Source organism: Salvelinus namaycush, chromosome 32 (assembly GCF_016432855.1).
Source record: "Salvelinus namaycush isolate Seneca chromosome 32, SaNama_1.0, whole genome shotgun sequence".
NCBI lineage: Eukaryota > Metazoa > Chordata > Actinopteri > Salmoniformes > Salmonidae > Salvelinus > Salvelinus namaycush.
The window spans coordinates 27807212-27878742 of NC_052338.1; the positions used below are offsets into that span (position 1 = coordinate 27807212).

General features: G+C 42.3%; 6 protein-coding genes and 1 long non-coding RNA gene across 9 annotated transcripts; 6 read left to right on the plus strand and 1 right to left on the minus strand.

Annotated features, from left to right (window-relative positions):
- Positions 1-1892: 1892 nt before the first annotated feature.
- Positions 1893-3961, plus strand: LOC120027303 (homeobox protein Hox-A7-like). Its single transcript, XM_038972222.1, has 2 exons — positions 1893-2303; positions 3497-3961. Exons 1-2 carry the CDS (start codon positions 1937-1939, stop codon positions 3886-3888), a joined length of 759 nt encoding a protein of 252 aa, XP_038828150.1. The 5' UTR covers positions 1893-1936; the 3' UTR covers positions 3889-3961.
- Positions 3962-6266: 2305 nt separating this feature from the next.
- Positions 6267-41987, plus strand: LOC120026940 (homeobox protein Hox-A3a-like). 3 transcript variants are annotated; one of them, XM_038971718.1, is made up of 5 exons: positions 6267-6626; positions 14849-14953; positions 32316-32376; positions 36258-36845; positions 40064-41987. In XM_038971718.1, the coding sequence occupies exons 4-5, from the start codon at positions 36374-36376 to the stop codon at positions 40858-40860; spliced, it is 1269 nt and encodes a 422-aa protein (XP_038827646.1). In that variant the 5' UTR covers positions 6267-6626; positions 14849-14953; positions 32316-32376; positions 36258-36373; the 3' UTR covers positions 40861-41987. The 3 variants fall into 3 exon arrangements, with proteins under 3 accessions (XP_038827646.1, XP_038827647.1, XP_038827649.1); XM_038971719.1 differs by lacking the exons at positions 6267-6626; positions 14849-14953 and adding an exon at positions 30660-30887; XM_038971721.1 differs by lacking the exons at positions 6267-6626; positions 14849-14953; positions 32316-32376 and adding an exon at positions 33869-34213.
- On the plus strand, positions 11376-14221 carry LOC120026942 (homeobox protein Hox-A5-like). Its single transcript, XM_038971723.1, has 2 exons — positions 11376-12501; positions 13153-14221. The coding sequence occupies exons 1-2, from the start codon at positions 11904-11906 to the stop codon at positions 13407-13409; spliced, it is 855 nt and encodes a 284-aa protein (XP_038827651.1). The 5' UTR covers positions 11376-11903; the 3' UTR covers positions 13410-14221.
- LOC120026941 (homeobox protein Hox-A4-like) lies at positions 22075-24184 on the plus strand. Its single transcript, XM_038971722.1, has 2 exons — positions 22075-22540; positions 23030-24184. The coding sequence occupies exons 1-2, from the start codon at positions 22126-22128 to the stop codon at positions 23353-23355; spliced, it is 741 nt and encodes a 246-aa protein (XP_038827650.1). The 5' UTR covers positions 22075-22125; the 3' UTR covers positions 23356-24184.
- Positions 28243-30886, minus strand: LOC120026943. Its single transcript, XR_005473251.1, has 2 exons — positions 30218-30886; positions 28243-28979 (listed from the first exon to the last, which is right to left on the minus strand). It is a non-coding gene; the product is annotated as an uncharacterized LOC120026943 (long non-coding RNA).
- Positions 41988-44725: 2738 nt separating the features above from the next.
- Positions 44726-47695, plus strand: LOC120027519 (homeobox protein Hox-A2a-like). Its single transcript, XM_038972480.1, has 2 exons — positions 44726-45943; positions 46605-47695. Exons 1-2 carry the CDS (start codon positions 45580-45582, stop codon positions 47372-47374), a joined length of 1134 nt encoding a protein of 377 aa, XP_038828408.1. The 5' UTR covers positions 44726-45579; the 3' UTR covers positions 47375-47695.
- Positions 47696-51568: 3873 nt separating this feature from the next.
- Positions 51569-53518, plus strand: hoxa1a (homeobox A1a). The gene is made up of 2 exons (XM_038972348.1): positions 51569-52190; positions 53148-53518. Exons 1-2 carry the CDS (start codon positions 51575-51577, stop codon positions 53516-53518), a joined length of 987 nt encoding a protein of 328 aa, XP_038828276.1. The 5' UTR covers positions 51569-51574.
- Positions 53519-71531: the final 18013 nt, after the last annotated feature.

Sequence of the window (71531 nt, forward strand, 5' to 3'; positions counted from 1 at the left end):
TTTCTGAAGTATTATTCATGTTCAACATTTGCAATATGGCCCAACACAAGTAGCTTTTGGTCTGATTTGCGTTCAATTTGCTTTCGTTGAATCCATTTTGGAGTACTATGATATGGCATATTGGAAAATCTGATAGGCTTTGCGTTGTAGAGTATGTTTGGTGATATTTAGATTTAGCCTAAGTGGTTATATGATCATTAACTCCACACACAGAATTGCATTTGTTTGTTGATCCCTCCTGTGTTTATTTCCAGATAACATTGTGGAATACGAAAGAATATACATAAACTTGACCAAATTAGGCCATAGCCCATTGCAGATAAAACATAATAAATTCAGAGTTAATTTTTTTAAATTTCCAAATAGGCCTACCGCCAAGAACGCTGGATAACACAAACGTGGTAGATGTCTAAATGTAGGCCTACAAATACTGTGGCTCATTTAGAGTATTCAAATTGACTTACTTAATTTGCTTACCTAACTTTTATGTTTTTAATTCATCACTGGCTTCATCTAGCATTGGGTTACCACTCACAATCATTTTCTCACTTGCTTCTTGTACTCATTACAACAAGTCATTTTATATTTAACCAATAAGGCCCGAGGGTGTGTGGTATATGGCCAACATACCACGGCTCAGGGCTGTTCTTAACCACGACGCAAAGCGGAGTGCCTGGATACAGCGCTTAGCCTTGGTATATTGGCAATATACCACAAACCCCCGAGGTGCCTTATTGCTATTATAAACTGTCTACCAACTTAATTAGAGCAGTACAAAAAAATGGTCTTTCAGCCAATCAGCATTAAGGGCTCGAACCACCCAGTTTATAATGTATTTTTGGAAACACGAGTTACACAACAACAGTAACTCAAATAGGATACAATTGATAATGGTTACACTTGTAAATGGTATTATTTTAATCACAGTAATATAAAATAAACTGTTGTAAAGTTAATTATGACAAGCAATCAAATGTAGCCCACCTATATTCTGACTATATGTTGAATGTATAAAAACAATTAACTATGTACAAATGTAGTGCTCTGCCCTTTGTATACTATAATCATCATGTTTGATGTTTGTTGTAGACTATCACATATAGTTCCGTTTTAGCACGGAGACATGTAGCTATTTGAAGGATTTGAAGAAAAGCTTTTAAAAAAATACACAATGCAGTTTTATATTCTTAGTTGTGTATAAATGACAGATGTTATGAGGGGGTGGGAGCGATGGTATTATGCTGTATTATGAAAAGTAAGGTATAACTGCAACAGGACAGCGGTTTTCTTTTGAACCAATGACATTGTATTTTGTGTCATTTCATATGTTCCCACAGTGTTTATGAGAGGGTGTGTGTCCAAAGAGATGAGGAAGATAGTGTGTGTGTCTGTGTGTCTGTGTGTCTGTGTGTCTGTGTGTCTGTGTGTGTGTGTTAATCCTACTCTAGTCTGTGTGTGTTAATTTTACTCTGTAGTCTGTGTTTGTTAATCCTACTCTGCAGTCTGTGTGTGTTAATCCTACTCTGCAGTCTGTGTGTGTTAATTCTACTCTGCAGTCTGTGTGTGTTAATCCTACTCTGCATTCTGTGTGTGTTAATCCTACTCTGTAGTCTGTGTGTGTTAATCCTACTCTGCAGTCTGTGTGTGTTAATCCTACTCTGCAGTCTGTGTGTGTTAATCCTACTCTGTAGTCTGTGTTAATCCTACTCTGCAGTCTGTGTGTGTTAATCCTACTCTGCAGTCTGTGTGTGTTAATCCTACTCTGCAGTCTGTGCGCCATAATGATATTTCTGGCCCTGCTGGAGATTGGCTACAGCGGTCACAGGGCTGGATCACGTGGTTTGGTGTAAATCTAGGGTGTATTGCTGTCATTTATCACACTACCTCGTAAAAACGACACTGAAGATTCTGGCCCAACAAATCACAAGGAAAAAATATGAGCTCTTATTATGTGGATGGTCTTTTTAGCAAATATACGGCGACCGGTTCTTTCTTCCCAAACGCCGACCGGGGTTCGTGCGCTCTTCGAGCCAGTGGAGAAGGACCCGAATCTGTTCACAGTGGCGCAGCCCCTGCCTTCCCAACGTCCTTGTCCGGACTTTACAACGTCAACAATGCTATTTACCAGAGCCCCCCGATGTTTACTCCTGCTTATGACCAGGGGCCGGACGTGCACAGTCTGCACTGCAGCTCTTTCGACCAGAGCCGTCTGTTCGGGGACAGCTGCATCCAGCCGGTGCCGGGTCCACTCACCTCGCCAGAGGACAAACACTACCGGATGTACCCCTGGATGAGAACATCAGGTATGATCTTACATGGGACAACTTACTGTTGTCTTAATTAATGGTGCAATTAATTCCGTGAAGCCATTGGTATTGCATGGAAAGAATCAGATTTTTTTTTAATTACTTAGTTGTGTGACCATAAATTCATTATCACTCCGCTTCTGTAGTGTTCATCGCGCAGGGACATTGTCGCTGTTTTTGTTGTTGTTGGTCTTCTACGGTATGTGGCAGTAAAATACCAGGCTATAAATTGTAGTGTAAATCATTGCTCGTGCGCTCTGCAGTTCGCTCTTTTGATTGGGCTCAGAATGGCAGTTGTGATTAACATAATCAGTTTCAGAAACCTATTTGTACACAGGGATATAACTAAACTATAGGGGTGGCTGTAAACAATATCAGTAGACTAGTTGGAGCAGTGGTATTGACACTAGTGTCTGATTAGTACGGAATTGGTAGGCAGGACAGTGTCTAATAAAGACCATTGAAATAGCAGTAGTAATTGCTTATGGGCTGTGGGTATGACCTAGTAACGGTGAACCAACACATGCTTCTAATTGGAGAGGCATGCAGTGCATTAGCAATAGGCTACAGGCTAGAATCCCAGCTGGAATATTTATAACGGACGGAAGTCTGAGCCAAAACAGCACTGACAGTCCGAAGACATTTTGAGAAAGAAATCTTAGCAAAAATGGCACAGAATGAAAGACTGTGGCACGTTTTTTTTATTTGATTATTTTCTATAGAAACAAATACAAGAATCCAAGATCACATAATTGTCATGTGTGTCATTATCAGTATCAAGTTATTATCGGAGTTATTACATATGGCATGCTTGTGTAGAACATGGTTTTAGAGCAATTTGCAGTATTTTTTATTCGTGGGCCTAGTGGGAAAATGCTATGTACAAATGTAGGATCTTAATTTGAGCCAGTTTCCAACAACAGGAACATAATCCTGCAGCAACAGGAAATGTGAATTATTATGTGGATTATAGTAAATGGACATTTCTTGTAGGGCTTTATGCATTTTTCGTTAGGGCAAATCAAGCCTGGCATTTTAAATTGGAAATGACCAACTTTAGAAGCCTTTTAAAATCTCAAATACTCTAGAAGTTTCCATTTCCTGCTGCTTAGGAAAATTCTCAACAACAAAAGAGTGATCAAATTAAGATCCTGCATCTGTACATCGATTAAAACCATTCTCTCTTTCAGATCCAAACAGAAAGCGTGGACGTCAGACGTACTCCCGGTACCAGACACTGGAGCTGGAGAAAGAATTCCACTTTAACCGGTACCTGAACCGCCGGAGGCGCGTGGAGATAGCACACGCGCTCTGCCTGACTGAGCGCCAGATCAAAATCTGGTTCCAGAACCGGAGGATGAAGTGGAAGAAAGATCACAAGGATGAGTCTTCGAGCTCAAACCTCAGTGCCAACTCAGAGAACGTAAACAAGGATGGTGATGGTAATCCGGTAACCAACGGACAGTCCAAGGCCCAGGAGGCAGAGCAAGGAGACTCCCCGTCTGCGGGTGTGGCGTCAGAAACCCCTGCAAGAGAAGGAGATGGCGACGTAGAGGCTATTAATGAAAGAAACACTCCATAAATGTTTGTATTTGTCAAATGTTAAAGATGTATACTCTCATAGAATCGACACACTCTGTTCATCATGTTTGTTTATCAATTTAGAGATTAGTAAGGATTGGTGAAACGACTTGCAGGCTGAAGTTGAGAAGCACTTATTTATTGTACTGTATACAAGCTAGTGAAACACTGTCTCTAGCAACAAAAGGCATACGTCTATGTGCACATGAAAAGGAACGGATACTACCTATTTACACCATAGTATTATTATGAAAACTCAATTTGATCTTTGAATGTAGAAAAGGCCTACTGTAAATGTTATTCAATAATAAATATTATTGGTTGGGAACTATTAGATATTTTACTACTGAAATAACATTCCTGAACAGAGAACTACCTAATGCGACAGTTAAATCCAAGCAACTTCCGAATTTAGCCTACCTCCAATTTCAATTGACTTAGACAAAGGGACCTTTTTCGCATTCTATTTGTTTCTATTTCAAATGGAAATAAAAGCAAATGTTGCGTAAAAGTGCCTTTGTTGAATCAACTAGCGAATATGGCTTTAACGATTTACTGTCCCTTATTCTCGTTATATTGCGATGCTGTAGCTGTTACGGTTTGGCATATTCCTATATCTTATATTTGTGAGAACTTATCTTTTGGGGCCATGTAGAGATTGTAATACATATTCGCATGATTCCAATACCCTACCTCAGAGACTACAGACCTATTCGGCTACTACTGTATCACTGAATTTCAATACTGTATAACTTATTGTATATGTGTGAAATTGAAGTCTTTGTAAACACTGTGACGTCGTGTTGTTAGTGTATTTTTGCATCCTCTATACGTCAATCAAATTTTTGGTGGACGTGAGTGTGTCTGCTTGCATGTGTTTGTAGGCTATTTGTAAATTAGGGAAATAGTGTGTTTGTTTTATCTGATCAAATGAATACAAGAGAACTGCTCCAATGTTCAGAAATAACCTATATGCTCCCTCCACATCTCTGCTTTGACTCGGAGGTATTCGTATTTTGACATTACGCAAGACACAATATTAATCCAATAAAAACAAAAGCCTTCAGTTTTGAAAATAGCTTAGTAAAACGAATTTCCTGTAAACCAACGATACATTTATAAGAACTTTAGACAAAATGTTAAGAACGCACATATAGTCAACATGCCAAAATAGATGGTATTAGCTTAAATTATGCATGGATGAAAATACTTGTCTTACTTTTTCACGTTCATTTAGTTCTACATTTCTTTTTATATGATAATAAATATTGACAACACTAAGCCTACAAATTATACTATTCCATAATACACTGCCTATCTGGCTCATTCAGCAGGAAAAGTGAAAAGAGCTGATGAAACCCATGACACGTGTGTTTAAAGGAGTAGTCTACTATTTTACAACTTCATTTGAGATGATTCCTCACCCTGAAAGTAGAAACTGTAATCCATAGTTCAGTTTCCTGTAAACAGCTCGCTACACACACCACAAGTTAACAATCATTGGAAGTGATGGGGGCATGTGAGCATGTTTTTTTTTTAAATAGCCAAAGCACCTTAAAGTAACATCAAACTAAATATGGAATTGATTTGAATTGATTTACGGAGATTTTTACCTTCGTTTTTTAAACATGCTCACATGCTCCTATCACTTCCATAGACTTTTAGCTTGTGGTGGCTAAGGTCAGCTGAAGTTTGTAGTGGCTGTTCAACGACCACTGAACCCTGGACTACAGTTTCTCCCGGACCATAGACTACTTTCAGGGTGAGGAACCAGCTAACATCAAGTTGTAAAATAGTGAACTACTCCTTTAATAAAGAGGCTAAAGCAGTGTTTCCAAAACTCGGTCCTGAGGACCCCAAGAGGTGCATGTTGTTGTTGTTGTTGCTCTAGCACTACACAGTCGATTCAAATAATCAAAGCTTAATAATGACTTGATTATTTGAATCAGCTGTGTAGCGCTAGGGCAAAAACCCAAATCAGCGCTGCTTGGGGTCCTCGGGACTGAGATTGGGAAACAATGGGCAAAAGTATGCTAACTATGAGGACATGAGACTGGACAGGCTGTGTATGTGTAGCCTACTGTGTAGGGGAAATGAATGTTGAATGTTTAACTGTGCATTCCCCCTCTTTCCGGTAAAATGGCGCCTAGCTCTGACCTGCCCCTTCCTCTCTCTCTCCATATCCCCACCCGCTTTCTCCCTCTCTCACTAGGTCATAAATCTGTTGTTGTTTATGAAAATTTACAAAATAACAATACAGCTTTAAGAGGCTCCTCCTTTCCCATTGGTTCACACTGGTCACATGGCATGGAGCCGTGAACATTAACTTTTTTATATATAATTTTCCAGAAGAGAACGTCACTCATTTAACAGCCTGTGTCTGCCACACAACCCTTTCTGTACTGTAAAATCTTTTGCTCCTCAATGTAATTGTTTATGTATTTTCGTCATGGGTAATGCTGTTTCGCTTTTGAGTTGAGTTTTGTATTATGCAGTGGCAAGGAGCAGTGTCCCTTTCTTGGAACCGGACGGTTTGGATTCATTACCGTCGTTCTTGTGACGGTTTGGCACAATGGACGGATTGAGTGGGAGCGCGTCGTCGCCTGACCCCGGGAGCTCGTGGATTCGTCCAGGGATCCAACTGGCACAACAGGGGATCTTCCCCGGTCTACCTCGCGCCAACTGCACCTGTCCGTCCTCTTCTCGTAACATCCCCACGCACCATGAGACCTGGACACGGTAAGAATGCTTGCTTATCATGATTATGATTTTATATGATTTGGGAATCATTCATTAAATAGAGTGAGCATAAAAGTTAAAACAAATAGCATCATTTTGCTTGCTATGCTTGTTTAGTTTTAAAGTGGTGACTTTCAGAAGATTGGTTGGAGTGTTGTTCTAGGCTTCGTTAAAATGGGTTTTCTCCGATAATTTGATTTGATAATAATGATATGATCATAATTTGCATGATTATTTATGATCATTGTTATGGTAGTTGATTGTGGTCTCTGGGCTTGACCTATCTAATTATGTTATTCGATATTTGTGTAGACCTATGCATTTTCATTTTGAGAATTTCAATAACTTATTAGCATGCCTGTATGCTATTTGTGTTTTCTTTATTTGTTGCAATTTTAATTGGGTGGTCTGATTGGGACTGTAGCCAATAGGCTATTCTCTGTCGCCCTCTTGTGGGAGAAGTGTGGTCTTCTTTTGGTCATGACTTTGTTTCCATTTCGCCATTTTCAGTCTACATGGTTGTGCCAGCACAGTTCAACCACAACACAGTGATCTACATTGCGTTGTCTAGCACGAATCACAATCAACGTGTATCTTGTGTTGCAGTTGTGTTAATCTATATACGGTATGCTGTATAGGACCGCGTGCAATGCCAGGGTTGTGGGTTCAATTCCCACAGGGGACCAGTACGAAAAAGTCAGCCTCGTTTTATAGACCAGAAGAAACATAGCAACCGAAAATCCGGGACACTCAAATTAGTATGATATGTTTAGTTTGGTATGGTTACATAACACAGAAGTTTACTTGAAGCAAGAAATGAAAGGAGGGTGGATAGGTGGGGTATAAGGCAAATGTCTAGCAACCCGAAGGTTACGTGTTCGAATCTCATGACATGCAACTACTTACTACTTTGTAAATACTTAAAATGTTAGTTAGCCTAGCTAATGTTAGCCACCTAGTTAACTTTAGTGATAGCCCCCTAGCTGAAGTTAGCCATAACAAATCATATTTATTGCAAATTTGTAGCATATTGTACGAATTGCAATTCGTAACATATCATACCAATTTGAATTTGTAACATATCATACGAAATGGATTACTAATTAATACATACCATACAAAATGTAACATATCATACTAATTTGAGTGTCCCGGATTTTTGTTTACGGTGTTACGTTTACTTCTGAGTCCAGGAGGAAAAAGTACGAAAATGTGTGCACTCACTACTCTAATTCGCTCTGGGTAAGAGTGTCTGCTAAATGACTAAAAGTTTATAATGTATACTATCTTATATTAGCTTAATCTCGGGTGTTCTTGTCTTCCTCTCCTGTTTGCTACCCACATCTGTTTGCTATCCCAATGAGATAACATCAGCACCACATCACAGAAAGAATACCCTCATCAATGACCCCTTCATCTCGATATTGTGCATACCTATAATAATTATAAACTTTATAGCAACACAAATAAAAGTGATGTGATATTATGCTGTTCAGTAATGGCATTGGCACTGTCATGTAGGGCCTGAAGGCTGGAGTTGATTGTTGTGAATTACTGTATATGCTTGACATTTTTTTATTGGACGTTTACGAAATTTAAGTTAATCCTTCCTATTTTGCCCGGCTAAAAAAGCCTACAGAATAGAATATAACATTTTAAGGCGTAGTCTACAAAAATGGCCCAAAGAATGATAAAACACCGAGACTTGTTGACAAATGAGTATAACAAGAAACAAATACAATCATTATGAGCCATAGACTAGAAAGGAAATACACTTTCGCTTAAAATGGGGTTCTGATTAGGACAACAGATAGTCAGTGTTCTTTACATAAGATCTCTGTATGTCACAGATAGACACAATTCATGTGACCGTAGATGATAACCTCAAAATTATGTCACAGAATAGAACCTGAGACCAAAACGTCACAATTGATATGGCAAGATTATTACCTCAAAATACTGACACAAATAAGACTCTGAGAGACCAAAACGTCACAATTGGCATCAATACCAAGGAAGGAGTACAGCACAATAGCATATTGTTGTATTGCATTTTAATAATGCGTGTGTAGTTGCTGTGTCCGTGTCAGTTTGCTTAGTTTCCTTCGATGAGTTTGCGTCTATTACAAGCGAATCCGTTACGGTTCACCTACCCGTTGAATGTGTGTTTTTAGTGTTCCATTTAACCTTAGCGTCTCCAATTGAATACCCTCGTCGATATTTTCAGTGGTAATGCAACCAGTCGAGTTGACATTAGAAAATGGCCTTGCTGCGGCTCCCCTGCACTATACAAAATCTAGGGTATCTGAAATGCATGCAGATTGAACGTTTAGGCTATTGCGCGTGTAATACAGCCTACGTAGCAAATTACATTTATGAGCAAATAAAACTGAAGCGTCGTGAAATTTTACTCACTCATCGATCAAGATTCGGATCTGAATTTCAAATAGTTGGCCTTGTACGGTCTGGGAAGCATGCGCTCCCCTCGCTTATGTGCGCCACTAGCACGCACACAGATTGCCGAATCCTGACGCTTCTACCAGATGCGGACATTAGTCTTGCCGTTTTTTCTAAACTTTTCCCCTCACTTTACTCTTCCACTTCCTGGTTTGCCCCTTGTCCCCTGGGTGGGATAATTTCTTGGGAACTTTGTTTCTATTGGCCATTGATAAATCCGATGTTAGCTCTTAGACTCTCTCTCGCTAACAACCTCTTTAAAACCTCAATCACAAACACTCCTGGCCATTATAAAGCACAGAACCTATCCTCGCTCCTTCCAACATCCGGAGCATGTTTGAACGCGCTCTCTCAAACTATCCCTGAAAGTCAAGACCCGGGCTCAGATAGAGGGCTCCTTCATACAGCGCTGTACACATCTGGTCCTGAGTGCAGATTGTTCCTCGGCTCCTGCGGTGCCTGAAGGGGCCATATTACCTCTGTGAGTCTGCATCCTTCGGACAGACACGCAGACGTATCCATCACGCTGTTAGTGCCAGCGTGGGGCGTTGTGTAGCCTAAATATGGGCTATCGTCTTTTGGGGACTATAGGACCAAGAGGTCCAATGGACTATGGATAACCAGAGCCTACTCCTGTAAAACTGGTTGCAACTGGCCGTCGCGAGCGTGCCTGAGTGTCCAGTAATCCATATGGAGTGCACTATTTTCTGCTAAGTAGACGGAATGAACAGTATCTTTTGTAAGGCTAAATGTTTTTAAAATGCTGTTGCTCTGCCTGCACCTGCACCAGCTATAGCAGTCACATTAATGGCATAACAACCCACTGGTCACAGCTCAATGTCTAGTTTTGATTTACATGTGGTTGAGTTGTTAAATAACGTGAATTCAACATGAAATCAACAAAACATTTCACCATGTCATTGGATTTAGGTTAGAAGGTGGGTGGAAAAAAATAGGAAATGCCCTCATGTTGATGACTTTTTGCACGTTGATTCAACGTCAACACATTGCTTTTTGGGATGGAAACGTTTTGCCCTGTTGAAATAGGCTAGTATTATAGTCATCGCTGCTTCTTATTTAGGTACAGGTGACCTCTAAATTACAGCAACTAATCAGCAGCTCAACACAGATTAACATGATTTAAAACCAAATTGTGCTAAAGTAATGTAGTCATATGTTTGTTATTGTCATTGCTTGTTTTGAGCCTACAGTTGTATTACTTCTGCTGTTATACTGATAGGGCTTTCTTCGTATCATATTTCGAACCTAATTTTAGATTGTCAATATGCGGTGCCTTATCTTTCTATTTTGAAAACTTGACAAGACTTATCTGAGTTGAAATAGAGTCATATAGCCTACTACATTCGCGTCCTCACTCGGAGGACATTATCTATGGGTGTGGGGAAGATGCCGAGAGAGGCCAAGGGAAATCATTTCATTTCACCTAGGCATGCATATGTCCATGTAAAATACACTAAAATTCCTAAACCAAGAAATCCTGTTTATTCCCCCTATTGTCAGACATTATTTAAAAATATATATATTCTAAATTCCCTTCTTCTCTTACTTTAATTTTCTTTCATTCTTTCTTCATCGAATGCGAGAAACTTCGTGTGTTTAGATTCCTTTCGAATGATATTCTGCTCCTAGTTTTCCTGTTCTTAAATTGACTTAAGTTATCCATATTGGCAAAAAAATATAATGACAATAAAATGGATATTATTGTTTCGCTGTAATGTCTGCTAGAGCTTAGGCTATTCATTTGGAACCGCAGCAAATTTTTACGCACGTACATTGAACCAATTTAAACATCACATTTACTTAATTCAGGCAATTTTTGTTGATCAAAACGTGCTTTATTCACGTTAAGTATTTATGGAATTTCAATTGAGGGGTAAATAATTGTCTAATAATACTATTGTATGGTAGCTTACTTTCTGTCATCTTAAAAAAACGAAACAGTAATTAATTTGAAGTGCCTCATTTTTCAGAGCATCTAACAATTTGAGGAATAACGGTTGATCTGCAGGTTGACCAAGCTGTTCACACCAGTAGCCTGAACTAAGGAGGATATTAATGCAAATATACATTTTTCAAGGGTTGATTACTAAAATTCGAAGATTTGTAACATGGTTTAACGAAATATTAAACTAAAGGTAAGGTGCTAGACAATTGTTTTTGATATTTTAGGCTAGTTGTGTTGTTTTGTAGGCCTACTGTACGTGTTTTATTCCCAACTATAAGGATAATGTTTAATGTTGAATTTCTTTCTGTACTCTGTGTCAGTGGAGAGGTTGCATATTCACTATTCAGTGCGTTTCTTGTTGTATTGTTTGGGAAGGCAATGCGTTTGCCGCAATGGTCGTTAACCTCTGAACGACCCTGTTCAGAGGCCACGCCTCAAACACCGTCGCAGGCAGTGCCAGATTGTGGCCGGAGGATGGCGCGCAAGGACAATCCAAGAGATGCAACCCGGGCCCCGCGAGCGCCCTGCCCAGGCGCACTCCCAGGCGCGCGCCCCTAACATCCCACCCAGATTTCCTACTTGTGCACGAGTTTACCTCTGGAGGTCATCAAGCAGGATTTACGACTGGTCAACAAAAGCACGTGATTCTCAGCCTTAACCCATATTTGGGTGCCTACGTAAGAGAGAATCAAGTACACGTTCTACTCATTTCCCTAATTCATCATAAATTGTGCAAGGGTGCAATAGAAGAAGCAAAAGCATCAAGAGCCACAAATCAAGCACACAGGTTACTATTTTCTCCAAAAATAAAACAACAAATACCTGCTAAACAACAGTATTTGAATAGTCAATCAATGAGCTCCTATTTTGTAAACTCATTCTGCGGTCGTTATCCCAATGGCGCCGACTTCCAGTTACATAATTATGGAGACCACAGCTCAGCAAACGACCAATACAGGGACTCAACGAACATGCATTCCAGCAGGCACGGTTATGGCTACAACGGGATGGACCTCACTGTCGGTCGCGGTAATGGGCACTTTGTGGCCAACGAGCGGGCACAGGGCTACTCCCCGAACCAGTCGGCGGCGGCAACAACGTCCTCTGTCGAGCCATCCAGGTACACCCAGCCCGCGAGCGCCACTGGGACGGCGCCCCTCTCGCCTGCACCTGACCCGTTCCCGTGCTCCTCCTCTGTCACAAGCTCGTCTCCGGTCAGCGAGTCTCAACCTCAACACCGAGCCATAAAGAACTCCATAACTATCCCCTGCGCGACCCCGAGCTCGAGTTCGAACGGAGGCACGCTGTTGAACCAGGAGTGTGTGTCCAAAGCCTCCCCCCTCCTCGAGGAAGAGAAGCCCGCTGGAAGAGAGCAGACAACTTCCCAACATTTCACCGACGGTGCCCAGCCTCAGATCTACCCCTGGATGAGGAAACTGCACATAAATCATGGTAAAATAGCTTTATATGTTGATTAGGTAGACGTTTATGTTTATGTTTTGTACTTGTCGTGGAGATGACGTCCTATAGCCCTTTTAAGCTGTGCTTGTTGCCATTTTCGAAGGTAAAAAGTATTTCACCGAATCATTCTATAAGAGAGAAATAATCTGTATTTGATAGTAGTAATGGTTAAGTGGTGTAATGGCGAGATTTACGCCACCTGTTCACCTGCATATTTGTACCCAAAGCGTTGGAAAAATTATTCAACGTGGCATGAAAACGTAACATTTTCCAAAATGCAGAAGGTGAACATTTTGTTTAAATATAGGATTTTCTTTTGTCATAATTTTGTATTATTCTAAATGTTTATGGTCTTTTTATAAGACAAACTTTTGGGAATTAATTGGCACTTCCACTACATGGGAAAGGTGAATAGTGTGTTTATGTGGACTGAGCTGCATCGAAGTGTGATCAAGATTAAAGTACATTTTCTAGCATATAATAATCATTGCATAAAGCGTTAGTAAACATTATTGATCAATAAAAAAATAAATGTCCTTGCATTGTTGCCAGGTAAATCTGCATAAAGCCTTCGTAAACATTGTTGTGTTGGTTGCTATTTTGATTATGGGCTCATTGTTGCGTCCTGTGTGTTACCACCAGACAGTCTCACTGGACCAGAGGGGAAGAGGGCGAGGACAGCATACACGCGCTACCAGACCCTGGAGCTCGAGAAAGAGTTCCATTTCAACCGGTATCTGACCCGCAGACGGAGGATCGAGATAGCGCACGCGCTCTGCCTATCAGAACGCCAGATCAAAATCTGGTTCCAGAACAGAAGGATGAAGTGGAAAAAGGACAACAAACTGAAAAGCATGAGCATGGCAGCGGCAGGGGGTGTAGGGTACCACCGTCCCTGATATTTGGTTCCCCGATGAGCTCTAATAAAATAATACAAAGCTTGGAAGAACTTCCATTCACTTTTACATTGCGAAAGACTTTCCGATGGCTGTTTTGGGACAGTGAACATGCAGTTGTCCATACTCCGGCCTTTTCAAAAATACTTTCCTCTATAGTTATATTTATTTTGACCGTGATAATGCTTATGTGAGTAAAAAAATAAACATTCTGTACATTGTTTGTCTTAGGACAAACCAATGGGAAATACATGTTTGTTAACTTATTTCTTGTTCAAAATAGAATAAACTCGAAGTTACCGCAAAAAAGTCCATTAACTATCCAATAAAAGTTGTGTAGCCTATTGCACTTGTAAAACAGTATAGAAACTCGAATAATTAATGAGTTGATAAAAAATTGTGTTGCTTTTGTGTATAGCCTTTGTTTTATATGTAAGTATGTATTTATTTGTTCAATGTATTGTACCAAACTTAGATAACTTGTTCCTTATTGTAGACAGACTTATAAGCCTTACGCGATTGTTGTGCGTTGTGAACACGTGACGGGATCGCAGTTCTGACCCATTGCGTGGAGCTGTACCTTTGTATCCTTTTACACGAGCTACTGTAAATCTGTTCACCTGGCGCAGCTTCTTAGAATGTGTGTTTCTGTCTTGTACGTTCCCCTCTATTTTGGATGTGAAGGGTTCCATAGTGGATCCCATTGCCTAAGTGTATAGCTTCATCGTGCTATACGCTTTTTGTAAATGTTTTTAAAGAATGACTGGAAATTGAAAATAATATTATAGTGATGATGCTGATTATAATAAACTTTCTACTGGAACGACAGAAACGGTCAATTATTTGTTATTTCGGTTCTTTTATTACTTCTTCATGTGCCTCACGGTAAAACGAAAGTGTGTATGTTTTTGTAAGGTTTTTGTTGTTGAATGTAAAGTTTTTAGGCCTGCAGTAACTCGTTTTTTTCTAGGTCAAGACTATAGGCCTTTCACTCCATTGACTGCAATTAAAACTTTAAAAGTTAAACTTTTCTAGCTAGTTTCAAGGTCGAGAAAATCAACAGGTAGCAAAATCTATATCTGCACACTTTACTCACCTTTGTGCGTAGGGATAAAGCAGGTCCTTGCCAGTGACCGGCTCGAGGGGCTCTGCGTCCCATGTGCTCGAGCTTACTACTATCATATAATCAGTTCACTTTTCGAAACGTAAACTTTATTAGGCCGGTTCCGGCTCCCTGACATTTGGGTGCCAAATGAATGGGGGTTTTGTCTATGAATTAGATCGTAAAAATCATCCGGAGCGCGGCCAGATAGGCTCACTGGCCATAAACTGTCACGTGGTGGCCATTAAAGTAAGTTTTATGGTTTTGGGGAGTTGACAGTATATTGCACATAACATATAATCGCACTGACGCGAGGCTTCGTCTGACTCTCTCCTTGCAGGCTGTAAGTGTTCCTTGACCGTTACACCCACTGCTTGCTCACCAGAACGCCTCGCGATGGACCCTGTACGCCGGACGCACACGAGAAGACAGCTCCGGTCTCGAGGTAAGTTTCTGCCTCTATTGCCCTTGAGTAGCCTGTAGCCTTCCATTCCCTTAGCTCTGAACAGCCACCCTGTTTGAAACAGAATTATGATTGTATTCGGACGCGCTATCTGTCCATATTAGCCCATTACGCTAATTTGTCAGTGGTGCTGAGCTGAATCCTGGTTTCTCTCGGCAGATGTTGGCCAGGGTTGGTTCAGGCTCATGGATATTTAATTGCTTCCTTCCTAGTGTAACTAGTTTCCCTCCATCTGTGGTGTAACTCATAATACATTTTTGCATGTGGGATAATTATGCTTCTGTCCATTCCTTTTCCTTTTTAATTCGTGTTTTTTCACTTCCTGTATTACACACGGGGCTTCTTTGGACTCTTCATAGCCCATAATGTGCTGGACAAGCCAAAAAGCTATTTGAGCTGTTTTATGGTGTTTCCAATGTCATTGCTAAACTGGAATATGTTTGTGTACAGTACTCAACTATCATACAACCACTTTTGGGGTAAATGTAGCTTTTCAATCTGTGTAATTGTCAAGTTAGGCACAACTTGTACACTTTGTTTGAAGCTCTAGGTGTGTCTTTGGTCAGGTTTCCTCATGTGTTCCAAATTTGTTCAAATGGTTTAAGACAGCCAAACACACTGTAGAGTAAACACAATAGAGGACAAAACACAGCAGGGCCACACTTGGAAAGGAATTCCGTTTTGCGTCAGCCATGTCATTTTGTGTTTTTGTGTTGTAAAGTTCAGTTGGAGAGTGTCACTCTTGCTTCATGGTGACCTCGTGGCCCAGCTTGGGCGCGTGCGTCCGGGCCGACATGAACACTCAGATACCAGTATCTCCAATAAAGCTTTGACTTCTATGTGAAAATGCGTCACAAGCGTTGGTCTGACTTTGTGACGCATTTGCCCAATCACAATAGTTTCCTTTAGATTGAGTATGTTTTCGTTTTCTAGAAAAATGTCTCTGCATCATAATTTCTTATTTTGTAGGTTATAGCCTAATTACTTTTTCGTTTTGCTTATAATGTAGATTTTGTTTAGGCCTACTTGTGGCGACAGTCTTGGTTTTATTTTACTTTGCGATAAGGTGTGTGCTGATGAGTGGCTAGTATAGGCTTGGTCTATTTGTTGTGTATAACAGTGCTTTGGTGTGTTCGAAATTCTGGATTTCTGACTCAATTTCCATTGTCGTGTGTTGCTCTTATGTATTTGCACAGATTGCAATTACGCCCAATTAGACCGAAACTGGTGCTTACAGACACCTCATAACTATCCCCGTCAGTGGTGTGAATTCAATTTGAATCTATTTCACATCAGAAAATGAATTGAAATGAAAAGGGTTTATATAAAAACTAAACTCTCAAAGTATAAACTCTGAAACATCTGATAATTTGAGGTGGGTTGATCCCCGCTCCCCCTTCCCCTAACAATCGACATAGAAGACTCCATCGTGTAAACAAATAGCCAATGCAATGAAATTTGACTTCATTTCCATTACAGTTATATGGTGTAGAAAATGAAAAAGAAACCGTTATTCTATGTCAATATCATTGTGACGTCTGGGGCGAAAATTACACCGTTGTTACACAATACAAAAATCCAAATCGGGGTCCTAGGCAGACAATGCCAGGCAGAAATAAATGAACCATCCCCCGTGCGCGGTTCACCGCGAGGTCAGCCATAGCAGCAAGATAAATCTGCATCCTCCAGCCACCAGCAGAGCTCGCTTTAGGCCAAGTTCAGTGTCACCTGCAGCCAGCTCCTGAGAGGGGGGGGAGGGGGGGGGGGGGGGGGGGGAGAGAGAAACACATACACAAATACAAAATAGTATGATAGGACGCACACAATACTTGACCGGTTTGCTTGCATTATTACACATTGCAGTGAAGTAATATCATTTGTATATTGCATTATTTTATTTTGAGAGCCTTTGGGGCAATTTAGCAAAAACACTAGGCCTATGTGAGGCAATGAGAGAAAAAGACTCACACAAAAGTATGAAGGACATTCATCCCTGAGCGGTTTGCTTGTATTGGTGATGTTGTACAGAGAGCGGTGCATTGTAACCAACACCCACAGTGAGACAATACAGAGATACAACTACAGTTATTATATTACAGGCCTGCCTGTTATATCACTAATTATGATTGTCGTTAGAATAATTACAGTAATGATAACAGAAATGGATATATTGCAAATCAAGTTTTCTTCCCAAGCAGCCAGACACCTCGCCCTGGCAGCACAGCCTCACGGGGGTGGGACTGATGATCTCGATATAGCGGGAGAAGAGGAGGAACATTTGGGGTCAAAAGTTTACCCGCTGAACAAGTCTCCCGTCATCTGTTCAGCAGGGGCCTGATGCCAGCGTTATAATAGCGATCTTGACTCTCCACACAAAAGATAGAATAGCTTTGAATTACATATGTTTGACGGTGCACTCCAGGTGAACCCTGAAAGGAGGGCGACCCCGAGTTTGGGACCGAGGGGAGTGGACCCCCGCCCGTCCCCAGACCCAAGATTGAGTGGCGGCATTTTATTAGGGCGGTTGATTGGTGAATTTCCTTTGAATAAATTGCATTGGATATGAGGGAAACATTTGCATTTTGAGGATTGATACTCTTACCCCGGTCACAGGATGATGGGTAGGCTATGCCCACAGCCCCCCAAATGGAGCCCCCGGACCCCTTTAAAACATGTAGTCTTTCTCTCCTTATGCTGAGGAAAGAGTCCTCTTTTTAGCCTTACAAAAAATTATCCAGAAGGTGATTTTGGTTACAAAGAAAGAAAATGTTTATTTTATAATGAGAACAGTCAATTGTTATTAGTAAGAACAAAATATAATTCGAACTTAATTGGGTTTTGAAAAGGCATTAGGATATAGGCTATATAGCCTCTAATGGCGGATGGATCTGCATAACAGGATCGCAGAGGCGTTATCCTTTCACGTAAAGTTGTGAAAATGTGAGATCAAGCCTTATCTTATTCTACATTAAAGTGTGTAACCCAACGTGTTTCATGGAGATCATAAAAAAAAAAATATGCACCTCTATTGTAATATATACAATTTGGTTTAAACACACTGCTAAATGTAACATAGGCCTTTTCTCTTAAAACCTCACATAAAAACGGTGCACTCGAAATTGTGAGAGCCACCTTAGCCGTGTTAGCAACAATGTATTCTCGAACTTGCGATTCATATTTCGTTTTGATCAACAAGCAAGTGGCCTATTATACAACAGCCTAACTATTGGTAATTCAGTTTCTTCGTTTATTGCAAAAGAGTCAAGAGCCAAAGGACAAATATGATAATTGGAGGTGTCTTTATCATAAAGAAATAGCCATTAGCCACTCAATGTTTGTGGCTCCCACAAGTGATCTTTATGTTATAGGAGATAACGCATTGGGTTATGGCACCGTTCTAACAACTGTTTATGGATGAAGATATAGTATATGTTCCGTCGTATAAGTTTAGAAGAAACGGGTTGGGCAAAATAGTACGCTATGATAACACAGACCTATTAAGGCCATGTTGTTCAACACTTGTGTATATCTACAATCTACATAAAACACTCACTTGATGTAGTTACATTTGCTTTGATTTATGTCCCATATTTAAGAAGACAACTTCAACAAAATGTTGAATGGAATCATACTATTTCACCCACCCATCTTCATCTGAACGTGTGTTAAATGTGCGAGGAGCTCTGTGGGTGGCATTCATGTTTAGGCCAAAATATACATCTATAGCTTCCTTCTTACAAACCACTCCCAATATATTCTTTATTTCAATATGTTGCATTATCAAAATCCTTACCCTTACCTTTACCACCTCGTGAATACCGAGGGAACATTTTCCTCTGCAGCCTGGTCCTCCTAACAGACAAGGGATCTAGCAACCATATGTGATCAGTCACTATCGTCAGAGCACTTTCTTATTATCTCAATTTACAGTACAGTGTCAGAATGATATATGTTCGTTATATATGGGAAGGACCGAAAGAGTGGCAATCTACTTCTTTCACTCACAGTACCTTTCTAAATCAATAAATAGTAGGGCTAATTATTTCTTATTCACAACTGGAATTTTTTTGCTCTTTTGCTAATTAACATGGATGTCTTGGAGGATTTTGATATGGAATAATTGTTACAGAAACATTTCAATAGCCAAAATCACGTTGTAACCTAAGATTGATACCATGCAGGCCCACATTTCTTATTCGTATCTAATTTTTTTAAAATCGTAAACATCCATTCGTGAACGTCAGTATTTCCACCCTAAAAGGTAAAACACTGAATGTGGTTCTTTGAATAGCATATTTCAGTCGTTTCAAGTGTTTATCAGATCATAACGTTTGCCACTCACACACAGTGGTGTTTATATTTCGCCTGTTTCAAAACTCTAAAATAAAACGGCATCTCGAAAGAACTATTTTCTCAACTGAAGGAAATTAAGGGAATTGAACATCATAAATCAGGATTTTTACAGTTCATGAGTTTTTCTCATGCAAAAAGACTTGTTTATAACGCATTCCAAATTGAACGTTTCCAAAACTGTGTATAACACACACACACAAGCCATAGTATAGCAACAAGTAAATTGTAAATGGCTGTAAAGCATTATGGACCCTTTAAACTGTCGCTCATTCAAGGGTACTATGGCTAGCGAGTGGATAATAGCCAATCCTGCCCATATTTATATAACACACTAGAGTGTACATTTAGATATCAAGTCAAGTATTCTTACCGTGGACATTATGCTGACAGATAGACCCTCAGGTGGTCTTGGCTACATGCGTTCTGGAGGCCAGATCCTCAACAAAAAAAGATTCCCCTTGTCATTCACGATGAGTTACAGGTGTAAAATACACTCAATTGTAATATAACACCTAACAACTTTGGCTATTTAGATGCGTAAAATGCCATATAGGCCTATATCTGACTAAAATGAAAATCCCATAGCGATGGCTTACACATACAAAGCTCCGAGGAGGACCTTGTTTGAACAGGAAAAACATGAGCCTAGGTGAGAAACATTAACAGAAGCCTAACAGTGTGAAACAAATTCAACACATATACATATTTATACTATTCTAAAGAAAACCTTGACCAGGAGACACCGAAACTTCAGTTTAGTTGGCTAACATTACCTACAGGAGTGGCACAGTCGACGCAAGGCTTTTTCAGATGGACCTACGCTTTATCGTGGGTTTTGTACTGGTTTTTAAAAATTATTTTTGGGGCGCTGTTAGGTGCTGACCGGTGCTAAGTGCTCCGTAATCTACCCAGAGCCGAGTAGACCCTGGAAAACCGAAGTCCAAGTCCGGGGTGAGCTTCAGGTCACTGCGTCTAACAAATATGAAAATGTCGCCTCGTTGGGGAAGGGCACGCCTTGTTGTTTAACAAAGACTGTCAATGGGCAAGATTAATCAGAAACAACATAGAAACGGTGTCACTTTGGGGTCAGAGAGAAGTTATCGCTGTTTAGGGGGCGAACAGAAAGGGGGAGAGAAAAAAATAAAAAATAAAGCCTTCAATATTTCTGAAGTTTTGCATCCCCTTTGCCACCGCACACCGGGCCTTCTTCACGTAGACGGTCGCAGACACCTTCCGTAGTGTTGCTCGTGCGGTTGAACTGGCTTCCTCAAGGTTTTCACCTCTGATTTGTAATAGTGAGCTGGAGGGCGAACAGGTCGTGGAGATGGCAATTGACGAGATACTGATGGCACAGAAGAGATACGGTCAGGGATGCTTCTATTATAAACTGGATATAATTGCACTTTTGTCATAGTGAAATGAATCGAGAAGTGTGTTTGGTTAATTTTAGCCTACATGGTCATGATCTTTTCAGGTGATGTCTTAAATATAGTTATTTTAGATGTAATTGTTTTTTTTCAGTTGTTGTAGTGGTTTAACGTATTAATAGTAGGCATACACTAAATGTATTATTATTATTGTTATTATTGTTATTATTATTATGCCCTTAGTTTTGTTGCTGTTGTAATCATTATCTGGTGTCCAGCTCAATAGTTTAAAACGGTGCACAAATGATGGGTGTTTTATGTTGGATCTTGGAGGAAAGTGAACAGCGTAATGTATGTATAGTAAAGGTACTATATCATACCACAGGTTAGTTACAGTCAATCACAGTCATTTGCTTCACAAAATGACTCGCATTAGGCCTATCTTCGTGGTTACTAAAACGTGCTTTAGTAGTAGAATATGAGTCTGTAGACGTGCATGTTGAACCCTTACTTTTGTTTTGAGTTGCTACAAATTTCAACACAAATGTTAATTTCTCATCAACTAACACTACTCGTGTATAGATTAAGCTACTCTAGATAAGAGCATCTTCTAAATTACTCAAATGAAATGAAATGAAAAATGAGAACCTTTGGCCATGTCAAAATCACTTGTCTTATTTGGGCCTGCTATTCAGTTGCCATCTTGTATCATCATATGAGAAGCCAAATGTAAACTATTTGATGTTATCCTTCTCAAACATTTCTTAAATTAAAATGCTGAGTTTTCATTAGTTTAAATGACTGAATATGAACATCAGAGGTGCGTAACGGCGCACATGCAATGTTTTCAACCTTGCCTTGTTTTATTGTCGTTCAAATCAAGTGAGATACAGATTTACAGATTTACATTTTATTCACGGAATTACCAACTTAGAATTGACTAGAAAGGAAAGCATTTTGGACAGGAATGGACTGGAAATGAGCTCCAATGTCATCTTTGACAGAAAAGAGAGCATTTACAGTTTGCTTATTTCCAAAGAGCCCATCCTTTTCCTGTGCAACAGTAAGATATACCCAACATCATCATCTCCTCAAGGCCGTGGTTTAATGTGGTTTACTGCTAAATAAAGGGTTTATTTATTCTAGTTTAGTTGAGGCTATGTGATAAACAAGTGACTTCATAGTTTTTTTCTTGATCTATTTTGATTTAATAAGGAAAACACAACGTATGCTAGTCGGAGCAATTTTCGTTGTGCCAATGCCAGGCTTTCCATTGGTTCCTGTTTACATGATGCCCACAGGAGACGTGGTGATTGGTGGCGGTTTACACGTGACCAGACAACTTTGTACATTTGACAGAGAGTAGGAGGGTTTGGTGGAGATCAGAAAAACGACAGCACGATAAAAATTAGTATTGTTGCACTTCACAAATTAATGATCATGAGTTCGTATTTGATAAACTCGAACTATATCGAACCTTCCTTTCCTCCATGCGACGAATATCAACAGAACGGATACATCCCCGCCCCTACTGAGTACTACGAACGGCCAAAAGATTCGGGCTTTCCCCATCATGACGAGGCGTCGTATCCGAGGTCAAACTACACAGAACCGAGCTACGACTACGGTAATGTCCCCAGTAATGGACTCGACGATTTTACCGACAGGCATCAGGCACAACCTCAGCCCATTGCCCAGAACCATGGCCCTCGCCTCAACCCAGTTCCAGACAGCGGTGTGGTGGAGGACGTCAGCAAAGACTGCAGCCTCGCTACTGAGTCTTATCCCGGTGCACAGAAGGGCAAGGAACCGCCGGTGGTCTACCCCTGGATGAAGAAGGTCCATGTTGGTGAGTTATCGCCACGTTTAAATACCGGAACCACTGAGCAAGCCACCACTGGAACGTATGCACGCCCATTGAGGCAGCACTAGTAGCACCCCTTACAATGGCAATTTACGACCATCGAGCAGCGGGGTCGGTAATTAAGAACCCCTCGTAAATTTTATTGCCTGCCGGGGCCATGAGGTCTTTGTTGCTTTTTAAACCAAACTACCCCCATGGCTGGACCCCAGCCAAAATGTAATATCCAGCCCCGCTGATTTTGTTAATCATTTTCTAAGGCTTGATTTGTCCCTGGATGCGAGCGCTTGTACACATGGCGTCTCCAAATTAAGGTACTTCTACGCAACAGAAATCGAGGGGAAACCCCCACAAAACATCGTAGGCTTTATTCCCCCATTAGACTAACAACAAACCTTTATGGAGAATAACATTTGTAATATGCCTAGTGGAGATAACACCTGCTTGATTGTATGTGTGTGTGCTTGCTTTCTCCAGACAATGCTAGTTACAGTGGAGGAGTGCCCAAGAGGTCCCGCACTGCCTATACCCGCCAGCAGGCTCTCGAGCTGGAGAAAGAATTCCACTTCAACCGCTACCTGACCCGACGCAGGCGCGTGGAGATCGCGCACACGATGTGCCTTTCCGAACGTCAGGTGAAGATCTGGTTCCAGAATAGAAGGATGAAGTGGAAGAAAGATCATAAGCTTCCGAACACCAAGATCCGCTCTGCGAGCTCATCCTCGGGAGCCCAGCAGCAGCAGCAAATCAAAACTGGCACGCACCAGCAGCTCGTTCCCACGCCTTGCGCCGCGACCCTATAGTTATGGAACCCTCGCGCCAAACCAACAGACTGAGAATGGCAAACAGAACCCAGAAACGGAATTTTGTGGACCGATTCTCGAGTATGTCCACCATGGTATTACCCCATTCCTTGGCTTTTGGGCCTGTCACCTCCTTTCAATACCCTTTCCCCTCTCAACCTCAACCTCCTCTCTCCGTTTTTTCGCTCTCTCCTAATTTTTTAGCTCGAAATCCGTCACTTGCTGCCCAAGATGGCAACTGAAATGTATTTGTTTATTAAGACAGAAGGATAACTCACACTCGAATGTATCACAGGACTTTGGATTATATGTATCATTGCATAGAATGAAAATAAAAGAGAATGAGACGAGAGATAAGTGAGGCCTCATTTTTATTTTTGTTCTATGCAATAATTTTGTTTATTCTCATGGAAATATATACTTGAAAGGAAGACGATGTTTTAGGAAAGCTCGGGGTGCCCGTATGAGACCTCTCGGCAGGTTTAGAATGAGACAGGGTCAGAGTTAGGGTTTAGCTCGTGATGTGTGAGTGAGTTGGTTTACTGTTGAATGTATTATTAAGTCGTGTAATGTCCAGGTGACTTTCATCCCTAATGAGTATAGACAAATCATAGCAAAGGCACAATACTGAATCCATTTTGTAGGCTTAAAAAAGGCAACATCGTTTGTTTGTTTGTTCGTGTAGCAGTGCAGACTAGTTTGTCCATATTTTGTGGTGTGCTCTAAACTGTGAATATTTGTATATGTTGTCTGATTAATGGACGTTGTAATAATGTATTGTAATTTAGGCCCATGCAAGAAACTGTTCCCGTGAAATAAATATGTACTTAAATTATATGGCTGGTTTGGATACGATATTGTAGGATATTTCTGAGTAATATGCATTGAAATAGATTAAATTAATAAATGCTATGGTAACAATACCATAGCCTGTATGTCAAAGGCGGCACAAAGGGCGTGGATATATAATTTTAACAAGGCTTGCAAACCCAATGCGCATCATGCTTGTTTTTCTAAAATGTATGACATAACAATACTTTCCATTATGTCTTTAATGACATAACACTATTCCCAAACAGGGAGTAAATCTTTGAATTAGCTATCCAGTGCTTCGAATGTGCGTGCCTAATGGATGTTATGCACATAAGAAATTCACTTAATTATGGATATCTATGCACTAAGAAAAATTATCTTTATACATTCAATAATATTATCTTAAAAAGTTAGTTTCTTACCTTATTTTGACAGAATAACTTTCAATTCGTTCGGTATGTTGTTATCAGGCTTGGTCCAAAAAGCAACTAGACAGAGATCTGGGCGTTGAATGTTGCTTTGTTTGTCCACTTTCTGTTTTTTTTCTGGACCAAACAACTCAAACAAGTGATATTCTTATAGGCAACTCCCAAAACGTCTGTAAATACATACAAAAGGCCACTAGGTGCATTCATACAGCCCCAAGGTATTCAGTAAATATAGGTTCGCAGCCAAAGATGCAAAATCATCCAGAAACATCGTTGTGGGTAAAATATGCACCCAGATACATCTTTCTCTGTGGACTTTCCAGAGTGCAAAATATCTGCTATTAAACTCAGGCTAAGCTGTTTAATTTACGAGCCATGTATGTCTGTTACATTATTACATACACAGTTTTAAAGTGTTTTATTTAACTAGGCATACCATGAACAAATTCATATTTACAATGACCGCCTACCGGGGAACAGTGTGTTAACTCCCTCGTTCAGGGGCAGAACGACAGATTTTTACCTTGACAGCTCGGGTATTTGATCCAGCAACCTTTCGGTTACTGGTCCAAAGCTCTAACCACTAAGCTACCTGCCTCCCCCAGTTAACACTTAATAAACGGAATACTGTGTGCATATTTGTTGAAAATCTGTAAATTAGCAGTATATGACAGCCTTACAACAGTATGAGAGTGTTGCGAATAGGATACTACCATAGTAACACATTTTCCCCCAGTGTATTATGTAGCCCCATAGAGGCCTGTTCTATCAAAGTATTTGTCCACCCACGTATCTGGCTGCTACTGTTTTCATTTGTAATTATAAGGATGAAGTGTATCTTCCCCTCAAACCTCAGTGTACCAGCGTGTGAGTGTTGGTCACTACCTGCTACAGTCAAACAATCGGAGGGTTTAACTAGAGGACACGGCCGTCTCTGGCCAATCATCGACTCGGAGCACTCCACGTGACCCCTGACCTTACGACACACACAATGTCCAGACCTCCGTGGCTTTTTCTTTTGTTTTGCGGAAACAAAATGACGTGTAGGTGTGCAACCGTGCTGCTAATTTACTCAAACTCGTCTAAGCTGCTACTCGTCACACAAACACGTCTGTCAGATCGTGTGTGCGAAAGGCTGGATTGAGATAGACCACGCTTAGACCTATTAGAGAAAACAACATATTCCATTTACTGTAGCCATAATATCAAGGACCTAGTTGACCCTTCCAAAGGATCTACATTATTCTAGTAAATTAAAGGTAGTCTGTTATAATTATGGGACCTCTAACAGTGATTTGCGAGTGGGATATGTGAACGAAATTAATAACCAGTTATTCAAGGCCATAATATTGTTTTCCATCAGAAGTACGTTTGATCTAGGGATTCGACTGTACAAGCTTCCATGGTCCATCCTTGATACACAGAAGCCATGACGATGTGGCATTATATAATGTAGCCTTGAGTGGAATGTTATAACATGTACAATGAGTGTGTTCTTATCAAATGGCATTGGGCACAGCCGGAATGGAATGCATGATAGGGCTACATCTTCATACATCTACATCTCCCTCTTTAAGTGGATACAAGTGCAATTAAATGTAATGTATTAAGGAAACAAATTAAATTACAAAAAAATTATCTTGCCAACTTAGTCTAGGCCTTTTCTGTGCCAGCACGTGGCGCAGAGGTGGAGTTGAGAAATTGGCATTTTGGATGATTGGCACATGTTTTACAGTCTCTAACGATTTCGAGATGGTTAAATTAGACATTTGAGCTCATTTAAAACCCGAATAGAGGTCACTCCCAATGTACTAAAATGTTAATATGCTTGCTCACGTGACTTATTCAATAATGAATGCCCTCGGGTCAGAAATAGATATGAAAATCGGCAGTATTCTCATTTGAAGTGATCCACCGCGGAGCACGAATCAAACATTTCCTTCTGCTAAATTCTCGCTCCTTACCATATCTTCCCTGCTGGATAGAGGCCGTCATGTCTGATTGTGAGTAGACTTTGAAATTTTCTTTCCTGAATAATTTGTGCTTTCCATTGCTGTTTCCAAGTTTGAGAGCAATGTAACTGTCCAGGTCATTGCTATTTGGTTGGGATTGATTTATAATTGTGTATATTCAGCTGTTCTTTTGTGATAAGGCTTTCTTGCTCACCAATACCAACACCAACCTCATGTTAACCCGCAGCTCTGTGGGTTAGACTCCTCTGCTAGGCGACTGGTTCCTTGTGGCCAAAATGCGTAACCGTAACCGCCATGTAGTCATTGGCTAACTTTAAAACTATCCATTTGTAAATGGTTACCTGGAATCTGAATATGAAGATGTAGGTGTTCAATGAAAATACACTAGAGGTAGTTGTTATGGTAGAATATGGAATTCAGCTCGTGTTTAAGGCGCACACCTAGGCGGCAGAGTTGGACTAGAGGTTATGCACTAGGCGCTTCAGCATGTGGAAAAGTACAAACTTCTGTATAGCATCTGTGCTTTTCCATAACATCCTATTTATGCGCAAATGTACCCTAAAAATACTCAAAAACACCGAGGAGACGGATATGGAATTGCAACGTGGCATAAACGTTGAGAGAACTCATATAATACTGTAAAATAAACTGATAAAAGATGTAGCGACACCCCGTTGTTATAATACTGCTGAGATTGACAAAGAGATGCAGTGTGACTACTTGTGCGCTCATGACCTGTGGCTTACATTCAAGGCTGTAGAGCACAGAAATGCCACTTCGCTAATTGAGCATAAATAAGGTAATTGTAAAGAAACAATGCAATTAACTCGACCCAAGTGTATATTGGCAGTGGACATACGTGATCACAATATACCTTACCTTACAGCGACCCAATGACCCTGAGCGAGGAAGCGTTACCATGTTTATTCACACACAGCATGCTCTGTCACTTATAATTGTATTTTCTTGATACAAAAACGCATTTGTTCGTAATGGTATGAATAAAACTGCGTTTTATTGAATTGTAAGGATTGTTAGATTTAGGTAAAAACAGTTGTTTGAAAAGCTGTACTCAGTTTTCATTAGGTAAAGATGACTGTTTTCAAAATATTTTGTAATAAAAGTACTTTTTAAAATTAATAGTTTGTGTGCATTTTAACGTGTCTCGTCGTGTAGCTAAGCCACATGCACCATTTTAGAAGGCAAATATCAGTAGGCTATTGGGCATGAATGAGTTGTCCACATTGCTGAAAGGGCGCCTCAGACAGAGAAGACACAAAGAACAATCAAGAACTCAGTTAAACATTAACAGATCTTCATCCTCTCCACGAAAGACTGACTAGGCTATAGGCTGTTATGGAAGATTCACGTAGCATGCAATATACGTTTTAAGAATGATAGGCATATAAATAAATTGAAAATGGCTTTGAGCGTTATGTATTAGTTTGAGTTAAAGCTTCCCAGAACTAATCCAATGAAATGTGCCATTCATAATGTGTATTATTATTATTATTTTCCAGTATTATTATTGCTTTGAGGTCAGATTAAGACGTTTTGTATTTTGTTCTTAGTTTTATATAATTAGCTCTTCACTACACTAAATATATATAACGATAAACTATCAAACGTTACAATGGAAATGCATGAAAAAATATGACAACCAAAATTCAACATTATTACCACTACAATTTTATTTCTACAGCACATACTGAAACAAACCACCACAACAGAAGTCAGTCCGTTATGGAGAGTATAGCGAGATCCACCGAGGCTTCTCTGTTTTAGCATGCACGCCAAACCAGTTTAGGGCGTTGAATTTCGCATTAGCCTTGATGTTGGCCGATGTAAACCTCAGAGAAAGAGTTATATTCTGCTGAGTGTATCGGTAACCCAAGGCTCGCTGTTAAGAGCTTCAAATGTCAACATTGTGGAGAGATGCACCGCAGTCTGGCGAACATCCAATGACGGAGCGGTGTGGAGAGGACTGTCTACGGCTCAAGTCTACGGCTCAAGGCTGGTAAATGTTGGAAGTTGGATTTAGGTTACCAGCTTTATGTTACTAATTTTAATATATGTATACATACAAACCAAGAAATAGGCTAATCAACTGCTGAAACCAACAAGAGCCCGTTAAAAACAAGGATCCAAAACGTTCCCAGCTGAAAAGGAAGGTATAGCTCTTATTGGTTATGTAGTCTCCGTCTACTCCTTGTTTTTCAACCAAAATATGTTCACACTCAACTCTCCGCGCCTCGGTTTGGGTCAGGGAAAAGTTCAGGCGCGGTGGCGAAAGGTGGCGTGGGAGAAAGGGTCTGTTTTCCGTCCACAGTCAGCTCAGCCCCAGACGCTCTCCGGTGTTGCAATGCACGTGCTCTCGGGGCTGGTGGAGTGGTATGCAAATCTGGCCGAACTAGAAGAACAGAGAAAGATATTAATCACATTTCTGTATCACTAAAATGTATCCCAAAGTACAGGCCAAACTCTAAAAAGGAGTTTAAATGACTTCACCCCTTCACAAAAAGTACAAAATGAATTAATGCGAATCAAATCTGAGCCTCCTCACTCCCAATCATCCATAAAGTGGTCTGAAATGTAAACTGATAAGAGATTGTTACCTCCTGTTCGGGTTTTAAAAGTTTAAACGGCTCAAGTTGTAGTTTGAGAAGACAAAGGGTGCTGTGATGTGGGAGTGGGATGCGGTCCATGTCCGCTTGGCGTGATTAATAGTTATGGTGGAGGAACATTTCCACGCCCGCTGCTCAGTGTTGACGGAAATCAAGCGCCAAACGGTGCGGAGAGAAGGGCTGCTCTTCCGGTCAAGGTTTAGGCAATGCCCGGGAAGGCTAAACGATATCATGTAGTGGGCCACAATACGTTCATAACTTAAGTTGTGGACCTATTATGGACTGCAATAGAATATACATTTATTTCAAAGATGACTGTTGTCGTTGGCCTTCTTCTCATAAGAGTAGGCTAGTTGCCATATTACCACCTGATCCTTCCCCCTCCCCATACTGGGAATTGAGTATGCCCTCTGTGCGAACCTATAATTTCCAGCATTACTCAACTGGCCGTAGGGAATGCATAAGAGCTGCAGGATGAATGGAGGGTCCCTGCACTGACTAGGGGGGTAAATATTCAGTTCAATGAGCTCCCGCATGCACTATGCCCTCTCAGCTCAGCGCTGACTGACTGACACGCACTCACACCTCCCGGCTACCGGGGCGCACACCTTTACTCAGCATTCGGACAGGTAACTAACTATAAGACATTTGATTTCCATTGGTCCGCCAGCATGTAGGCTATTGTCTGAATGTGTGAGTGAGTGGTTGTAGACTATAGCTTGGGATGTGGGGTGATGATGAGGGCCTCTGCACACTCTGCACACAATAGCCCCAGCCTTATCTCTCAATAAAATAGTAAGGGGTAACTCAGGTGTTGAGTGATCCATCCGCCACCCGTAAAGACCTCTCTGTATCTCGCAGTGGCAAACGCTTCCCTTGCTCTGCCAGTGGCTCAAGGCTAGCTGGCCAATGATCACAGTATATTCCATCGGGATTAGCACTCTCTGTTAACTTAAATGGGCACTGAAGATATTTAACCTTTATTTACCTACGCAAGTCAGTTAAGAACAAATTATTATTTTACCATGATGGCCTATCCCGGTCAAACCCTCCATAACCCGGACGACGCTGGGGCAATTGTGCGCCGCTCCTTGAGACTCCCGATCACGGCCGGTTGTGAGACAGCCCGGGATCGAACCATAGTCTGTAGTGAAACTTCTAGCACTGAGTTGCAGTGCCTTAAACCTCTGCGCCACTCGAAAGCCTTCAAAACCGACCGAACACACACGCTTTGGAATCGGACGAGTTGTGTGAATGTAGAGTGGCATTGCGAGATATATGTCCCTTTGCCAGATACATTGCAGTGTCATCCACCCTCTTTATCCTCCCTCCAAAGTGATCCGTTTCTCCTCAGGGGCAATGACTGCCTCCATTAATGATTCACAGGCTCAAATAAAAGCGATTTAAGTTGACGTTGTGTCACGTGAGCAGGGCGCATAATACAGTGTTATGGCACGAAGAAAAAACCGGAGCCCCGGTCTGGCCATACAACGATTGCGCGCGTCACCCCACTTTCCGTGAGTGGAGTCGGGGCTTTCTAGACATTTGCCAACGAGATGAAGCAAGAGGGAGAGAGGAAAGAAAGATGTTCTTGGTTTTTGTGGACGGTATTATAGTGCTGTCACGGACGGATATGTTTTTCCTCGCGGACAGAGTCAGAGCTCGTGCTTCGGGAGGATGGATTTTATTTTGAGGTATTTCCGCCGATTGTTCATTACTGTCGTGAGTTATTGCCGCGAGAAGCAGAGGTCAGTAAGAAAAAAAGACTCCATGGTTTTGCCTGGCTGGAAAACTAAGACTGGAACATCTTTAAAGAGTATCGATATTCACGTGTTTGGCTACTAAAATGAATTACATTAAACATAACTTCACTGATATTTCCTTCACTATACAGTGGGACCATTTGAGCTTAGTTTCCAAGCGCCTATAACAATTCCCCATCCCATGGTGTAGCCTAACTACACTGGTGTTTTAAATATCACCCCCCCCCCCAAAAAAAAAGAAATATATATAATTACAATTTTTCCCCAGTTTCATTTTGATAGGAATCCTCAGAATCCTCTGCTAGGCTACAGAGACTCGCTATTTGTTCAGCTACAGAACCGTATGGAGGTTAGGCAGCCATAGCCAGATACATCAGATTTGCAGTTGGCCTACATATCCGTTTGCAAATAAACCCAGCCATTTGAACGTCTGTTGGGGAGAAGAAGAAGAGAAAACATAGGAGGTGAAAGCAGTCATGACGTCCTGCTCGGAGGTGTAATTCCTTTCCCTATAAAATACATTCATTTGTGGTGTTATATATGGGTTTTCTCGCGAAAGGATAAATCAAATTGAGGTCCATAAAAAGTTAAGAAAAGCTGTGGGGTTGTGCCGCTCCGCCAGGGAAACGAGAATATAATGGAAGACGGAGTGCCATCCAGAACCGCGCGGCCGCGCTGAGGTCATGGCGCTCGAGTGTGATTTATGGGCGCGGGGACATGGGGCAGCCGTTGCGCGAGAGCTAATGACTATTCGATCCAATTCCAATGGTGGAGAAAAATACACCCCAAAATAGAGAAGCTGTACAATAGTGCAAGCTACTTTATTGTTTTCAGGATAGTTTTGTAATTTGTAAAAAATAATTTGAACGTTGAACGATACATCTGATTGTTGGTTTTAAGATGTGTTATTTTTATTACGAGCCAAACATTTGGTTATTTCTGATAATGTGGATGATATGTCTTATTTAAAGAACATTAACTAACTGTGTTGCAAAACGAACAAATATGATTACAATATGACACAATATTTCGGCTTTTTGAATAGCGGCTACATTTGCAGGACATATCACAATTCAACTACATTTGATCAATTTGCGTGACTTATTTTGTCGGTTAATGTTGTAGGAATTTATTGTTCAAAATGAATTAGCCTTATCCAAATATCCATAAATTGATGGATTGTTACTTAATTTAATTAATTACTATCTTGTAAAATATGGTAGGAAGCTACTATAGCATACATATTGTTCTTGTTGATAATGATACGCATTTAAATGTTAGGTGTAATCCTGGACCTATAGGTTTATTAGGGAAAAAACAGTATGGCTCTAGTAACGTTCATTTACATTTTTCTTTCAGAATTCTGCCTAAATAAATCCCATCCATCCTACAGTCTTCACGAGATCCTGCCCTGCCATCGGTAAGTCCATATTATGTCCTTATCGATTTATGTTACAAATGCTTGATGGTCATATCCTTATTCAATTCTAATAAGTAGCACAAAGACGCCTATTCCAGCGCCCTTACACACATGTGTGTAGCATACACACACATCCATAGCCTGTAGCTTACACTTCCTACAGCTTGTTGTGGTGATATGAAACGCCTGAGAGCAATAATTCGTTCTCTTCCACATGTCTTTTGTAGTCTAATTTGTCACTATAAAAACGATGGGGGGAATCGCACCTCTTGGAGCGGTGCCTTGCTCCTTTAAAAATAAATCCTATCTCTGAAAACCATCAGCCTAGGCGTAGGCTATAGACAACGCTTAACTTGCTGTAAACTTAGCAAAATGCTACTGCCAAAAAGCCCAACAATGTTTGATGGGTTGTATTCGTCCTTTTTGTATTAATATCAATCTGCCTTCTGTTCCCGCTATCTCCATGACATCTAGCGTCGTAGTTAGGGCCCACATTAATGGAAATCACGACTCAGCATTTCGGCAAAACACAAAGGAGAAAATAATTATACCAAGTCATTATTCTGCTTTGAAAAAGAAAGGCAATGTTTGCTAAAAAATATCCTCACACGTGAATGTTTGTCCCACTCACCCTCCCACGCCGTCCGAATGTTCTAGTCTATATCTTTTTACTGTGTGGCTGACTCTGTCCTTCCATCCATCCATCCTGCGGCCTCAGAAGACAAGAGAAGCAGTGCTCAAGACGTGTTTACTGCCTAGAGATGCAAGAGGACATAAATATTTTTGCCTTGGCCGCAAACGTCACCATTCACATGCAGAGGGATTCCCCATGCTCTCGGTTTCTTTCTCCCCCTGTTTCTCTAGTCTCTGTTCTCCCTTCTGGAAGTGTAACTCCTTTCCATTTTTCTCACCAAGAGCCTGATGGGGGGTCTTTCCCTTGGTTCATCCCAACCAAGGCTTTGATCTGCGGTGTCCCCAGTTCATTAACGCATCGTTTATTTATTTTTTATACCATTCAGGAAACATACCTATTCCATCCTAGGAACTTTGAAATTGGTGGAATATTGCAACGAAAATAACCAAAACTCCCAGCACCATTCGTAAACAAAAGGCTTGATAGACTACATAAAATGCTAAAATGTTGGTAAATGATTAATGACGATTTTTATCCCTCTCATAGTAATGGTAATGTGCTGTTGTCATCTGCTGTGCTGCGTTATTCTGTGTACTTATGTTATTCGATTCTGTGTGGAATAAATAACAACAAATGCCATAAAACACTTAGTGTTCGTGGTTTTTCCCCATACTACTTCATCACGTGGGGGAGGAGAGCCACACGATTTGAAGTAGCTTTCTGTGTTCAAGGCGCTAGTTCATTTGCATAATTGTTCTTGTCTATGGTGACGCTATGTTTCGGGGGAGTTCACTGGTCTGGTGATGTCTGCATGGTACTTGTGCACGTACTTGTACACATAGTCCAGCATAGCCTAGGTTTAATATTGGTATGATGCATGGGCACTGCTCTAGCATGTGATAAGTTCAACCGTGAGGGCAGATAGCGCTTATCTGGGCGACCCAAGTGCTCGCGCCTGCTTTCATAATCTCGGTTTACCCTTCGACGTCGAACAGAAAAAAGGGAGTTCGTTTCTTCTACACACAGAGCCACTCGCCTCTTCCCTTTTCTGTTGTGGCCGATGAGTCCTGTATGAGCTAGGTGCAGGCTGGTCCTGCTGATTCTACCCCAGCTAAACTTTTTCTCTGGACTACTGTTCTGATCGATTTTGTCGTTGAATGAGAAATATTGCGTTGTGCTCTGCATTCGTCGTCAGAGGAAAAGGTAAGCAGGCCAGAAATCTCTCTCGGTTGTAAATGGCAGAGTTTGCGTCGCGCGGTGATTTATCACTGTATGACTTACATCTCGGTTCAGGAAGAGTTCACAACACAGACAGATCTCTCGCGCGGAGCGGGGGGTTGAGCATTAGAAGGCTCTGTCTTCTCTCTGTCTTCTCTTTTCTGCCCTGGCTTTCTTTTTTGTACCGGACTATTTCTTTTGGAAATGCATCAAAAAGCATTCTGATAGGTTTTCCAGATCATGGCTTTAAGAGCAGATGTTGTGATGGGATGTAAAATTCATTTTCATTCTACGGTGTGTTGAGGGCAAGAGGGTCTGGTTTTCAGAGAGTTTTTGTTTTGTCGTGGTGCATTGTCTGTAACGAGCGGTAGTTAACTAATTATCTATCCATTTTCTATTATTTTAAAATATCTTATAGGTCATAGTATATTAAGATAATGGTAATGTTTATGATTGATACGATTGATTTATTAATATCACTATTATTACTATTGCCCACAGTTAGTACTACATTGTAACAGCCTAACAGAGTAGTAATATATTTATTTTGAATAGAAATATAATTAATATCATACATCACAAACCTTCTCCACTTTCACCGTTTTATCATGAATTAATTCAGTCATTTATTTGAATTAACTGTCTTCGGACTGCCATAACTATGCTGTACAATATGTTCATATTTTCATTTAAGTTTCCACAATAGCCTACATTAACCTGCCTATTAAGCTATCCCAGTTGCCAGTAGCTATGAAATTAGCTTCAGACTTTAAATAGTTTGTTACTTGATACTGCTGCATCAAATGACTCGTTTATGTTTCATCTCTTTGTTTGTTTGATGACAAACATAATGTCCATTAGAGTAACTTTAGAGCGGCTGTGACAGTATTGTTAGCCTATTGTTCTTACTTTATTAAGACTACAAGGCTTCACAAATTAAGCCCGAAATCCCTCTAACGAAAGCCCAACTGTTTTATTTTACAAACTTGTGTATTGTACCCATTTGCCCACATCGAATATCTCAAATAAAAACCTATAAATTCAATTGGATAGTATTTCAATAACTTCTCGTTGGATATGACCCCAGTTTGCCAACCTCAGCCAGTAGACTGCTAGCAGTGGGTGAGCAGTCCTACTCATTGTAGCCACAATAGCTAGGCTTCTTCCTTGAGTAGCTATGTAGTAGGCTAGTAACCCTATAGTTCTAGGCTACATCCCGGATCTCTGTGTGCCTGATCGAGCCATAGCCTAGCTGTTCATCGGCCCGCTTTCTGCATCCCGCCAGCTACTGACCCCCATACATCACCGGGACGGGCGCCCGCGTCGACAGCAGCGACAGGAGCCATTATTATAGGCCTGCGAGGTAAAGTTCACGTCGTGGTCATGGAGATGCGCGGATGCCCGCCCGGTTTTTCAGGTTTCCTCCTGGCCCTGTCATCCATCTTGGTTCTACAAAAATATGCAGCAAAAACTGGGGAATGTGATTGTTTATGCTTTTAGCCCAGACAGAGATTTCAGCCAGGTGGTTGGGCTGGGGTAGACTACAGCACACCGCGTTGAGGGCTGGCCCGCCTATTCCGTACAACGATTATGGGAGATTTGAGGTGGATTTTTCATGTGGATTTTAGCTAACAAATAATATTATTACATGTAATATAATAAAGCTTAATGACAACCGTCAGCCTTCTGACCTTGTACACAACATAGGCCAATCGTTTTGTGTTCTATAACTAACCTGTTAAACTGTATTTTCTCATTTCATTTTGGCACCATTATTAATATGGCACAATTGAGTATATGCTTTTATAAAAGTATTTATTTTGATACAGTTGGTGTGCCGTAAGTGCAGGTGGTGATATGAGGTTTGTGCATGCTTTTGTGCCCTGTATTGTTAACAGAAGGTAAACGATAATAGCCAGATAACTGTTGTCCCTATCTTGCCTCCATAGTCGCTGGTGTCAGCCCTGTATTGAAAAGTAAGATGGATCGCCACCATTTCTTCTCCTCACGGTGCTTCTTGTAACCCTAGGTTCACCCGAGGAGGCCATTGGCGGAGAGGCGTCACGTGACCAAGGGTGCCAATGTTATTCTACAAGGGTGTCAAGACCCTGTCAGTTTCTGAAATAAATATTGGGAAACGGCGAGATGCAAAAGGCAACCTACTACGACAGCTCCGCAATTTACAGTGGCTACCCGTATCAAAGCGCAAATGGCTTCAGTTATGACGCCAATCAGGTCCAATATCCCCGGGCCTCTCATGTGGAAAGTGAGTACCATCGACCCGCCTGCTCCCTGCAGTCCCCAGACGGCTCGGTCGCACTGCAGAAGCCGGGGGAGATAGCAGAGAGCTGTGATAGGAGTACGGCCATCCAGGCGGCGCAGCCACCCGTCCTCACCGACAGCAATCAACCACAGGTGTCGGTGTCTGTCCCGCCACCCCCTCTCCAGTCACAGTCCCCCGGTTCTCTCAACCAGAACAAGAGCAACGGCTCCAGTCAAGCCGACTCAAATGGCCCCGTACACGGCTCACCGACCTCCACCACCCGGAAACACATCTTCCCATGGATGAAAGAGTCCCGTCAGAACCAGAAGCCTAAAACCAGTAGCTCCAGCTCAGGTATATGACCTAGACCCCCACTGCTGATGAAACACGTGATAAAATACACCTCATTATTCATGCGTAAACAGAAGAACCAACCAAGGTTACAATAGAAGGTTTGATTATGCTGCATACATTTATATTCTCAAACGTTTGCCTCACAACTGAACGAAGTATTGTTCTACCATTGTGATGTATTCCTTATTATCTATCCTAATCTAGTCCTATTACGCATACACTCCCGTGATGTCATATGGTTCTTCCATCATTATGCATTCCAGAGGCCTATTACGCATACTCCAATGTTATCTCAATATGTTGATATATAACGCATCCTTTATTATATATTATGATGTAGTCCTGTTCATTAGAAATACTCCTTTGTGATGCATTCCTCATAGTTTTAGGCCTTGGTTCATGCACCATTTGTTGTCCGTATGCTCTAGCGTTGACTTGATGCTAGAATAAACATCACATATTGGCCCGGATCACCAAAGTTGTGTGCAGGACAACAAACAAACACGCAAAAACAGCTGTTCCAATTTGTTCCATTGTTTTGATTACAGGAAGAGCCAGTGGATGGGGAGGAAGTTGTTTACCAACATGTAACCCAAAGTTCAAAGACGCTTAAATTCCCATGGCCTTACCAAATCATATTGTCTCCATAGGCTATAGTAGGCCTATTTATGTCCACCTTTTGGGAATATATTTAGTGAGAAGTTAAATAAGTGGGGCATCCAGGCATCTAGAAGATCTAGTGAATCACATTTATCAGGAGTTTGTCAGGATGTCTGCCAAATTAATGCCAAAGGGACCTTTTCAAACCCTAGACCTAGATTCAATCAGATCGAGCGTTTACCGGTTTTAGAAGACACCCGCATAGCGGATGGATGTTTTGGCGGTGTCAGAGGTGGAACTGCATTGGAGTAGTCAAATCGGTGAGCAGCTTCTCTTGCGATCATTGTCACGAAGCCACACCCGCCCCACTCGAGTTAGAAGTTCAGACACAGAAAGTGTAGGCTGTATAAAAATATTGACGCTCAAATGGACAAATCATTAAACAAAATAATGAGTATTTCTATCGTCATAATGGAGGTGTAGATTCCATCTCACATTCCTGTGGTGGAACGTGTAAACAAGGCTGCATGGAATTTCTGTTCATGAGAACTCCAGTGCAGCGAATGGCAATGTCTGTTTTAGGTATAATGTCAGGAGGCGCTCTAATCTAGTTCCAGCTCTGACACGTCAAAACAGACGCTGTGCAGAAATCAGCTAAAGCTGATTGAATAGAAGTCTTCTATAGCTTGTTTTTTACGCACAGGTATGAATATAATTCACAGAACCCTCAACCATATGCCAAAAATTCCCAGAACCCTCAACCATATGCCAATAATTCACAGAACCCTCAACCATATGCCAATAATTCACAGAACCCTCAACCATATGCCAATAATTCACAGAACCCTCAACCATATGCCAATAATTCACAGAACCCTCAACCATATGCCAATAATTCACAGAACCCCCAAACATATGCCAATAATTCACAGAACCCTCAACCATATGCCAATAATTCACAGAACCCTCAAACATATGCCAATAATTCACAGAACCCTCAACCATATGCCAATAATTCCAATTACAGCAGTAGCTCATGTTTAAAACAGTATAATTACTAAATGTTTTATTTGGATAATTATGATTATTTGGATTATAGAATGATTATAGCATGTTTCCTACCATTTAAAAGTGTTTTATTAGGATCCCCATACTGCTAAAGCTAAAGCAGTATGGGGCGGCCTAGTGGTTAGAGCGTTGGACTAGTAACCGAAAGTTTGGAAGATCGAATCCCCGAGCTGATAAGTTTAAAATCTGGCGTTCTGCCCCTGAACAAGGCAGTTATGCCCCTGAAAAAGGCAGTTATGCCCCTGAACAAGGCCGTTCTGCCCCTGAAAAAGGCAGTTATGCCCCTGAAAAAGGCAGTTATGCCCCTGAAAAAGGCAGTTATGCCCCTGAACAAGGCCGTTCTGCCCCTGAACAAGGCATCCCCTAGGCCGTCATGGAAAATAAGAACTTGTTCTTAATTGACTTGCCTAGTTAAATAAATGTAAAATAAAACAATAAAAAAGCAGCAGCTTCTCTTCCAGGGGTCCAGGAAGCAGCAGTATAGTAGCGTCGTTTCTGAAACTGAGATGATGAAAATATTTCTCTCCTCATTTCTAAAAAAGAAAATCTAAATGGGCAAAAATTGGTTGAATCAAAGTTGTTTCCACATCATTTCAACCAACAATTTACATGTGATTCTCATTGAATCAATGTGGAAAACTGTTTGGATTTGCAAAAAGTTATCTACATAAGATAATTTTGTATTTTTTTCACCTAACTTTGAACCTAAATCAAAATTTTTGGTTGATTTCATGTTGAATTCAAGTTAGTTGACAACTCAACCAAATGTAAATCTAAACTAAACTTTCAACTGATGTCTGTGCCCAGTAGGAACATGATGGCATGCTGCATTCCTCTCGCTCAGCCTCTGTACAGTAGCTAGAAGTACAATTTATTAGATGTTGGCAACATGCCACAAACGGTAACTAGACCAACACCTTGGTGTGCAGCGGCCGAGCCCCAGCCATTCAGCTTGGTGAGACTCAAAGGAGAAGGCATGGCGAGGTTTAGCTCATGCGCCTTGAGGAATACAGATGTTTGAATACAGCTCCAGTGAGATATAGGAGGTATTATAATGCACAGCACGGCTGTGTATGGATGTGGTCCTACAACCCTATCTAATCTTTCGTTTTCTCACACACACACACACACACACACACACACACACACACACACACACACACACACACACACACACACACACACACACACACACACACGCACGCACGCACGCACGCACGCACGCACGCACGCACGCACGCACGCACACAATTTTTATTTGGCTTTTGCGTAAAGCATAGCTAACACTTAAGAGCCGGCCTCAGCATGTATACAATCATAGTTAATGATATGTCTGATATAATTAAATTAGTAACATCCACAGTCTACTGGGACATCTCTGTTTTATCTGCATTTGTAGAACTCTTAATGATATGTGTATTTGAGTCGGTCCATGCGGAGAGACGTGTGTAATCAGCTATATGTATCTTGTCACTCTGTGGGTCTTGTTCTTGTGCTTGCTGCTGGGGTTGGTTACTGATTGACCTTCTACCTTTTCCTCTTCCGCGCAGTTGAGAGTTGCCAAGGAGACAAGAGCCCCACGGGCGGGTCAGCCGCGTCGAAGAGAGCCCGGACGGCTTATACCAGCGCACAGCTGGTGGAACTGGAGAAGGAGTTCCACTTCAACCGTTACCTCTGCAGACCCCGCAGGGTCGAGATGGCCAACCTGCTCAACCTCACGGAGCGGCAGATTAAGATCTGGTTCCAGAACCGCAGGATGAAGTACAAAAAGGATCAGAAAGGGTGCGGCATGATGCCCTCTCCCGGGGGACAGTCCCCTCGGAGTCCCCTCGGTCCATCTCCCAGTAGTGGGGGTGGAGGATACCTCAACTCTATGCATTCTCTGGTTAACAGTGTCCCCTATGCGTCCCAGTCGCCAACGTCTTACAATAAGCCCGCTCATAATGCATACGGTATGCCCACGTCATATCCCCCTCCCTTGAACAGCTCCCTAAACAACTGCCCGCCCTCTCAGAAGAGATATCCCGGGACTGGCGGCTCGCCCACGCCCGAGTATGACGCGCATCCTCTCCAAGGCAATGGGGGCTATGGGGCGCACTTGCAGCAGGGCAGCCCTGTGTATGTTAGCGGAGGCTACGTCGATTCGATGCCCAACAACGGGTCCTCCATTTTCGGCCTGACCCATCTCTCGCACCCGCCGTCCACACACATGGACTACAATGGAGCAATCACTATGGGCAATAGTCACCATCACGGACTGTGTGATCCGAACCCGACGTACACAGACCTTACGCCGCACTACTCTCAGGGAAGAATTCAGGAAGCGCCCAAACTTACGCATCTGTAGCCGGGATGCACCCCGGATCACTCCGCCCCATTGTCCTATACCTCCAGACCTACCATCGCTTTGTTCCTTCTCTTCTTCAGTAGCTTCTTCCACCTTTTCTTTGCTTTACGTTATGTTTTTTATATAGTTGAATGTGTGAAGTAGGATAGGAAAGTAATCACTTTGCTTAAAATATTCTGTCTATTTGCTATGGTGTCATTGTTCCACGCAGACATATTATCTGATATGACAAGCGCGGGGGCACAAATGCATAGACCTATTTAATCTTTAACTTGTTTCTAAAAACAAAAATCAAACAGGGTATATGAACAAATATTATGGTATTCTTTTTAATGTGATTTTTTGTTATTTATCCACAGTTGAATATATGTTTTTATGTTATTGTTTTGCATTTTGTTGCACTTGTGGAAGGATCCTTATAGGAATCATGTGCAGGGTTTTTTGAGACACACACACAAAGGAAGGTCTGGAAGCTCCAGCCTATGACCTACCCAAATTGTGTTTTGTTGGACTTTCAACATTTTATTTATTTTTGTTCTGACGTAATATGGAGTTCTTTAGTATTATTTAACCACCCCGTGCTCTTTGTATGTGGGGAGAAGGTTATTGGAAACAGACCTCGGCTCCAGTTCTACCCTTTACCTGACGGCAGACAGACGACGGACAGACCACAGACAGACACGACTCTCAGCAGCACATAATATGTTGGTGTTATTTTTCTTCGAGGAGGTCTTTTTTTTCTCTACGAATGTAAATCACGCAATCATGCAATAAGGTTGGAAGGAAGGACAGACATTAGAATTTTTTTTATTGAAAAAAAAAATATTTGAGATATTACCAAGTTTCTGTTTCAATGTCATACATTCCATCCTGCTGCAGTTCGGATAAATAAATGATTTTCAATATAAATGTATCTTTCAACCTTCATTTCGAGGGAATTTGAACGTAGAACACAATGGCACAAACTACAATAAGGAAGGAATAATAATAATAATAATAGTAATAATAGTAATAATAAACACCTTAATATCCCATAAAAAGCCTAATTTGTGAGGTAGAAAAAAAACTGGTAGGACTTTAGAGGCTATGCTATTTCATAAAAACAAATGTATCCCCATTATCTCATAATCTGTAATACCATTAATAATCTATAACATCATATTTAATTTGTAGTGACAATAAATCACGAAAACATTGTAGGCCTCTTGTTTTGTCTCCTCTAGCGCGTGGGCAACTCAGAAGCTCTTGCGGTGGCCTTGTTCCGCGCCTCCTCCGCATGGGCACATCCATAATAACAAACGTGTCACGAGGATCTTCTGCAGTATCTGTTAGGATAAAATAGGTTAAATGAGAAACCGTTAGTGGAAAAAGTTTGCTGATAGACCTATATTCAATCACTACATTTTAGGTGGAACTGTTTCAAATGTATTATGGCGCTATAGGATGCATAAAATGGCCTGTTAAGCTCATAATTATAGTTATTTACAAATGTAAATGATGTAGATGAGACTTAATGAAGGGGGTGTAATACAGGACATATGAATATTTGATTTATATGCTATCTGATGCAGCTAAATAGTCCTATGTGGCCGCGGGATTCGCTGCTCACAATAATAATTATAGAGGTTTAGAAGAAGCAAAAAGTATTCAACATAATCTCAGCTGTTAATATTGTGCAGTCACGTAAAATAAGTATGACAATTATAGCTTGTGTATGTCTCTCTGAAGACTAGCTTTTGGGAATGTGTACTTCAGTTTCCTTTGTTGTGGCACGCCCAAATTGAATTCACACATGTCTGAAAAAGAAAGCTGTCGTACATATAGAATAACACGTATTTTCTATTGAATTAATTTGACTACATTCAAGTTTAGATATTCAAACATAATTCAATGAGCATATTGATTAATTATATAAAGCAGGTCAATACAGACCAATAATGCAGAACACGATGCAACATTCAGTACCATGCATTGTGCACTATTTCCCTACCAATAATCGAAGACACGTACTTTACTAGTAAATTGATAGTTTCCCCTCAAATGCATTTCAGGATTATCGAAAAGTTTTACAGAAGCTGTACTCGAATTTATTTACTTTAGAACGATGACAAAATGACTGATATTATAAGGCAAGAGCTCTATGATCCTGACATATGGTTAGCAGGGGAACCTAGAACAATTGAACCATGGTCTGTCAGCATACACTGAGCAGCTCTGGATCCAAAACACACACACACACACACACACACACACACACACACACACACACACGCACACACACACACACACACACACACACACACACACACACACACACACACACACACACACACACACACACACACACTGCATTGATTTGACTCATATGTAGGAGATTTTAACGCACCATAAATAAGGTTTTGGTTTGAAAAAAATGAATTGTTGTTCATTGTATTTCCATCCGTGGGAAAGGGGTCCTAAATCATTCCCCCAGAATAACCCTGTAAAAAAGTGTGTAGGTCGGAGTAGGGTTCACAGAAAGCCGCCACCCACTCCTTGCCTTGCAGACAAAGCCTATGCGTAATTCCCAAAAGCCATCCTTCTCCTCCTCAGCAGCCCCGTCCTTTGCGTACTCTCCTCATCTCCAACAAACCCAAATGTTTGCTCCAACGAAAATATGGACGTTTTGTAAACACGCAAAAATAAATTCCAGAAAGAAAAATGCAATGGAGATGTTGGTTCAGCCTACTCACCGTTTACGCGCATTATCGCCCATCTGCTAAATTTTCCTTGTATTTTTAATGTCTTAAAACACCCTTTAAGCGACAGAAAAGCTGTGATTGCAAACAGAAACGTGTTCTAATCTGAGTGGCCAGTGTTTCTCGCCGCTTCCTGGCTGCATTTGATCCAGGGGAGAGTTAGAAGCCTTAAATGTGTTCTGAGGGCACCGAGCTGTCAGACCTTTTAGCAAGTAAGATTGATCGCGCGCAGGCTTCCAGGATTCTTTGTTTGGTATATAAGCAATAAACTGAGCGAGGCCTACCACTTATTTTTCTCCTCTCTCCAACCAACTATTCCAGTTTTTTTTCTAAAGAAAACAACATAGCTACTTCCTGACTGTTTGACAAAAAACATCCAAAATGTGGCTTTCACAGATTGTACTGGACGGGCAAATTACCAAACACTGTGGGAGCTGCTCAGTCGATACACATGTCCTTCTACAGAATCTCCCTGCAATGTATTCGTTTAAACGACCTATTCCCATGGCAGGTTTGGTTTATACTGTGCAATAGAACAAAGGGGTATTAGAAATGTGGGCACATATCACTCTCTGTAAAGAGGATGTATGTAAAGAGGATCCTTTTCTCCATTCTTGCACTTGTCCACCCACAACCCACCACACCTGGCCTCAGACGCCTTCTAAAACCTCCCATATCCGGGGAAAACCCGCAAGAGAAGCAGCATAAAGACCAGATTATTTTTAGAATATCGGTCAACCTTACTTTAGTGAACCCGGGAGTACTATGCAGAGTGACCGATGCAGAGTGGTGTAAGTGCTGTCTTTTATAGAGATAGAGAACGAGTAACGGTTCATTGTGGACTAAAGTGAAGCAGAACATGATTGGTATGCAAATGCACAATTTGCTGAATTTGACATTTGAAATATTTTTTTGTTGTAATTTTTTTGCATTAGGTTCGTATCATTGTATAAAATCCGATTGCTAATACATACACCACTTGTATAGTGTGTGTATGTGTGTGTGTGTGTGTGTGTGTGTATGTGTGTGTGTGTGTGTGTGTGTGTGTGTGTGTGTGTGTGTGTGTGTGTGTGTGTGTGTGTGTGTGTGTGTGTGTGTGTGTGTGTGTGTGTGTGTGTGTGTGTGTATAGGCTATTTGGGTATTTGGGTGTTGTGCACAATATTTCACTTCTTCATGTGTAATGAATGTATTGCACACAAGTGGGTGACAGTAACATGGCATCGTAGTGAGCATTAGCCACAATAAGTATGACTCTAAGTTCCCAGTTGTGTGTATCAATGTATGAGCCTTGCCTATATAGCCCATAGATGCTTGTATTGAACAGAACGTATATGAACACAGTCTATATGGTTAGCTCTACCGCTTTGGAACACATTGGATTGTTGGGTTTTGTTTCTGTCAGGAGCCCTCAGTATTAGTTTTGCGGTGTGTTTTCCCTGACTGAACTCTACATGAATGGCTAACTTTGCTAATGACCGCAGGCATAGCATGTAGCTATCTATTGGCGTGATTTGCGTGATTTGCGTGGCGCGGGGCGTTCTCTATTGACATACTCAACACCAGAAAAGAAGAGTGCACGAGCAAGTGTAGCTACTTCCCTGTCACAGCGCGCAGGCGGCCATTCTAAAAACACATTTATAGCTTAGTGGAGTTGACTGGGGGGTTAAGGGACGAGACAAAGGTGTAAATAAAAACAGCCTTCCCCGCATAGACGAGGCGTTCTTTACCAGAGTTTTTAGATCAATCAAGCAGACAGTGGCTTCTTTTGATTAAACCCCAAATTGTCATTGGGCAGAAGTAATCATGTGACAGGCAGTTCGTTCCAATTTCCACCTTGTCTCCATGAATTCAATAGTTTAATAGCAGCTCGTTCACCATACGGCCGTAATCAGTGAATTTGAAAAAAGTCTATCTTTCTCATTGAGCCGCGACAAATAAAAATACACGCAGCAAACTTTCCCCGGCTCGCAGTGAGCTGAGATGAATTACGAATTCGAGCGAGAGAGCGGTTTTATCAATAGTCAGCCGTCGCTTGCTGAGTGCCTGACATCTTTCCCCCCTGTCGGTGATTCATTTCAAAGTTCATCAATCAAGAGATCGACGCTTTCACGCTCGACACTGATTCCTCCTCCTTTTGAGCAGACCATTCCCAGCCTCAACCCGGGAAGCCACCCGAGGCACAGCCGGCCCAGACTCAGCCCGGATGGATGCTGCCCTCTGCCCACCGCCTCCCTACCCCCGGAATACCCCTGGATGCGGGAGAAGAAAGCCTCCAAGAAGAATCACCTGCCGACTTCCACGGCGACAGCTATAACGAGTGGACCTGTATGCTTCTCCCCGAAAGGTGGGTGGTTTTAATGGGGTAATTTAAAGTGTCGACATTTTTATGCAGAATCCAGGTTCTAAGCACCTGAAGGAGTGGTAATAGGCTAGTCATTACCAAGTTGCATATTCGACATTAATTTCCTGTTCACAATTACGCATTGGGATCAACATATTTTTACTCTACTTCTCCTAAAAGTTTGGGAAAAGGTAAGTAATTTAAAAATATGTATTTGATTTCCACGCTGTCCTTCCTCGCTGAGCAGTGCCAGAGTTCTGATGTGTGACAGTAATGAAGAGTGATAGACTAGTGTTGCGGTGCGGGGCAGCTGGGGCATTCATTAGTATATCAGCTAGCCTACACCGGCCTGGACTACACTACCGCTTTCTCTCTCTGCTGTATTTTGAGGGGAAATTAGGTACATATGGTGCACTATAGGACTTAGTCTAATAGTGTGCATTTATTTATCAATATCCATATTGCAATAATATTTGTGGGTAAAGGGATGCATTGGGTGCTGCTCTGAATGAGCGGCCATTTTGCCGAAGTAGCCACTGTGTGGAATAGGCTACTTACTCTCTGGTGGTTTGTGTCTATTCGGGCGTAATATGTGCATTATCAAGTAATTGTTGCTCATGTTGAAATGCTTCTTAATCTTATGGTTTATGTGCTGCTGTTTCAGGTTCCCCTGAGATTCTAGAAAGTGGAGGAGGAGGGGGAGGGGGCTCCCGGCGGTTGAGGACTGCGTACACCAACACACAGCTCCTGGAGCTGGAGAAGGAGTTCCACTTCAACAAGTATCTGTGCCGACCGAGAAGGGTGGAGATAGCCGCCCTGCTGGACCTCACCGAGCGGCAGGTCAAAGTGTGGTTCCAGAACCGCCGGATGAAGCACAAGAGGCAGACCCAATGCAAGGAGAACCACAATGGCGAAGGGAAAGGACCGAGCGCCGGGGACGGAATCCAGAGCAACGACGAGGAGAATGATGGCTCGCTGTTTGAGCAGAGCCTCAATACAGTGACCGGGGCCCTTATGGAGAGAGAGGCCTGCTCCTTTCAGCATAACTCGCTGAGCTCTTCCCAGCAGCTCCAGAATGTTGGTCCGCACAATGGCGAGGCCCAGAGTTATACAGTTTCGCCACTGAGCAGCAATGACAAAAATCTGAAACATTTTCTCAACCCGTCACCCACTGTTCCAGGCTGCGTGTCAACAATAGGCTCCGGCTCTGCAACTGGCCCGGACAATGGCGGTAGTCCCCCAGCCCTGGACGTCTCAATACACGATTTCCAAGTATTCTCCTCGGATTCTTGCCTTCACCTCTCCGATGCCGCTTCGCCCAGTTTGTCAGAATCCCTGGACAGCCCCGTGGACAATCTGGACATATCTACGGACAGCTTCTACTTTTTCTCGGAGTCACTAACTACAATCGACTTGCAACATCTGAGCTATTGAAATCAATCAAAAAATAGAACAAGACTTTTAAACCGGAACATTTAATAAATTAAAACTCTGGTTTAACTATGAATTTCATTTTGGTGGTTGTTTTAGGCCTATATGATCGGCACATTTTATTTTCATTGATTCATTGATTAGTCGATTAATTTAAGGTAAGAGTCTGGACAAATATACAATATGCTTGTAATTACAATAACAATTTGATTTCTCAAGATGCAATTTGTGTAAAGGTGCACAATAGTATGAAATCTGGTCATTTTATTTTTGTATAGCTTACAACTCCATGACTATTTTTGTTAGAAATAAATCTGAATTACCATAAGGAAATTGCAAGATTGTGTACAGTTATTATTATCCAAACCGTTTCATGAAGTGTAAAGTGTAATTTGGATCAAATGTATTTTTGTCCAAAAAATAGAAAGGAGGAATAACCAATCGATTAAATGTTAATTAGTTCATCCTGAATACAAATTTACTCTCGTTAATTTGCAAGGCAAAATAGTCTGATGAAAGCAGGCCAATATATCCTGATCTCTGAGTAGGAATTCTATAGTAATTATAATAAATGCTTGGTTTATATTATATTGTAAGTATAACATTTCGTGGGATAAAAAAACCCAAACACAAATCTTCATCGATGAGGTTTAATAATCTCAGTTCACCAATTTAGAGCCATTAAGGTTGTATTCTGTTTATGTTCATTTCAAATTAGCACCTTTAAAATTATTTTCACTGATTTAAATAGCGGTGAAATTCGAGAATGAAGTTTATATTAGTTCAAATAATTTGTTGAATAAAAACATAATCTTACAATTTTGAATCAGAAACTATTTTGAAAACTTTTCTGGTCCAATTTCATGTAACTCAGAGGCGATTGTACAACAAACTCCGTAAACTTACCTACTACAGTATATTTTGAATAAATGTCCTCTTTTACTTGCTCTGGTTGTAAAGTTAGTAGAATTGTAAACATGGTAGGCTAGCAATAGCATGTCTCCCTGTAGTGCGAGCTCCCAGTGCTGGATGCATGGGGAGGCAAATGCTCGAGCCATGTTTTCCGAGCTCATAAATCAAACCACGTCATTAATAAGAATGGCATCAAAGAGACCAATTGTGATGTATAACGCACAAATAAAATGTTTTTGGATGGGATTCGCAATTCGAAGCCAAAAACGCGGAAGCTTTGTAGGCTTTAGGTAATAATTCATTTTTATAGTTGTTCAAATACAGCGCGCGGGCTCTCCAAGCGTGCAGGGCAGCGGACAGCAGAAGAATCTCACCCCTCGTGCTGTAAGTAGCCTAATTCAAAACAGGCTGCTGCAGGCCTATACATTAGTATTCATTTTAAACGTTTTATATTTTCTAAAAATAGCTCTAATGCGTTTAATGTTGGGGAACAGTGTAGGCCTATGCCAAGAAATGCATTTGGTTAAATTGAGATTTTCATAAGAATAATCTATTAGGGCAAAATTGCTTTCGGCTATAAATGTGTTTTGTTCTTGCAGAAATATATTTCTCTATAGTCTTGGAGAAATGTGTGTATTACCCATTTCACTGTGCAAGTTTTATGAAATTTGGGTAGAATTATTACATTCCTGTTATAATTTCGGAATGGGCTATTTCACTCAACATGCTTATGCTTGTGGGCATACTAACCACCGGTTGCTACATAGCATGGATCGATCATAAAACGTATCATTGCAAAGTTAAGTGCATAGCCGTATTACATTTAACTGGAGTGACGTTTAGCCAATATTTAACTTCCTAAAAACAAACTGGCAGTGGGCTATGCACATATGCGAAGAGGAAAGCTGCTATATAAGCCTAGGCTATACAACTCTGGTCCAACTTGGGCTTTCCTTTCCAAAGGCTGGTAACGAAATCATTCCGAAACAATGCGCCTTTTCTCTCCCCATTCCATGTTCGCACAAAGCGTATTCTGGAACGTCCATGGCCTGGGGAAGAGATTCAATGCTGCGCCTACGCACTAGGGGCTAGGCTGTGTGCACCGTTGTAGAGAGAGAGAGATGATGAAGGGAGAAAATGGAAGAGTAAGGAAGGAGTGTGATACTTTCTTGCATTTCTCAGACTTAAGAGTCTTGTAGTGTCAGTCCGTTTTTATTCTAAATTTACGATAGGCCCTATCAGCGTTCATATGGGTTATGCTCTAGAAGCTCAATGTGAGCTAATCTACTACCGCGAGGGAAATACTGCTGAGAAGGAAAAGAGGCTGTTGTAAGAATGACCGACACTAGGCCATACAGTCCTCTTATCATCCAGTAGGGGCGCAAACCACTCTCCCCCTCTTCTCACTCTACCCTCGTCCTCTCTCTGTCTTTGTTATGTGTGAGTGTGATATGTGCCCGTGTGTGTCTTTCTGTGTGCGATAATAATGATCATACAGTTCAGCTTGCAACTGATTTTGAAACATCATGTCACATGTCTTTGTGACGTTATATAAAAACATACTTTGTGACTATGACGTAGCCTATTGGGCTTGGGTTGAATCTCTGTGTGTGTGTGTGTGTGTGTGTGTGTGTGTGCGAGAGAGAGAGAGAGAGAGAGATGCTATGTGCCCACTGCCCACAAAATGAGGTGGAAACGAGCTGCACATCCTGACCTCGTGTCAAATGTATGACCATAATTCCCTTAGATTACACAGACCCACAAATAATTTGAAAACAAATCTAATTTGGATAAACTCCCATATAAACTCCCAAACTCCCATCACAGCAGAAGTATGTGTGACCTGTTGCCACAAGCAAAGAGCAACCATTGAAGAACAAACCCCTACTTTAATAACTATTTGTACATTGTTACAACACTGTCCATAGCCAGTAATATAACCTTTGACATGTCTCTATTCTTTTGAATCTTTTGTGAGTGTAATGTTTAATATTAATTTCTGATTGTTTATTTCACTTCCGTTTGTTATCTATTCCACTTGCTTTGGCAATGTAAACATGTTTCCCATGCCAATAAATCCGTTTGCATTCAATTGAGAGAGTTTAGCACCAGGACTGAGAGCACCAGTCACCCTATATTTTACTCTTTCTCTGCAACAGTATATTTCATCACCATTCATTTCTCAAACAGGATAATCAAGCAGCAGTTTCTCCTCAGGCTGTAGGAGCCTTACAACACAGACCTCCCATTATTAAATCAGCTGATCACTTGATCATGAGAGTAACCTACACTGTAGACTGGCCTTTGGAGCAACACTATTAATACTGTGTCACTATGATTCTTTGTGATGGGTCAACTCTGTGCTCTTCAAATATCGTCGTGGGGCTCAGCTAGCCTGCCTCAAAGAAATCTAAACCCTACAATGCCTCTGTCCCGCTATCAACGCAGAGATGAGGTCAAACGACAGGGAAGTCCTTGATACATAAGTGATGTATACAGACCCCAATCTAGTGAAATAACATAATGCATGTTGAATCCTGCTGAATAGGCCCACGGTTATGGTAAGTTGCAGTTGAGAGGAACGGGTGTACCAGACTCACGTCTCCATGCCAACCAGCTGACGATGTTAACACACAGTCTCTTATCTTTCTCTCTCTCTCTCTCTCTCTCTCTCTCTCTCTCTCTCTCTCTCTCTCTCTCTCTCTCTCTCTCTCTCTCTCTCTCTCTCTCTCTCGCTCTCTCTCTCTCGCTCAATACATTCAGTTATATTTCCATATCCCCCCTGTTCATCTTGAAATGCCACCTTACCTCGTGCATACTGAAGAAACAGAGTAGGTCATTTTCCTGGAGGGTCTTGGGAAAGCCTATAACTATTCTCCAGACAGTCATCCGAGCTGGGCAGGCTATAGAGTGGATGCCGTATTTGCTGTTCCCCGCTCTACATGCGACCTGAGCGCTGTCCGCCGTGTCTGCCTCCGGGCTCATTGTTTGCTCGGCCAATACATTAGTGCCGAAGCACGTCACCTTGATCGATGAGCGCTTGGAATTTAAATACCCACTCAGACAACAATCTGTCACAGCTAAGGGGACAGGGCCAAGCAGCTCACTGGCTGACCCGGTCCACGTGACCACCCACCGTTTCATTGATATCGCCCTGTGTTGCCCCCTCCCTTATCTGATAAGGCAGGGAACCGGTAAGGTGGCACGGTCACCCAGGGTGAGACAAGGAGAGATTCATCAGAAGACCGGGCCTTTTGTGGACGGTGTCAGTCCCGCTGAGACAATGCTACAATGAGCAGCTTGTTAGATTACTCTGTGATGAGCGGCGACGGCGGGTCCTGCTCAGTCAGGGCTTTCCACTCCGACCACGGAATTACTACATTCCAGTCCTGCGCAGTCACCGTGAACAACTGTGGGGCGGATGAGCGCTTCATGCCCAATAGGTCTTCCCCGGATGGCATCCCTCACCAAACGGGGTCCTACCAGACTCCTACTGGCTCTCTGGGTTTAGCCTATGGGGCCCATCCTGCCTGCGGCTCAGGCTATGGACCCCAGGGCTTTTGTGCCACCTACAACCATTACGCATTGAACCAGGAAGTGGAGTCGGCCACGGGTTTCCCCCAGTGCGCCCCATTAATGTACTCCGGCAACATTTCCTCGTCCATGGTACCGCAGCATCGCCAAGGTTATGGGGGAGCGCCCCTGGGTCAGCTCCAGTACGCTCACGCCACCTATGGTGGCGGGCACGAGCAGGCGAACCTGCCTCCTTTCTCTGGGTGCTCAAACCCGCTGTCACCCCTGCACGCGGCCCACCTTGACTCGTGCTGCTCGCCCCTGTCCTCCGAGAGCGCCTCCAACGCACAGACCTTCGATTGGATGAAAGTGAAGAGGAACCCGCCCAAGACAGGTGGGTGCCGTACAATGCATAAGTTGACAGATGAATGCACCTCTCATAAACCCAATTGTAGAGTGTGAGTAATAGATCGATTGGCCGTCTGTTATTATTGGAACAGGTGTAGTCAAGACAGATTTTGGAGGAAGTAACCCAAGTGCAGAGTGGAGGATGAGGGTTTGGCCATTGCAGTTTCAAATAGATATGATTTCACAATGATACGCTGACACAACACCACAATGTCACGGCAGCCATTCTGACGCCACATGGATCGTATCCAAATTACGCATGGTGAGTGACATTATGGAACGCTTCTTAGATGCAACAACATGGCATTCAGTTCTATGGTATTCAGCTCTCAAGTTGGCCAAACTCTCCTTTAGGACGTGTTTTGAAGTGTTGGGCCATATATAATTACCAGTTGTAAGTCTGAGTTTTAGGCCGGGTAAGCTATTGGTATGGTGTCTGGTTTGTCTTGGGTGTGATATCTGGAATGCATGGAACATTTTGGGGTGTTGGAGAAAGTGGACATCTAAGCAGGCATCTAATACCCACGCATGACGCGTGTATTTGACTGTGAAAAAGGTGATGAACTGTTTGCCTTTCGTAAAATATTGAATACAAAGTAACGAAACATTCCACTGATGTCATCATAAGTGATTTGAGCATGCATGAAAGGTTGAATGAGTGAAAATTAACATGTCACAAAGTAATTGTGGCAATGTTTACATTGTTGTGCATTTGAACATATACATTTGAACTACTTTTAGTTATGTTAACTTCTGACGATCAAAAAGATGGATTTAAACCATTGTGCGTAAAAATGACAGTACCTTTCCAAACATGTGTGCATGGCACACGATTTCTAAGGATCATAGGTTGGGAGAAATGTGTCAGTTCTCCAACTTCCTTGGCCTTTATTTAGTCCTGACCTCCAGGGATCCCTCATATTCTCCCTTCATTCCTCTACAGGCAGATCAGGGGAGTACGGCTATGGGGGGCAGTCCAACACCGTCCGGACCAACTTCACCACCAAGCAACTCACCGAGCTTGAGAAGGAGTTCCACTTCAACAAGTATTTGACCCGCGCGCGGCGCGTGGAGATCGCGGCAGCGCTTCAACTGAACGAGACTCAGGTCAAAATCTGGTTCCAGAACCGCAGGATGAAACAGAAGAAGCGCGAGAAGGAATGCCTGCTGCCCACCAATGCCGCAGTGTCAGACCCGAGGGATAGCTGCCCGGAAAAAGCAGCCGGATCTGAGAAGTCCCTCTCCGCCCCCTCCACCCCATCTCCAGCCTCTTCAACAGTGTCCTCTGGGGTTGACCCATACTCCTCCAGCTAAAGAACCCTTGCTGCGTGGCAACGGTCTACATATAGTAAATATAATGTACAAGTCCTAACTCGGATAGGTTAAATTAATTTGAACAAGGTAAATATAAAAATGTATGCACTACTTGGGGGATTTTGAGACAATGAGATTGGGCTATTGTCCTGGCTGCGTGGTTCATCTATGGTGTGTTGTAATTTGTGGTTTAAACAGGGTAACATATCTGACCAGTTCATGGAGTTTTGAGTTCAAATCTGTCAGATTTCTATTCCAATTGTACATTCATGTGTAGAGTAATCATAGTGCACATGGGATACTTTCCCAAGGCAAATGCTGCAGAGTGTACCATTGCTCCACAACGAGCTGGATTTATAGCCTACACAAGCTGCACAACGAAACAAATACCTCATGTGTGCCAGATTGATTCATTAGACAGTGCAGCACTACTTTCACAGACTGTTTGCACTAGGAGTTGTGTTTTACGCACAATCAGCCAGGAGAACTCTTATGTGTGGAATCACTGCTGGCACATTCTTAGAATACCTCCCGAATCATTTTCAAACCTGTGTTTCCGGCCTGTGTTTGTACTATCCTTGTGTCGCGAGTGTCAATCTGAATGTATTGTGTGAGGTTTGCATGATACGCCAAGCTTTCATGTAGCCTATACTTGATAGGACACTGAGTTTTATCAGTTTGGAGACCGATGATGACTTATGTCTTATAAGGCTTGTCTGTTACTATTTATTCGAGCAGAGCACATGTAAAGGGTTTTTCAGCGCGATGTTTACGGGTCAAAATATGTGTATTAAAGTGCTTTTGCCTCTACGACATTTTCTGGATGTATGTTTATTGTGGCTAAAAGGATGATCATAGGCCTTTTTTCTCTCGCCATGCATGACCAAGCATTCAAATTTGGATCTCTCATCGAAATGGAACAGAGGCCATTTCTGTCAAAGGAGACCCGTGGAAAGTGGAAGACATGACCCATATTCCCTTAGATGCTACTACAATAGTGTTATTCTTATATGATAGCATTGCAAGTGTACCTGTATATAGGCCTCTGAGAATGACCCGACTATAATAATCGACTACAATACAATAGCTTAAGGTTTCTCATGTCCAAAGTCCAACGTCATTATCTCTCCAGCATAGGGCTTTACGTGTTCCAGTTTAAACGCTCTCAGTGCATGCAGCCGTGCGCACTCCCGTCCCATGGGTTAAAGCATTATTGGCATAATAAAGGCATGTTTTTCCACGGAGGGGATGAGAGCGCAAACGTCAGTGGCATTCGCGATGACAACCTTATCGAGCTGCTGGCTTATTGAAGGGACAAAAAAAGGTCATTGATTAAAACATCGAGAGGAGGATATTGACAAGGATGAGCCCTTCTGCTCCTGTCATTTTCGGTGTGTCTGTCAGGCTCCTCAAGGTACCAGAGATGTGTGGCATCTCCCCCTGACGGCATAAGGCTGGGAAATGATAGGTCAGAAAGGATACTCCAGATCCACGGTTGAGTATGGGCAGTGACTTGGCTGCGGCAGTACATAAGGTACAGGTACAAATATTGCAATGTGCCAGATGACGTGTCAAGTACCAACCGTGTGCGATGGGAGTCATGCGCTTTCGGATCCCCTGTTCACATTGAGAAGGACAAATAGAGGACAGATGTAGGCCTATGTCCATTGATCTATTAGATAGATGTAGGCTTATGTCCATTGATCTATTAGATAGATGTAGGCTTATGTCCATTGATCTATTAGATAGATGTAGGCTTATGTCCAATAAATACAGAGAAATTTCATTATGTTCATGCATTACTTGTAAGGTGTCATACGGGAAGATGCGTGTCTGTCATAATGACTGGAGAGTATAAAGTCAGCAATAAAGTCAGGAGCTCACACACACACACACACACACACACACACACACACACACACACGAAACAATGCAAATAATACAAACTGTTTCAACAACAAAGGACTGCGGTAGGACTACTTGTGCTTCACCTCCCATAAGCGATGTTGAATCAATCATACATATACAGCGGACCTATATATTTTCACATGTTGACTGGGTTTAGTGTGTATTATTCGGATACATGTGGGCTGGTACTTACACCTTTATTGTTCCTCATTTCAATAGCTTCCATTGAGGAAAATAAATATATGAAAATGATATGAAAATAAACCAAAAATAGTATGTCAATTCACCGTCCTCACCACTCCGAACACACCCACAGTTCCATTAACCTGCCTTTTTCTTTTATATTTGAATTTGGATTGCAACCATGAATATTTGGTTAGTTGCTGTTGGAAAGTGGCAAAGCCAAATATTGGTATGAATTGGATGAGTTTCAAGCTGCCACAAAACAGTAAGTTTACACACTGGTCTAAAACGACATAATTTTCTTTAAAGAACTGTTACTTACTCTGAACACTTCACGTTACGTTTTTCAGGCAAAACATGTCTGCTAGCTGCCATACATTCTCTTTCTGTTAATGTTGCAATTCCTCGTGTGCAGGGTGCGAGTCGATCCTGCCATAAAAGGAAGAACTCGAGGTTGAAATCGAGTCATGATTAATGACCGACGTTCAACTTTACCTTGGATCCACCTGAGAGAGCTGCTATTTGTGCGCGAGGCCTCGCCAGGCTGCATGGACCGCTAGCTCCGGCTCTCAGGAGATAGCGGAAACCGATTGGACTAGCAACGTAAGTGATGCTGATGTTTTTTTTTCCCGTGGAGAGTTTGGGAAACGTTTAGTTATTTCTAATGATAGACATTCTCCTTATTGGTTTGAAATTAGGGGACCATCTGAACACTTTTGGACAAGAAAAGAAGGATTGTTTGATTAGACATTGACATCTTGTTGTCCCATTTTACTTTTTTTGTGAGGGTAAAATCCTAAAAGACACCGTCATTCCTGAATACTAGGGGTGTTTCTGTATAAATAGTCATACATATAAACATCAGGGGTTTGGTGTTGGTTGATAGACCAGGCCAGTCATGTTTGTCGGTCGTCTAGCCACTTTCAAACATAGGCCTGCCTACCAGTTGGTTTAGGCCCTAGGCTGTATACACAGTTTAAATATATATGTTATTTAGATATAAATATATGCTATTTTCGTGTACACAATTCTCCTTAAATTTTTACATACAATGGTCCATATGTGATCAAAAGTTCCCAATAGTCAATTCATTAACTTGTCGTTTTCTCTGCTCAAAATCTGACCTGCTAATGTGACACTTGTTTTCACTGAATGTTACATAGTGAATAGCCTATTTGAATGTTAAATTACGATAACATGTTACATCAATGTTGAGCCTGTAGCATATCCAAAATGAGCTCATTGTTTCACATGATTTAAAATACAATTATTTTCCTTGCTTCAAATATTTTATTTGAAATAATCGAAATATGCAAGATCATTTTCAGTAGCCAATTGATCACAATGTATTCATTTTAAGAGATACTTTTCTATAATATTTAATTCCACAAATCTCTCCAATATTCTTTTAAAATAAACCTAGGTCCTTGTTTTGGTTTCGAATCTTTCGAAATGTAATCAATATCTACAAAATTACCGTTGGCATTATATTTTCTGTTTGCCATGAGGATAAAGAGCTGGCGTCTCTATATCATTTGCGTCACCGTGCAGGGCCGTGCTTATGAAATCATTAATGCGATTACTTGGGTAGACTTGTTTAAAACGCCAATAATACACGAAGCACAGGGAAATAACGACATGTAATAACACAGGCCTATTGGAAAATACATGTATGTGATTGTAAAACATGTCCACCTAATTGTGCCAGAGTATATAGGCGTGTATTAGTCCACAAACAGGATTTTATTTATTTATTTGCAGTTTGACAATTTGAATCTCAAAATAAATTACATTTATACTATAATGTTCGAGTTTTATACAAAATAAATAGCCAAAACAGAAAATATAATTTCCAATACTATTTCAAATAAAACGTTGTTCTTGCAACATTCATTCGATAATCTTCATGCTTCATAGTTGGTCCATGGTTAAATTGTAAATGTATTTTCATGCAATAATATTACAATATTAGGACAACCTATCAGACATTACTATGGTTAGAGTTTCACTACTATAGTCAACGTAGGCTATCTTTAGCAACTGCTCTACAGCAGTTCTATGATGCATGCTATTATCCATATCTATGTCAGTTTATGATATATAGGCTAGGCCTGTATTCAATTGAATTCAAAATACATAATATTTACCAAAATAACCCAGCCGTAGGCTATAGGCTACCAACATGTGTCGTTTTTGCCTGGAGTTTCATACCCGTCTGTCTATATGAGGCCTATCCACTATTCTCTTCTTTCTTTCTGTAGCCTACACGAGGCCTTTGGAACCACTGAACGTTCCCCCACACTAGCAGTAACACCGTATGAACTCTGGGTACCAGGGCGACGAGGATTGAATTAAAAACACAAAGTAAAGAAAACTCGGGGTCATTCGGCGGTCACCGTTCCTCTCCGAGGCTGTTTGTCACAGCAGCCCCGAACCCAAACACCAGTTTAAAGACCACACTGGGCAAACAACAAAGTCACAATCTAGCTACAAAGCAATACTCCTTCTCGGTTTTAGCAGGACACATCTGTTGTAGGTATAATTCACGTTTTTACAAGTATGACCTCAGAATCAAGGGATGTTAGAACACCCCTTTCACTGACTCCAGCCGGTAGATTCGGCTCACGTGGAGTGTTCTTGTGTAAGCCTAGTTGATGGTACCCATTAGGCTCGCGGATAAACAGTGTTCGATGATAGATGTCTGACGTAAACAATTACGGCCTTGTGATGGGGGAATAGATGTTTAAACCTTTTGACATAAGGAGGTGACGTAGATTCTGAAATTGAATAAATATTTCATCGTGTATCCTGGATTTGGACCAGGAAGGACAATTTGTGCAAAACAACTTGAGCATTGGAGGATGTAATGCAACATTTTATTATCCAAATGTAAAAACACTTTTTGAGTGCTCACATGAACTTTTCAAGTGAAATCTAAATATGTCGGGCCTATTTCTATTTGTCTGGATATATTCTAGGGAGACCTAATGTTATCATTTTTCTCGTTTCCAAACCAACCGTTTTTTCCCCGGCGGTTAAAGTACCATAATCCAATTATATTAACTTTCAACAAGTGCTTTTAACTGATTTAACTGAATCGGAAAGGTATTAGCACATTTGCCATAACAACTTCCTTTGTTTATTTTTTGGATTATCTTTTGTAAACTAGATTAATTGAATGCTTTAGACCAAAACTAATTATTTGAGGAAGCGTCTAATATAATATCGTAATTTCAGTTTTTTTCTCTTTCAACTGGATCGTTAAGATCATAGTAATAGTAGGCTAATGTTTCTAGAAACGTTTTCTTGTCATTTGTTTTTGTAACCATTAGACCAATACATAAACGAATGTTATAATATGCAATTCTGATATAGGCCCTACAATTTCTGGGTTGCAATCTCTCCTTTTAAATTTTATTCAAAGAAGTTAATGCTTAACATTATGGAAATAAAAAAGATCGCACAAACCACTACATTTTCAATAACATGTACAACTGATTGTTATATTATCTGACAAAATTCACTTGATAAAAACATAACTAAATAATCTTAAGAGAAAACAAATACTACTGTGCGTGATAAAGTTTTCTCAGCTCACTCCGACATTTAGAGATGAGGCTGATTGATTTAACTCTCAAATGCATTGTTAGCAACAAAAATAAATATCTATTCGTTCAACGGTTTACTTCAGTTTTGAACTTTGTTTGATTCTTCGTTTTCCCAGCAAGCCTTGGTTTCTGGACTTCTGTTGTGTTTATCGATGTCGTCTGCGCAAGAGTGATTGAGGGAGGCTGGCGCGGACATTCGGGCTGGCGCGCACACTCTTTCAACAATTTGTTAAACTTAATGCGTTCCATTTATAAACTATAACCCTCTCAGAAGTTTGAAACGTTATTTATCATTAATCTGTCCATTTAGTTTTCTATTCTTCAGACTTTTCTGTGTCACAGGAAGACTCCTTTGGGGAGTAGACAGCACAGAGACAGTTTTTCTTCCCAAAACGTTTCTATCTTTCTTTTTTTTCTCAACATGAATCGATGTTGTGAAATGGATAGTGTCTCCAAGGGATACGCCATAAACACTTTGGGGTTTCGCATTAGTGCTCAATGACAAGAATAGCACGAGGTGATGTTTGAACATGCTAAACAGATCTGAGACATCCACCATTGAAATTCTCTCTATCTCTCGCTCGCTCTCTCACTATGTGTGCGTGCGTCTGTCTGTATGTGTTTGTGGATCTATTTCACCTTGTATACATTGACCTATAGGCCTACCTATGTTATGAAGAAATCATCAAACGACACTTTGTGTTTCTGTGATCAGGTATGCCAGACGTCTGTCCTCACCTCTGCTCCCTTCTTTAGGCAGAGAGCAGAAGAAGAGTCATCAGATGATGATAAGAAGGAACTGTGTGATAAAGGGGTGATATGACGTCATCAGCAGCGTCACAGTATGAAAGGGACAGGACAGCTGAAGGTACACAGGTATTCACACACACTCACGCACACACACACACTCACGCACACGCGCACACACACACACACACACACACACACACACACACACACACACACACACACACACACACACACACACACACACACACACACACACACACACACACACACACACACACACGGAACAGATGTCACAGTACAAGTAAACACCCACAGCAATAGGCCCTTGGGCCCTCAGTACAACTAATTGCGGTTATCACACACACACGCACATGCATGTACACACTAATGCTACAAATACACACACACACAAAGTTATGTAACACCCTATTCACCTGTGTGAATAAGTAATTGCCCTCTTACACTCAATAACTGGTTGTGTCACCTTTAGCTTCAATGACTGCAACCAAATGCTTCCTGTAGTTGTTGTTCATTCTCTCACCTCACTGTGGAGGAATTTTGGTATAAGGTTCTTACTGTAGAATGCAGTGTTTGGTTTTCACCAGACATAATGAGACCCATCTCTTCCAAAAAGAGCAAACTCAAGTTTGCCAAAAAGCACCTGGAAGTACCGGGACGATCATCAAGACTCTTGGAAGAATGTTCTATGGACAGTTGAGTCAAAAGTATAACTTATTGGACAACATCGGTCCTATTATGGCTGGCGAAAACCAAACACTGCATTCCACAGTAAGAACCTTATGGTGGTAGTGTGATGGTTTGGGGATGCTTTGCTGCCTCAGGACCTGGACGACTTGCCTTAATATAATGAACCATGAATTCTGCTCTGTATCAGAAACTTCTACAAGAGAATGTCAGGCCATCCGTCTGCCAGCTGAAAGGAAAAGGGAAAGAGGGATACCTAGTCAGTTGTACAACTGAATGCATTCAACTGAAATGTGTCTTCCACATTTAACCCAACCCCTCTGAATCAGAGAGGTGCGGGGGGCTGCCATAATCAGTGGGTTAACTGCCTTGCTCAGGGGCAGAACGACAGATTTTTACCTTGTCAACTCTGGAGCTGAAGTGCAGCTGGGTCATGCAGCAAGACAATGTTCCAAAACACACAATAAAGTCCACAGGAAAATGGCTAAAAAGCAACAAATTTCAGGTTTTGGAATGGCCTAGTCCAGACCTAATCCCAACTGAGATGTTGTGGCAGGACTTGAAGCGAGCAGTTCTTGTTGAAAACCCACAAATGTCGAGAACATTAGAAATGGGGCAAAAACTTATTCACAGCACTGTATATATACACACACGCACGCACCCCGCATGCACGCACGCACACACACACACACACACACACACACACACACACACACACACACACACACACACACACACACACACACACACACACACACACACACACACACACACACATACACACACACACACACACACACACACACACACACACACACACACACACACACACACACACACACACACACACACACACACACACACACACACACACACAGGTGCACCCACATCCCACATGATGCAATGACATACGTCCAGATCCTGAAAGTCAAACAGACAGACAGACAGACAGACAGACAGACAGACAGACAGACAGACAGACAGACAGACAGACAGACAGACAGATAGACAGATAGACAGATAGACAGATGGACAGATGGACAGATGGACAGATGGACAGATGGACAGATGTACAGACAGATAGACAGATGTACAGACAGATAGACCGATGTACAGACAGATAGACCGATGTACAGAGATGGACAGACGGACAGACGGACAGACAGACAGACAGACAGAACTCATCAGGTAGTCTGGTTATTGGCACGTCGGCAGCCATTGACCCCTCCTCTCTGAGTGGCAGACAAAATGAATTCCACCATCGACAGATGTGGGTCTCCGGGTGCCGATTAAGGGATCGAGCCAATGGAGGGATTGACAGTATGATCGAGAAAAAAATAAAGAGAGAGAGAACGGTGATGAGAGAGAGAGAAAGAGTGTGAGAGATGACATTATGTCTCTCTGATGTTGCTTGTAGAATGTGTGATGTAGCGCTAGGCTAGAAATGCAGTTTAAAAAGATACTCTAGTTATCTCAAGTCCAGTTACATCTACTGCTTCACACAAGGTATAGGGTTGTACATTTCAGTTTTTCCAGAAGTCCTGGTTGGAGTATTCTCAGATTTCCTGCTTATCCCCCCGATTCTGAAAATCTTCCAACCAGGATTTCTAGAAAACCAGGACATTCTGGGAAAGTTACCAACATTTTAAACCCCTACGTGGACAGTTAAAAACTTTTTTTTATTTAACTAGGAAAGTCAGTTAAGAGCAAATTCTTATTTACAATGACGGCCTATACCGGCCAAACCAGGACAACGCTGAGCCAATTGTGCGTCACCCTATGGCACTCCCAATCATGGCCAGGTGTGATACAGCCTGGATTCAAATTAGAGTGTCTGTAGTGACGCCTCTAGCACTGAGATGCAGTGCCTTAAACCGCTGCGCCACTCGGGAGCTCGGTTGATAACTAGGTGAACTAGGTCAGGTTAAGTCATTGAAGAGTGTCTATAATGAACAATTGAAAATACAGGAATTACAACCACCTAAACATGTCAAACGATAAAGCAATGAAAAGAGAGTGAATGGTACTGTTTATTGCTCCCAAGGGTGAACTTTAGCTCAATAAACATCAGTTTCATGTGCCCATCAAGTAGTGAGCAGCCAATCACTTTCTTATTTTTATTGGATTAGAAGCAAGTCTCACCTGTAGTTACATGATAATAATGAGGCTATTACCGGCCTTGTCTCTCAGTTTAAAGATCCTCTCCTCAGCAGTCTTCAGGCCTTCTGATGAAGGCATGCGGCATGCGGGAGACAACAGAGAGTGGAGGGAGGGAACAGAGAGAGGAGGATAGAGGGGACAGAGAGAGGAGGGATGGAGGGAACAGAGAGAGGAGGGATGGAGGGAACAGAGAGAGGAGGGATGGAGGGAACAGAGAGAGGAGGATAGAGGGGACAGAGAGAGGAGGGATGGAGGGAACAGAGAGAGGAGGATAGAGGGGACAGAGAGAGGAGGGATGGAGGGAACAGAGAGAGGAGGGATGGAGGGAACAGAGAGAGGAGGGAGGGAACAGAGAGAGGAGGATAGAGGGGACAGAGAGAGGAGGGATGGAGGGAACAGAGAGAGGAGGATAGAGGGGACAGAGAGAGGAGGGATGGAGGGAACAGAGAGAGGAGGGATGGAGGGAACAGAGAGAGGAGGGAGGGAACAGAGAGAGGAGGGATGGAGGGAACAGAGAGAGGAGGGATAGAGGGGACAGAGAGAGGAGGCATGGAGGGAACAGAGAGAGGAGGCATGGAGGGAACAGAGAGAGGAGGGATGGAGGGAACAGAGAGAGCAGGCATGGAGGGAACAGAGAAAGAAGAGGGAAAGAGAGAGAACAGAGAGAGGAGGGATGGAGGGAACAGAGAGAGGATGGATGGAGGGAACAGAGAAAGAAGAGGGAAAGAGAGAGAACAGAGAGAGGAGGGATGGAGGGAACAGAGAAAGAAGAGGGAAAGAGAGAGAACAGAGAGAGGAGGGATGGAGGAATGGAGAGAACAGAGAGAGTGGAGAGATAGCGAGAGCAGAGAGAGAAGGGGTGGAGGGAAGAGAGAGAGGAGGGATAGAGAGAGAACAGAGAGAGGAGGGATGGAGGAATGGAGAGAACAGAGAGAGTGGAGAGATAACGAGAACAGAGAGAGAAGGGGTGGAGGGAAGAGAGAACAAAGGGATGAGGGCTTGAGGGAGCAGAGAGTGGAAGGGCATGTGATGAGGTTTCTCTGGTTTAGACCTGCAATGACTGATGGAAGACCAGCACATCTGTAAGAGAGAGGAAGACTGGGGGGGAGAGGGGAGAGAGACATGGTGATCTGTAAAATAATGAGAAAGGCTGAGAGGGAAATTGAATCAGAAGGAGTGGAGCGAGAAAATGCATTAAAATGAAATGCATTTAGAGATATTGCGAGGCATTTTATTTTAAACAGAGTGAAAGAAAGAGAGTGCGAGAGAAAGACACTGGGAGAGATAAAGAGAGGGAATTGGAAAAAAGAAAGAGAGCATGAGATGGAGACCGCAGTAGAGAAAACAATTTAGGAAGAGAGCGAGAGCGCAAGGGAGAGGGAGGAGAAGGAAACCCAGGGTAGAGACAGAGTAGTCCATCCATCACGTAAGTCTCGACCTCACTGTGACCCCAGCCTGGCAGCCAATAAGACGCCCCCATCCTCAGTACCCCCCTCGCCACACACACACACACACATAAACACAGAGAGAGAGAGAGAGAGAGAGAGGGTATCGGGTATCGTTTGACGCAGAGGGGAGTCTGGATGCTCCCTTTGTGTCGCCCATCAGCGCCTCCCAGAATGCTTTGTTTTTACGTGACTAATGTGAGTACCAACACCTGACAGAAAGGCTACCCCTCCACACACACACGCACGCACGCTCACACGCACACAAGCACACACACACACACACACACACACACACACACACACACACACACACACACACACACACACACACACACACACACACACACACACACACACACACACACACACACACACACACACACACACACACAGATGGGCAAGCCCATCCCCCTCTCTCACCAGACAGGAATGGTCACTGTACGGAATCACGGTATTGGAAGCTGCAGATGGAACACTCCAGAATCCTCCCCAGGATTTCCAGCAGGCTTTGTTATAATCACATATAAACCATGGATTAGACAATGTTGTCATAAATACCCCAAATCAGTGAAGTGATCTCTGATCCGTGGCAATCATTTGGACACCAACTCTGACTCTGGCCTAGAGAACTACACGGTCAACCATAGATTCAGCAGAGCGAGAGAGAGAAAGAGAGAGAGAGAGAGGGGGAGAGAGAGGGAGAGAGAGAGCAGAGAGAGGGAGAGAGAGAGAGAGCAGAGAGAGCGAGAGGGAGAGGGAGAGAGCGTGAGAGTGAGAGAGAGAGAGCAGACAGAGAGATGGAGAGGGGGAGATAGAGAGAAAGCAGAGAAAGAGAGAGAGAGGGAGAGAGTGATAAAGTAGAGAGGGAGAGAGAGTATTGAGAGAGAGGTAGAGAGAGAGAAAGAGAGAGAGAGCAGAGAGCGAGAGAGGGAGAGAGAGATTGTTAGAGAGAGAAATAGAGAGCAGGAGAGAGGGAGAGAGAAGAGGGAGAGAGAGAGCAGAGAGAGATAGAGAGAAAGAGAGAACGGCAGAAAGAGAGCAGAGGGAGAGAAAGAGCGAGGGAGAGAGAGAGCAGAGGGAGAGATAGGGAAAGAAAGAGAGAGGGGGAGTTAGAGAGGGAGAGAGAGAGAAAGAGAGATAGCAGAGGGAGAGAGAAACAGAGAGGGAGAGAGAGAGAAACAGAGTGAGAGAGGGAGAGAGAGAGGGAGTTAGTGAAGGAGAGAGAGAGAGAGAAAGAAAGAGAGAGAGAGGGAGAGGGAGGGAGAGTGAGAGTGAGAGAGAGGGAGAGGGAGTTAGTGAGGGAGAGAGAGAGAGAGAAAGAGAGAGAGAGGGAGAGGGAGAGGGAGAGGGAGAGTGAGCGTGAGCGTGAGCGAGGGCATTGCATGTTTTTACAAAATTATAGATTTAAGGTATACAGGATACTACCCTCCACAACATAACCCTCACTCCAAATAGAAACTCCAAATCTACAACCTGATGTTGGACAAAATTACCTGGAATGATTCTGGAAGGATTTTATTTACCAAGGATTCTTACTGCCAAGGACGATCCAGAAAACTTTCTGAAAAACCAGCAACCAGCAAAATAAGCACAACAGAACCCCGAAAATATCATCCAACAGCTACTTTGAAAGCCTAGAGTGAAAAGAACATTACAATAAATTCTAGATATTTAACGTTATGAATACTGAATGCTAAGTTAAAAGGCTACCAAGCTTGCTAGGAAACGACTGCAACATTAATTAGCACTGAAGTGTGAAGTGAGAGGTGTGAAGTGAGAGGTGTGAAGCCCCTGAGCCCAACAATGGCAGCAGAGTTCCTCCCCCACCCAAATGCAGAGGCCTCTTTGGCCCCCTGCTCCATGACATCCCTCTTTACAGTACCCCTTGGATATAAAAATGACAAGGCACAGAAAGAGCACAAAGAGAAGCTCCTCATGGACAACCCAGAGACACTTTTTGCTGACTGCTACAAAAATGGGAACGTAAGCAACCTAGTCTTCCACACAGACCATCCCTGGTAATGGCACACAGCTATAAGAACACACTAACCCTCTTTTAAGAGAGAAGGTATTGGCAGAGGGTGGAACATTTGAATATTGGAAAACGAGGACACTGAGAATGAGCCACCATCTGTCAATCAATCAATCAATCAATCAAATGTATTTATAAAGAGAGTTGAAAACAGCAGGTTCGGGACAAGGTAGCACGTCCGGGGAACAGGTCAGGGTTTCATAGCCGCAGGCAGAACAGTTGCAATTGGAGCAGCAGCACGACCAGGTGGACTGGGGACAGCCAGGAGTCATCAGGCCAGGTATTACTGAGGCATGGTCTTAGAGCTCAGGTCCTCCGGAGGGGAGGGAGAGAGGAAGAAAGAGAGAATTAGAGGGAGCATACTTAAATTCACACAGGACACCAGATAAGACAGGAGAATTACACCAGATATAACAGACTGACCCTTGCTCCCTGGCACATAGACTCTTGCAGCATAGATATTGGAGGCTGAGATAGTCGTGGGTCAGGGGACACTGTGGCCCCGTCCGACGATACCCCTGGACAGGGCTAACAAGGCAAGATATAACCCCACCCACGTTGCCGAAGCACAGCCTCCTCACCACTTGAGGGATGTCAACCTGTACAAGAATGGAACAGTGGTGTTGCAGGGCAATTTCATATATTTCCATCAGGACTTCCACAGAATCAGGCAGGAGAAGCTTTCTCTTGGTGACGACTCCCCCACCCCGAGCGAGTCTGATCACACCTCTTCAAACTGTCCTGCAGAAGAGGATAGTCACCCCCCCCCAGCACTGAACACACCCGGGTCCCACAACTGCACTGGTCCTCCATCATTGAGAGGGATAAATTCACCAAGCTGGAGAGAGACATGCTGGAGCTCAGAGAGCTAGTCCACACACTCCAGACAGCACAGACACACAAAACCGACCAGAACAACACCACCCCCTCTACAGTACCCAGAGGGCTGGAGGTGGAGATAGACAGCTGTCTGAGAGAGCTGGCTGCACTCCGGTCCGAGGTGAGAGAACTTAAGGAGTAGAGAGAGGAACACATGGCACAGCTAACAGCACTGCAGGAAGAGGTGAGAAAGCTAAGGTGTGACAATCAACCACTCATGAGAAAGCTAGCCAACCCCTCTGAGAAACCAGCCCACTTCAGACCTCGACCACAGTCTTAACACCACAGCAGGACAGACAAGGCAGGATCCACCTCCTGGTACCCCCCCCCCCCCCCCCCGTCAGGCCCGTCAGCTCTCCTGACAACACCCCCACACCCACTGAGGACAAAAGATAGAGATTGTGCTCCTCATTGAATCAAATGGGAAATACATTGACGAGAGGTAACTTTTTCCAAAACACAAGTGGCTAAACTTTGTTGTCCGAACACCCCGGCGTGACATGGAGCTGTTGTCAGAGGACCGACTAGGGTCCCCCAGCCACATCATAAGGCACAAACAACCTGAGAGCCCAGCAGGAAAGGGTGGCCACAGCACTCAAGGGAGTGATTGAAAAGCGTATTCCACTTTCCCCAACGCACAAGTGGTTATCTCCACCCTGCTACCACGAAAAGACGTACCCTGCCACCATACAGCATGTGAATGCAAGCATTTCCTGGGACTGTGCCTCAAAACCAAATGTTTACCTGGCCCACCACTACTCTTGAACAGCCTTTATGACGAGGTCGACCTCTACAAGACAGCAGTTATCCTCCTTTGTCAGGACCCTGAAGGATATCACCCTCAACCACAGCCCCAGCACCTCACACAGAAGCAACAGAGAAACGGACACCCTGCCCAGACTAGCGAGACACCGTCCCAGAACTACAGTGGCTTCTACCTGGAGGATCTGCACCAAGAGGACCTACACCTAGACCATAGCACCACCAGCCACATCCCCACCCCAACCAGACGACCCCTCCCCAAACAAACTCTAGCCACACCCTATATAGTCCCCCCCACATCAGTATTCTGCCCCCCCCCCCATGCCCCCCGCCCCTTCAGCAAGAACCTCAACATGACAGCAGGACATATGCCCAGGCCGTGAGCAGAGCAACAGGCCCAACCCCCACTATTACACCCGCCCAAGCCCCATCCTGCGACCTAAGAAGTATGTATCTGATGCTCAACATGCTCTGCTCACACCTACTGTAATGGTCCGAGCCTAAACCACATGAAAACTACACTAGACTCTATGGAAAACAAAGATTCTTCTACCTCATTCTGGAATATACAAGGTCTGAGGTCATCTGCCTTTGGCCTAAAGAGCAGGAATCCAGACTTCATCAAAGAAATTGGAAATACTGTCACGCCCTGACTGTAGAGAGCTTTTTATGTCTCTATTTTGGTTTGGTCAGGGTGTGATTTGGGTGGGCATTCTATGTTCATTTTCTATGTTTTGTATTTCTTTGTGTTTGGCCGGGTATGGTTCTCAATCAGAGGCAGCTGTCTCTGATTGAGAATCATTTTTTTCCCACCTGTGTTTTGTGGGTAGTTGTTTTCTGTTTTGTGTCTGCACCAGACAGAACTGTTTCGTGTTGTTCCATTTTGTTATTTTGTCTCAGTGTTCAGTTTAAATAAATAATCATGAACACTTACCACGCTGCGCTTTGGTCCGATCCTTCTTCATCCGACGACCGTTACAAATACAGACATTGTCATCTTACAAAAACATGATATGGAGGAGACAGACCCACTGGTTACCCTCTAGGTTACAGAGAGCTGGTAGTCCGATCCACCAAACTTGTGAAACAGGGAAGAGACTCAGGGGATATGCTAATTTGGTAAAGAGCAGACCTGACACTCTATTAAATTAGTCAAAACAGGAACATTTTACATCGGGCTAGAAATGAATAAGGAAATGATCTCAACAGAGAAATATTTCCTCATGTGTGCAACCAATATATGCCCAATAGAATCCCCATATTTAACAATGACAGCTTCTCCATCCTAGAGGGGGCGATCAACTATTTCCAGGCCCAGGGACATGTACTAGTCAGTGGCGACCTAAATGCCAGAACTGGACAAGAACCTGACACTCTCAGCACACAGGGTGACAAACACATACCCGGAGGTGACAGCATTCCCTGCCAAATATTCCCCCCTAGACACGACTATGGCAAAACAACCAACAAAAACGGGTCAGAACTCCTGCAGCTCTGTCTCATGCTGGGTCTGTACATAGTCAATGTTAGGCTTCGAGGGGACTCTTACAGTAGGTACACAGACAGCTCATTCCTTATAAGTAGTACTGTAGATTACTTTATCACTGACCTCAACCCAGAATCTCTCAGAGCGTTCACAGTCACCCCTATCAGACTTCACTGACACCCCTATCAGATAACAGCAAAATCACAGTCCACTTAAACAGAGCAATACTCAGTCATGAGGCGTCAAAGCCAAAGGAACTGAATAATATTAAGAAATGCTACAGATGGAAGGAAAGTAGTGTGGAAACCTACCAAAAAACTATTAGGCAACAACAAATTCAATCCCTTCTAGACAACTTCCTGGACAAAACGTTTCACTGTAATAGTGAAGGTGTAAACTTGGCAGTAGAAAACCTCAACAGTGTATTTGTCCTCTCTGCTTTCCTACCAAATCTAAAAATGTCAAGCAGACAACCTAACAAAATGAATGACAATTACAAATGGTTTGATGAAGAATGCTGAAACCTGAGAAAGAAATTGAGAAACCTATCCAATCAAAAACAGAGACCCAGAAAACCTGAGTCTACGCCTTCACTATGGTGAATCACTAAAACAATACAGAAATACACTACGGAAAAAGAAGGAACAGCAAGTCAGAATTCGGCTCAATGTAATGGAAGAATCCATAGAATCTAACCACTTCTGGGAAAAGAGTAAAACACTAAACAAACAACAACACCAAGTGTTACAGTATCTATCCAAAATTGAGATGTATGGATAAACCACTTCTCTAATCTTTTTGACTCTATAACAAAGAACAAACAGCAAAAACATATACATGATCAAATACAAATCTTACAATCAACTATTAAAGACTACCAGAACCCACTGGATTCTCCAATTACATTGAATGAACAAAATGGACAAAATACAAATCCTCCAACCCAAAAAGGCCTGTGGGGTTGATGGTATCCTAAATGAAATGATAAAATATGCAGACAACAAATTTCAATTGGCTATACTTAAATATTTTAATATCATCCTAACCTCTGGCATTTTCCCAATATTTGGAACCAAGGACTGATCCCCCCCAATCCACAAAAGTAGAGAGAAATTTGACCCCAATAACTACCATGGGATATGCGTCAACAGCAACCTTGGGAAAATCCTCTGCATTATCATTAACAGCAGACTTGTACATTTCTTCAGTGAACACAATGTACTGAGCAAATGACAAATTGGCTTTTTACCAAATTACCGTACAACAGACTACCTATTCACCCTGCACACCATAACTGACAAACAAACCATAAGTACCTCAACCTAAAAAATAATGGTGTTCCAAAAAATGTCCAGTTGCCAGGACAACAAATACGAATTCCATCTAGACATAGTTGTCCTAGATCAGTGGTTCCCTTGTATTAGTCCCGTCCCCCTTCAGTCATCCAACCTCCAGCTGTACCCCCTCTAAAACTATATATAGTCCCGTCCCCCTTCAAACATCCTACCTCCAGTTGTACCCCCTCTAAAACTATATATAGTCCCGTCCCCCTTCAAACATCCTACCTCCAGTTGTACCCCCTCTAAAACTATATATAGTCCCGTCCCCCTTCAAACATCCTACCTCCAGTTGTACCCCCTCTAAAACTATATATAGTCCCGTCCCCCTTCAAACATCCTACCTCCAGTTGTACCCCCTCTAAAACTATATATAGTCCCGTCCCCCTTCAAACATCCTACCTCCAGTTGTACCCCCTCTAAAACTATATATAGTCCCGTCCCCCTTCAAACATCCTACCTCCAGCTGTACCCCCTCTAAAACTATATATAGTCCCGTCCCCCTTCAAACATCCTACCTCCAGTTGTACCCCCTCTAAAACTATATATAGTCCCGTCCCCCTTCAAACATCCAACCTCCAGCTGTACCCCCTCTAAAACTATATATAGTCCCGTCCCCCTTCAAACATCCAACATCCAGCTGCACCCCCTCTAAAAAAATATATAGTCCCGTCCCCCTTCAAACATCCAACCTCCAGCTGTACCCCCTCTAAAACTATATATAGTCCCGTCCCCCTTCAAACATCCAACCTCCA

What these genes read in the sequence shown, in the direction of transcription:
- LOC120027519 (XM_038972480.1), top strand. Translation starts at nt 45,580, where the DNA reads ATGAATTACGAATTCGAGCGAGAGAGCGGTTTTATCAATAGTCAGCCG. An exon ending in TGTATGCTTCTCCCCGAAAG is followed by an intron (nt 45,944 to 46,604) that starts GTGGGTGGTTTT and finishes CTGCTGTTTCAG; the next exon opens with GTTCCCCTGAGATTCTAGAA.
- LOC120026942 (XM_038971723.1), top strand. Translation starts at nt 11,904, where the DNA reads ATGAGCTCCTATTTTGTAAACTCATTCTGCGGTCGTTATCCCAATGGC. An exon ending in GAAACTGCACATAAATCATG is followed by an intron (nt 12,502 to 13,152) that starts GTAAAATAGCTT and finishes TGTTACCACCAG; the next exon opens with ACAGTCTCACTGGACCAGAG.
- LOC120026941 (XM_038971722.1), top strand. Translation starts at nt 22,126, where the DNA reads ATGATCATGAGTTCGTATTTGATAAACTCGAACTATATCGAACCTTCC. An exon ending in GATGAAGAAGGTCCATGTTG is followed by an intron (nt 22,541 to 23,029) that starts GTGAGTTATCGC and finishes TGCTTTCTCCAG; the next exon opens with ACAATGCTAGTTACAGTGGA.
- hoxa1a (XM_038972348.1), top strand. Translation starts at nt 51,575, where the DNA reads ATGAGCAGCTTGTTAGATTACTCTGTGATGAGCGGCGACGGCGGGTCC. An exon ending in GAGGAACCCGCCCAAGACAG is followed by an intron (nt 52,191 to 53,147) that starts GTGGGTGCCGTA and finishes ATTCCTCTACAG; the next exon opens with GCAGATCAGGGGAGTACGGC.
- LOC120026940 (XM_038971718.1), top strand. Translation starts at nt 36,374, where the DNA reads ATGCAAAAGGCAACCTACTACGACAGCTCCGCAATTTACAGTGGCTAC. An exon ending in AACCAGTAGCTCCAGCTCAG is followed by an intron (nt 36,846 to 40,063) that starts GTATATGACCTA and finishes TCTTCCGCGCAG; the next exon opens with TTGAGAGTTGCCAAGGAGAC.
- LOC120027303 (XM_038972222.1), top strand. Translation starts at nt 1,937, where the DNA reads ATGAGCTCTTATTATGTGGATGGTCTTTTTAGCAAATATACGGCGACC. An exon ending in CCCCTGGATGAGAACATCAG is followed by an intron (nt 2,304 to 3,496) that starts GTATGATCTTAC and finishes TCTCTCTTTCAG; the next exon opens with ATCCAAACAGAAAGCGTGGA.